The following is a 72,089-nucleotide window of genomic DNA, read 5'->3' as shown; positions in this document are numbered from 1 at the left end:
GTTTAGAAACTTTAGTCTTTTGCCCTTGGAAAGTGAGGTTGAATCGATGTTTCTTATTCACGAGGTCTGGGTTTGGGTTTTTTTTTACCAACCTATCTAACACTATTAAATTGAAAAACGTGCATACATTTGCCACCTCTGGACTTCTGTAAATAGTTGTCCTTTTTTCCCCCTGGACAATAAAACAGGAAATAAAATCCCCTTTCTTGTGTGCAACAATCAATAAATCTCCCAAACTCCTCAAACAGCTTCCAAGAGAAACAGCGATTGTATTTGACTTGCTTATCTAGAACATATGAGGAGGAGAGGCGTCAGAGAGAATACCCTGCAGCTGCTTTCAAAACAGCAAACACATGTTGTAGGCACAGTAGAGATGATCTGATTGGCCCCTCACACCCACATGAGGAGGACAGTGTCAAACACTGTCTTCAATTGATGTGTCCAAGCATTCCTAAAAGCCATGCAGCTTACCCACAGACTTTTCCAAAATTGTCTTCATGGGAAACTTCACTTATTTCTTTGGTTTAGCTGAATGCAGTCAGTTAAAAAAAAAAAAAAAAGTCCACATTAGGCAATGCAGTCAATGAAATCTTAGTTATCTGTGTCAAAAAAAGTCAAAATATAAACCTTAATACATTTTGCATGCTAATGTCCTATTAAAATGGTTAATAAGTTTCAACAGCAATGTGTGTATCTTCGAAATAACACATGTTAAATCCAGACATTAACACTTTTCAGAAATCTTCATGCAGCTTAACTCTGAAACACAGTGATCAAGTAAAGGATGTGGTATGTTTAATGTCTGAAGCTACAGGAGGTTTGCACTTGTGGTTTAGTTAAATGTCATGTAACTAGTGTTTGTTGTTGATGGCGTTGCCTTCGTATTGAAAATAGTCCAATGTGCTATCCTGTTACTCATCTAATCAGCGGCGCTGCTGACTGTGAATTTGAATATCAGAACCTTAACATAAACGTTCCCAATTAAAGATGAGAACAAGGCACCTATGCCACTTCTGGGAGTACGAGTAGCAGTTTTCCATTGTTGATCTTGGTTAGAATCGATGGCACGGTGGAAGTGGCGACCAAAGTAGAACTGAATAACAATAAAGTAATTCTCGGTAGTTAATCAAACATGAAAACTTTGTATAAATACTCTTACAGGCATGCATGACGCAGCGTCACACTTTGAAGCTTAGGTTACTCACTCCTTGTTACTCACCACATTGTGTGCACATCATGGTTGAGCTAAAGCACTTTCTATAGTTAAACGAGAATATTTGTTTAAGAGACGTATAAATAATAGAGAGATCAAATTGTTTTTCACTGATGTGGAACATTAAATCAGAAAGATGCTCTTGTTTCAGTTTACCTATTACCTCAAAAGCCCAGGATGGATTCAACATGACATAATTAAATAACAACATTCTTTTTCGACAAAATAAAGATTTAGAAATTAGGTTTATTTGAAGAAAAAAAAAAAAAAACTAACTGAAGAAAAAAATTGCTTTATAGCACTGGCTCCAACAACATTTGGTCAGGCTATGTAATGGAATTTTAAAACTTTTGCACGCTCCTGTCTGCCCTTATGCAGCACCCCAATGCATGCGAAACACAAATATCTGAAGTAAATAAAGATCTGTAAAAGACAAACATCAAACTCCTGGATTGATTAAAACTTTTGTACATTTTTCTGTATTTCCACTTTGTGTATTGTGTCTATTAATTTATTTTTTTATTTTTTTATTTTTTTAAACTATATGTGGTCAATCACCCTAGTGCAGCACTATTAGTAGGTTATCATGTGAAAATCGAGATGGAGAAATATCTTCATGTCTGCACACCATACTTCTTTTAATCCTGAAAAGTCTTACAGGTATATAACACTGCTATCAAAAATATGTCCCAAAGTGTCAACCATCGCTGTCGTAGTAAAGAATATTGAACACACTGTTAACAATATGGCTGAGTCAGATTTGTTACACCAAAGCAACCTGATTTGGTTCATCAAGCATCAAGTTAGATTTGACATATAACTTAATTAAATGATAAGTATTTAGATTTATTGACAGTTTAAAAACAGCAACAAGAAAATGTCATCATAATTTATCCAAAGCCGGGTTCCGCATGCAGATTTAAAGACATTTTAAGAAATGAGCAGTCACGGCATTGCATTTAATGTTAGACAATTCCAAAGTTTGCACAGATGTTTTATGCCATAATTTTCAGAACTGTTAATGTGTATATTGCAGAGAGTGAAAGAGTGAAGATCAAATGATCCATGTGTGTTTACCAGACTGGTCTCAAACATTGTTTCAAAGTGTTTGTCACCTTGCAAGCTTCTCGTGTGAATGAAAACAACTGCGTTAAAGTTCTGTGGGGTTTTGATGTTTCCTAAAAGTGATCACAGTGGTGTCAGTTTGCATGGCTCTTTCAAAGGCTGTGACCTGCCACTCGGGCTAAATTTAAGCTGCCATCGATCAGTATCACACTTTTTTGAGGCCACCACATCAGCTATGCACTTCCAGGGTGTGAGCAAAGACACACTGTATTTCTCTGAAACTGCAACCCTTGCAGTCAGATTCTCAGAAGTGGGTATATCAGCTTTCTTGTTGAGACTTGTTGAGATTTACAGATCCTGTGGCTTTCTTTTTTTAAATTTCCAATGCAAAATTTGCCTTTTGTGTGAATAATTACGCAACTTAAATTTCCTGCAATGTTTCCCATGCGACTATTTTGTCTCCAAATAGCAAAGCAAAATATATTTTTCTCCTTAGTCCAAGATGTTTTGGTTGATACGTCATTGTTAGGGTCTCTTTTAATCTGAAATATTAAAACTGCTGTTATTAGCTGTGACATGGGTTGCAAGTATTTTGAGACACCCTGTAAATGTATTTTATGTTACATAATAGACCAACACAATATGGTGCATAATTGTGCATAATTTTAATGTTTCCAACTGTTTATTTGCAAAAAAATAAATAAAATTGAAAACCATGTATCATTTCCTTCCACTTTAGAATTGTTTTATGTGGCATATTGTGTTGGCCTAAAACAATCTAAATATAATAAGAGTGTATTTGTGATTTTAATACGACAAAATGTGACAAAGTTAAAGGGGTATAGGCCTGATATTGCTGTCATATTGATGGTGATTTCATGAATTATATAAGACAAGAACTTTCTGGATATTTAATCTAAAAAACAAACCAACCAACCAGTGATCCAATTACTGTCAAGTTTGAGAAAAAGCAGGACAAGTAAAACTTGAGTAAAACTCACTAACAAACATAGAAGAAAGACACCAAAAGTGATGGAAGACATTTAAAGATGGTAAAAAGATTGAATAGAAACAGGAGTAATAGGCAGCATCTCTAAACTGTAGACCGTGCGATGCATATTTCATTAAAAATATATTATGGTCCTCCTTTAACTTATAAATGAAGTTCATGATCTTATACAATACAATAAAGCATGCATGGGGATCTTTCCGTCGTTGAACAGGAAATGTGAAAATTTAGCAATTTTTATTTAAAAAAATAAGAAAAATGGTAACACAATTTTGATCAAATTGTGTTACCATTGGACACATTTAACTCGGCCTCCCGTGCTTCCTTTGGCCACACATCACTGCCTTGCACATGTGTAAATATTCTGAATTAATCAACATGATGTCAGTCAGAGTCATATTGGCCTGTGCTGTAGATGTCACATGAATGGAGATGTTACACAATGAAACTGTATCAGAAGAATGTCGTCAGAAAAACATTTAATAATGCAAAATTACCCCAAAAAAGAAAAAAACGTCAGCCATAAAATTGGGAAATTCCCTCGTGCACCAATAGAAACATGAAAATGTTGTTCACATATGGCATGAGATCACATAAACTGTGGGTACATATCTAAACATTTCTGAAGTCAGAGAAAGAAACAGAACAATATGGAAAACATCAGCTGTTTAAATTATGAATAAGCACATGCAGCTTTGAACACTCAGATGAAACGCACTGCCATTGGATGGTCCTTATGGGAAAATGAAGTATTCAAGTGAACACATACTGGTGTGTTTGAACATAAAAACAAATGCATAAACAGGCTCACACGTAAATGTTCTTTTTATTTCTTTTCACCAGCTTCTGATCCAGCCGGCCAGCAAACGCCTCTTTGTCATTCTCTCAGCAAAGCCCGTTTATAAAGTCTTTGATTTATGAAGCTGCTCCACGCAGCCAAAACAATGCCTCTGACCTCTTTTCCCACAGTTCCTTCATCCTCTGTCTATCAGCAGATGCTGAGGAGACAATCATGTGCAATAACTGCAGCCGTATGTTGCACAGTGTTTGCAACATTCATTGAAAAAACATTATGTGGAATCTTTCAGGACACTAGATGCTAAGGGGGCAAGATAGCATGCATACTACCATGCTAACAAAGCTTGAGCTCTTTTAATAAGTGGAAGACCATACATTATGCATAATAATTTTCACTAGTAGTTATCAGACACAATCTTAAAAGCCCTGATCCAGTGTGTGTGTGTGTGTGTATGTGTATATATATATATATATATATATATATATATATATATATATATATATATATATATATATATATATATATATATATATATATATATATATATATATATATATATATATCCTGTGTTTCAAGATAAAAGAAAAAAATCATAATTTATGTTCAATATAAACATGATTTTTAGCTTTCAATTTTATACATCATAGTTATTACTATTAGGTGAAGGACTTAAATCAGTACATATCATTTTACATACTTATTTTACACAGGCATTTGTTCTTTTATTTGTGTAGAATATGTGAACATTTGCCAGCTCGACGGGAAATCTTAAAATTCACACCCGTGAAATAATAGGTAAAATGATAGCGAAAATAAGACTGAAGAAAACAAAAAGGCAATTCTTTATTAATGAAAAAAGAGCAAAAACAGACACCACTTTGCTGAGGACAGAAAATAGGAATTGTACAGAGGAGTATAATCTTGTAAAAAAAAAATGGAAATCAAACCAGGTACTGCAAGGAAACGGGGAAGCAGGAGAGCTATGAAACAGTGCTGCCAAAAATCCACTTCTTGGCAAAGACAATTTAAAAGCAAGGTTGCATAGCCTATAAACATATTGTGATTACATATATTATTTGACAGTTTACAGAAATAGGGGCCTAATAAACCTTGCCACTGTATTTGGGGTCCCCCAGTTACACCAGGTGGAACTTTATATTAAAGAGGAATTACAAGCTGGCGGTGACATAAACGAACTAACATCTCTCCCTGTTGGTGTTGTTTTGGGAAGTCGAGATACGATGCATCCAGAACCAGTAAAAGACGTTGACTCAAAAAGGTTGAGACGCTCTTGTTACACATAAATGGAGCATGAAGTGGTCGTGTGTGCAGCCAGAAGGCGCTGAGATGGTTTTGGGTCTCCATTCTGTGTGATACCGACAAGCTTACATGTACATGTACCTTTCAACACGTGTCAGAAGTGCCAGCAGCATTGGAGAAGTGGTCCAATAAACCTTTTTTGTGTCACTCCTCTTGCTCTTATTTATTGTGGAGATATTCAGATATTCCATTCTCCATTCTTTTTTCTGTTTACATATGCTCCAATCATTCAGCTGTACAATATATCTTTATCAACGTTATGCAGATGTTCCAAGTAAAAGCATCAGACAGCCAAAATCATTTATCTTAAACTATGTCAAAGCTTTTAGAATCTACACCAAGATATGACCATTTAAGACTTGTATTGTTCATACACACTCTGGTTTGCCGTCTTTCTGTGGCTCAGCTGCAGGGAATGTGAAACCTGTTGCACGAAACTCAAAAAACAGACACAAAGTCACCCAAGAGTGCTTTTATAAATATGTACCAAATTTCACACATGCTTAATTTAATGACTGCCACATCATTATTCACTATTTTCATGCTTGTTGGATTATTGGAATTTCAATAGGTGCTCACCATAATTCCACAATTCATTCAATTGACTGCAAGTTGATAAGAAAACAGCACCATTAACATTTTGACAACAACTAAAACCAGAACGCAGTAATTACGTTTAAAGTCCTCTTATTCCTTCCGAATTGAGAGTTCACTTCTTACTTTTGAGATTTCTGCACAAGATGGCCAAACAATATTTATCGGACACGTTGCACCCACACAGACTTGTGATGTGGTACACTAGTCTGGCACCACCCTCATAAGGTTGTCGGAGGCTTCTGTGGCTCCAGGTCCCTGCTGGATGGAGCTGCATTCATCAACACGCAGGGTGTTGGAAAACTTGTTTGACCCGGTGCCCTGGAATGTTGTGACGAGGAGAAACGACTGATATCAATCGGAGCAGTGACTTGTTGTTAGACTAATGTCGCAGACACATACTGCTCATAACAGCCGAAATTGGATAAATATACATCTTCCAAGTTTGTCTAAATGTGTGTCTTCAGACCTTGGTGACCTTCCTCCCTGTGTTTCCTTTTTCAAGATTCAAAACAGGGAAGCTGACATGATGTTTTCTATTTGTAGTTCCAAAGTGCTGGAAAAAGCTGAGACCGACTGATCTGTGCTGTGGTTTGCAGAAGAGCCTCACGGGTACACATCATTTGTGATACTTGGTGAATAGACGAGCAGAGGAGGCCAGCAATAGACCTCAGAGGGATTCTGCATCATGTCTCTGGGTGTGAAGGTTCATGAAGGATAATGCAGACCCCCCCCCCCCCCCCTCTCACTTGGTGATTCAGAGTTTAGATGTCTACACCTCCCACTCACTCTCATCTCCTTTGCCTGATCTTTTGCCATCTTTGTTTCCCAGTGGTGGCGAGTTCTTTCCTCCTCTGTCTCCACTGCCATTTTACTTACAGACTATGTATCTGTAAACACGTGAACTCATGTGTGTTCGTAATTATAAACACACACAACCAAAGTATCACACGCTCACATGTGGACTTGTATTAGTAACATGAATCCTGGGTGGAACGTCCTAACATCCTCACATTAATCCGGAAAGGAATCAAAATATTATGCTCTCCTTCATGAGTGCTGAAAAACTAATGAACAACAGCTAAAATGAAAGGAACCTAATTCTGTTTTCTTAATCTTGCCAAAAGCTGGAAAACAAAAAATGTACCTCTTGTCACCTCAATTTCTCCCCTCAAACAAAGCAGATTCCCCAGAATGACTGGAAATTACAAGATGAATTAGAAGCCCATTCTATCTTGAAAACAGAGGGACTGTGACCTGGAAATAAAGAAAGATTTTATGGAGCCTTGGCAAAGGCTCTCTATTGGCTTAACTTCCTCTGCCCCCTCTACACACCAGCAATTTTGCATCACTTTATCATTTCTGTAAAAGAGCCTTTCCTCCCTCAGCTTCTCTCTTAATTTCTTAACTTCTTCAATAGACTAAAGCCACAGAGATAAACACACATTTCAGCAAGTCATTAAGGATTTCTTTAGGCTCTTTTTGCATATTTTGGTGCCAGAAGTTTTAATATATAATGACGTCGGTTTCTCTTGTCCATAATTCCCAGTGAAGGTCGCGAGCTGTCGTCCATCCAAACTACCAGGCTGTTTGTACATAGAACTGTCCACTTATTTAGTTGCAATGCGTAAACACAAATTCTCACACATACAAACATGCACTCCATCATAGGTTACATGCCGACCCACCTTCACTCCCATGGAGCCATTTTTACATACTGCAAAACCATACGTGACATGACCCGCCCACACAGGACCGTACCTTGCCACACTACACTTGAACTATACTTGACTTGTACAGTCTGTTTCATTAAATTGCTGATTCCCTTGATTCAGACGCCACTGAATTAAGAAGGGTGCTCACTTTCACTCTCATGGTGCTTTTGTAACCTCAGTAAGGTGATACTCAAATTACCTTACAGCTATAGACCTGAGAAATGTATAAATGCAACTCATTGGAGACTCGTGTTCTTTTTTGTCCGTTCTGCTTATCTTGTGGTGTCTGCGCACGCACACAGACACACACACACACACACACACACACACACACACACACACACACACACACACACACACACACACACACACACACTACTTGCCTGAAGACGTAAACCAGATGCACTTCAATGTGTTTAATAAAAAAGCGGAATGGCTGGAGGTGGAGGAAAAGTTTAACTTTTTTTTTTTGCTTTTGCTTTGACAGCGAAGCAGCTGTTTCAACACTGCACCTAATAGAGTTTGAGTTAAGTCCCAATTAATCAGAGCAACAAACACTAGCAAAGCCTTTCAATTTTCTTATTACATTTACTGTATTTTTAGCCTGTAGGCGTGCACTGAATTACAATGAATGTGAAGTATACTGCAAACTCACAGCCAGGGTATGTAGCACGTAAGGGTTTAAAGTAACTAAGTGCACTTATTGAAGTGGATGCATTCACATACTGTTTCTTGTTATTTGTATTAAACATTTGATCCACTTGATTCGTTTTTTTCATTTGCTTATACGTCTGTACAGCAAAAGGAAAATGATGTGTCTTTTGCAAAAAGTGACTTTTTATATCCTTCAATGTATTGTATCAGATTTGGAACCACTTTAAAGGAAACTTTTTGAAAACGGCTTCCGAAGTGGAACTTTGTGAGAACGCTCCGACTCCGTCTCCATGGAAACACACTGCTACTGCACATCACAATCCAAATAGTTCTTCTACACATGTGCGAGTAGATGAAACAATAACAACAATGTTTTCCTCCAGAGTGTCATGAGTCCCAGTCCATATCCTCCTGGGACTTGGTAGTTTTATAGTTGAGAGTTGCCGTAATAACGATCCAACTGGGTTCTATGTTACATACATACAAATGACTGCCCATATATCCCATTAATGTTTGTAGTGTGTTGCTTTCTGCTTGCATATGTGTGTTGTTTGCTCACAAAAACAACCAACAGCACCAACTCATTAACTGGAATGCTCACTAGGTTGTTTTCAGTGTTTCTGCCGCTTCTGTGTAAACGGACATCATTTTCAAAAACAAAACTTTTCTAAAATCAAAATTCGAAAACAATGTATTTTCACTTGAAACGTTGTGTGAATGGGGCCTTGGTGTCTGCTCGATGGCTGAGCTTCTCATTCTAATTACACAGAGTGACGCCAGCCAACTTCAGCTGTTTGTATCTCCCATCTCATTCTTACGGTCACGACCCAAAGTTCCTCGCCATGCTTGAGCGCAGGGGATGTGGACCAACCAGTAAACAGAAAGCTTTGCTTTACAGCTCCCTCTTCACCACAGCAGCCTGGTAAAGTGACAACATGACTGCAGCCACCTGTCCGAGGAATCTGTGGTCGATCTCAAGACCTCTTGTCCCGTCGCTCTTGAATAAGGCCCCGACTGTATGGTCACAGTTCTCACAATGACTTTTGATTATAAAGGACATAAAATCTGTCCTTCACTCCTCACATTTTCTATCTACCCAACGTTTGCTTTGGCCCTTGTTTGTAGCACAAATGCCTGCCTCGTGCAATCTCACGTTCAGCTTGAATTTTTGACGTGCTGTGATTTGGGTCACTGCTCTTGGCACTCTGAGTTGAATATGTCTCTGGCGTTATGCATGATGTCAGTGGCAGGCGAGAAAAAAAAACTATGGAGTGCTGGGAGGGAAATGAAAGAAGTATTTTATAGGGTATATTTATCTTCAGCAGAGTTTGCTTCCACGCCATCCTTTAAATACCACTCATCATCCCACTGAATAGAAAGAAGGACACTGAATGAGTTTAGGACCGAACAGCATCTGACCAGTACTGAACATTTTATGTCAAGTGAAATTCTATTAAAATATGGTGATTTTGAAAAAAGAAAAAAAGTTTGCAATGTACAATTTTAACTACATAACTGGAGGGATGTCGATCTTGAGCATCTGTGATAAGAACTATCAAATTTGAGGGAGGGATTTCAATTCAGTTTTATTTAATGTTGCCACTGACATCAGAATGTCACGCATGTCAGTGCTGAATTGCGATACAGACAAGTAACCAATGAGACCACATGAGAGTGACAAACCAATTTTTATCTCCATGTAACCCAATCATCGGGGGAATGTGGGAAAAAAATGGATGGATAATTTTTTACATTTCCCAAATAATATTTTATACATTTTAAGAAAATACTTTACTTCAATTTGTAATCATGACTGACATCAAATATATAGCATCTGTTTACTAACGAATGCTTAAATCTATTAACCAAACATTATAGAAACTTTAATCAAATGGTAAGTAGGGTGGTTTGGACCAGGAAATCTTCTTTTATCTCTTATAGAGAACATGACTAATTACTTTTCTGTGCCTTTTTCAATAATGTGATGTTCAGTAGAAAGTGTGAAAACATTGTTAAGCAAAATGCTAATGATAGCTGAAGAGTTCTACTTACTCAAGTGATAAAGTAAAGAGGCGACTTATCAGTGTTTACACTCTAACGAGACTGGCATATTTGAGGGCAACACAAAGGAGTTTTAAGTAAACACTTCGTGAGAAAATTAGCATTGGAGTTTGAAAGAAAATGTACATTCACAAAGGTAATTGCTGAAGCTCAGTGTTGATCTGCTTGTGTCTCTAATGAGGATTATTACAGACAGTCTTAAGTATGTATCATCTATTTTCTTAGTTCTGACATAAATAACAAGCCGAGCACTGTGTTTCTCATGATCAGTGAACTTGACAAAGTTTCTGTTTATCGTTGTCAAAGAAACCTTTTCCTCTTTCGAGGTTCAAATACTGTGAGGTTTTCTTGTTAAATCTTTTTGTTACCAAATCATAGTCAAAGGTTTCACCAGGAAATCCTTGTGCACCGTGTTAAATTGTTTAAGTTGATAATTAATACATTTCTAAGTCTGACAGTGCTGCAGCAAACACAAGTTTAACTTTCGGTCACATATGGAAATGGCAGGAGTTGTCTGTGGAGTTCTGTGGCCACTGCATGGCTGTGAGGCATGTGGGGGTGTTAGAAGCGAAGTTCAAATGCCGTATATAATGCAGCGACTTTTTATATTTCAGTTCCAGCTATTTATTGACTGTGTAGGAGGATCGGGCCCACAACACCAGCAAGTCAGACAGTGTCAACAATGTGAATAACAGCAGAGGAAGGAGACATAAGTGCATAAAATATTATTGGTAATATTCATATTTTTTTCCAAGAAAGATCTGGTTTTCATCACTGCAACATTTTCCCAGTTTCATAGCAAATATTTCATTTAAAACAGTTTCAACTTTCTCAATATTTGTCAGGTGGTTCACACATTTGAAGCATCATGGACTTCATTTGTTGTGCCATGAAATCACTACACTCAGAGATAAATAATTGTATAGGTAAGCTGCTGTAAAGGTTGGTTTGTAAATAAAATCACAAAGACCAAATGGATACTCTTGAAATGCTTTATTATTTAACTGTTGTAACTGAGTGTGCTTCTACTATGATGTTCCACTTTTTGTGCCCCCCACACTGCAATCACAGTTCAAGAGCATTAAAGGCTTATGGTCTGTGTTGGGATCATCATCTCATGTGCTAAAGAAAAAAAAATAGAAGAGAAAAGAATAAAAAATAGAAACTGCCGTCGAGCTTATGCCATGAGAAAATCTTCAGAGGCCCTGACCAGCGCAACACGGAAAATGTACATGAATCAGAAAACTTTACCACTACAGTTTTGAATGTGCTGTCTGCATTCAGCTTGTTATCACTGCAGTAAAAATACAGTGACCATAAACTGGGCCTAAACACCAGCGTTTCGTTAAATATATTCTTTAATAAAAAGCAAAATGAACACAGCACAGATTTAGCGGTACCACAGCCGTCAGACTGAAAGGAGAAGTAAGGACTTGATGAGCAATAATCGACTTTGGTTTGTGGCTGACGTGTCCAAATAAACTTAGGAATGCACTTAGGAACATTAGCAGCTAAATTTAGATTACACAGAAACCTTTACGATGAAGTTGGGAGAACAACACTTCTGTGACTTTGTCATTTAGATTTAATGCTATTTCCAATGAAGTCTTTCTTTTCATCAACCACACGATTAGATACGTTCTGATGGCAAAATGAGGTTAAACCACATACAAAAAAAAAAAAAAAAAATGTAATGTAATGTAATGTACTGTGGGTGAAATTAAATAGAATACGGATAAAACTTCATACCGATCTGGTGCCCACAGCTTAAAAAAGACTCCAGCTATATGGAGATATTGATGAACATAGTCTGGTGCCTTAATCCTTCAACTTTTTAGAGATGATTTTTTTTTTTTAAAGGATAATGAAATTGAATGAATCACGCCTGTAGGAGCCAACAGAAAAAAAGTTGACACCATCGATGAAAACTGTCTGCACATGTATTCATGCTGCATACTTACCTTCTTTTCAGTCTGACAGGTTGACACCAATTGCGTTGCTTCGATTAGACTCTTCTCTGATGGAGATGATGTTTTTATAACCAATGTAAATGTCTCCACTAAACACTACATGTTTACACATATAGCAAATAACAGACGTGAAACTATAAGGAATATAAGGGTCTGATTTTTAGGGCTCAAATGAGCAATCATTTAAATACATTTTAGGGGGAAAAAGGAGGATTATAAAGTTGAAAACAAATTGAAAAGTACTCATAGATCCTTTTGAAAGAAAAACAAGAATACCTAAACATCTTGGTTCAACATGTTCTCTCAGAAATAACTACGTCAAATAAAAATACAATAATGAAATATATGCACTGTTGGTTAAACCTGCTTTATTCACACATGTGCTCTGAACAATTGATTTCAGGCATGCCTCACAGATTCTCACCCTCATGTTAACTTCATCTCAACTGTGTTGCATTTGGATGATTTTGTAAGCCTCAAAACCCTCAAATGTGTGCATATAAATAATGGGATACAAGGCCACACACACACATACCCACATGCACAGATTTTTGTCTGTATTCTATTAATGAATCGCTTTTGGCGAACCCAGTCGAAACTCGGTCAACTCCTGCTCACCCTCACCGTTACTCCCATCTGAACACCAGTCTGCCTCTGAAGAAATGTCCTTCAAGGAAAAAACATCAAATATAATTCAGTCCCACAATGCAGAGTGTAAAAGGTCCACACAATATTAACAACACACACACACACACACACACACACACACACACACACACACACACACACACACACACACACACACACACACACACACACACACACACACACACACACACACACTTCCTTCTTTTGCCTCCGCAGTCACCCTGTGACTCAGTCGGCCCAGTAAATCCAGTCTGTCCAATCGATTAGCTCTCCTTCTTCACGCACCTCCCTAATGCCGGAGCCCCGAGAGGCCCCTGTGCTCCCCACCTGTTTGGTGCAGATAGGCCGCCGGAACGCCTGTTACAGCAAATGTGACGTCCGAGGCGTCCGCCGAAAAGCGACACGTGATAATGTGTGAAAGTTGTAATGAATTCATGCCAGCGGCTTTCTTTTGCTTCCCCATTAGTGACTTTTGTCGGCCTGACGGGGAGCAGTCGATGACAGAAGCCTGCGAACGGCGTCCGTCTGTAAAGCCCAGACGCTCTGAAATAAACCGATAAGACGCTGAGCCCCCAAAACAGCTTACTAATTCAGGCCACTGTCGCCTCCTCAGCCTTGCTCCCGACTGCGATGTGCATCCCTTTTGTTTTCGCGTGATTTTTTTTTTTTTTTACTGGCTTGAATGCTTCTATGATTATGCATGTTAGAAAGTTGTCACACTTTGGAGGTGACTTTGCAACTAAATTCTTTCAGCGGTGTTGAAGATAAAGGAGATAATTAGTCTGATTCCGTCTTACACATTGTTGATAATGGCATACAAGCAAGCCAAGGCAATCAATAAATGTCAGCTAATTAATTGCTTGCTCAAAGCTATACATAGGTAATGGACACACGTTTTTGTGTAAAACTTGCTAGTTCAGAACCTTGCCAAGCTTGTCGAGTGAACATAACGGACGAGAAAACAGAGGAGAGAGGCCCATTAGCTCTGTGTCAACTCTGATGTAGTGGCCACGATAGATCATACGGCCGTGGAGCGAACAGCCATTACAGAATGGCCTGTCAGGGATCCATGAAGTGAATTAGCTTGAACAGGTCAGCTTGGCAGCGGTGAAGGCCTGGCAATGAAACCTCATGAGCTGTGCGCCTGCATACATTAAGGACAGCGAGCACGAGTGGTTTTCAAAAGCACAAAAGACAAACAAATGAAGACACGGGACTGACTTGGAGGAATTGTTTTGATTCTTTTCATGTGTGTACCACATACATCTTTATTTTGCATGATAGTACTGCATCGTCTGGGTTGTCTAGACCAACTTTCAATGACAGTGAAAGTTGACTTTCAATCTGAATCCGACGTTTGTCAGATTATTGTTGAGTTCACAAGTTGCTAGAAATGGGAACATCCCTCAATCACTTGTCTTCACATTGATTTTTGGACACAAATGAAGAAAATTGTGCAGCTCAAAAGCATCCTAAGACTAAAAATAGCTCTTAGTGATGTCACTCTTAGAATTTTCCCTTACTAAGATAAAAGCACTTCCCAAAGCATGTTAAGCCCTAAGAGAGCTCGTAAGGTTGAAAACCGCTAAAAGTAGTGAGGAAGACTTTTAAGAAGCCTAAAAGTTTCTTGAACAGACAGGATGATGGAAAGACAAAGAGAAAGGAAGGATGTTCTCCGTTTGTTTAACGACAATGGTTTAATGACACACAACTGGCTCGATCATACACGAATAATGTTTGTTGTCAACCTCATCATTGAAAAGCTTATTTCTCCCACAGGGAAGCAACGTAATAACGCCAGAGATGAAGGTGATCACAACATTGCAGTACGTTGCTGCAGGGAAGCTGCAGCAGTGGAGTCTGAGAGTGATCGTTACCACGCTTTCACAGCCTCACATTGGTGGTGAATCACAGGAATTGGTGACGGCTGCGCGGCTGTCCACCATTAATGTCGTTGTACTACATTAAGTGGTAAAAATAACCAGTGTGGACAGAAAAGATAACAATAATCAAATCAATATAATAATCGGCATGTGAACCAGATAAGTTCAATCGTTTTTAAGCTGTGTACAAATAAAAGGAATTCTTCTGAGTTTCATTAAATACACATACAATAATTTTCATGATTACACATTTTTAATGCAGCCCAAGATATTTGACCATTAATTTTACTCTCCATTTATTACTGTAGTACTTTTTTCTGCCTTTCTCTAGCAACCAATCACAGCGTTCAGCAGGCTGCATCATACATAGCAACGTGGTCGATCACGCCACTCACTTTTAAAGATTCTTTGCTCGGGATTTTTAGGCTAAGTTCAGAGCTCTAAGAGACTCTGAGACGCTTCATGAATACGGGCTCAGACCTTTGTAATATGGAGCTCTGTAGTCTTACTGTTGCGGCTTTTCCAAAATGGCCTGAATTTAGCTTGGGAAATTTGCAACAATTTAACTTCCCATTAATTTCTGAAACCAATGGAGTGTGCAGCTCATTGACTGTGGTATACATTTTTTTTTTTTTAGGACAAACAGAGAACAGTGGCGCCATAAAATGAATAGGATAAACTTCACTCACTTTCAAAAATGCAATGAATATCATTGGAACCTCAATTAACGACAGGGTTGATGATCAATTTGAAATTTTCAAAGCAGCTGTCAAGTTTACATTTGACATTATCAATTAAAAACATATACATATGTAAAACATATAAATGAGAGATCTTCCTGCATTGAAACTGCCTGGAGTCACACAATCTTTGAGAGGAATACTTTGCTGCGAATGAACTATGCCATGACTTATGTGGGCAATTTATGCAATTTATTTGTTCATTTATATTTCTGGCAAAAGTAAACCTTAGGAATTAATGCAGGGATATCCTTGTTTTCTAGAAGTGAGGAACAATGTGTTGTACAGTGCAGTTTATTGCCCCCACAAACAGTAGTTCATCATAAATATTCTTCTCTGTAGCGTCTAACTATAGAGTCCAAGAACAGTGTTCACACTGATATTACATGCATGGTTGAAAAAATGTTCAACAAGAACAATTTGCTGTAAGAAACTGAGAAATACTATTTTGGGCCATTTTATGAGAAGATTATATTTGTTAATTTGACACTTTTATTGAATACAGTGTAAAATCTGGATGTCCAGCTGTACACTTCCCTTATGATGCACCTTTTTTCCATACTAAAGGGGGAAAAGTGTGCAGGGAAAAGTTTTGCACTTTGTTACTTTGTTACTTTTCGTTTGAAGAAAATGTACTGTATATACACATGAAAGACATTTAAGAACAAATTATTCAAAAAGTGACAAAGAGTGGAGCACATTTTTGAAACAGTAATTTAAACTTTAAATGCCTCTAGTCTGGTGGTCTTTGGAGTGTAAATTACATTTTACTGCCTTGTTTTTGTTTTTTGTTTTTTTTTTCCCATAAAGAAAGGCGCAGCTCTGTTTTCTGTTTTGAAATGCCAAGAGGATTAATGGAACTGATAAGTGAAGTTGGTGTATTAAGCCAAGTCCTTCAAGCCATTTTTATTTTTGGCTCTAATTACTGAAAAACAAATGTTAAGTATTACGACAAACAAAGAAAAGGTGAAAGAGACAAGCGAGAGAAAAGGGAGACTGGGGCCTGTGTGGAAAACAACACAAAGGCTTACATGTGTGCCTTTTATGGTTTTGCTGTCCTCACATGGTTCTGAACTGCAGGGAAACAGACGGAGAACAAACCTGAACACAGGCAGACATTCACTGGCGCAAAACTGTGTGACTTTTTCTGCATGACTGGCGGTACATATTGTGAGCTGCAGCGGGGCAGAGGGCAGATGGTTGGTTCCTTTGAGGTGGGAGGTCGAAATGTAGTAAAGGTAGAACGTGTGTTTGAAGCCAGGTTCAAAATGAGGAGCACAGCTGCATTAAATAATAGTGGGGGCAATTTTATATGCTTTTTCTTTTTTTTCAATCAAGGGATTTCACTTAAACTCCATATGTGATAGTTTTGATTGTTCCTATGTATGGTAGTATTTTTCATTTCCTTTTACTTGCACGCAAATCTATAACTTGTTTCCACACTTTTAAATACGTTAGTAAATGCTTGTAAGCCCGTCCAAAACTACAAGATCTATTGATTCACCATCAAAGACACATAGTTCCTGCATCTGTTCTACAACTATCTGGGACATTTTTAGAGCCTGAGGATAACTTTGAAAAAAGTTGTTCCGTTTAGACTAAAGGAAAAAAAAAAAGGCACGCTTCACCACCAAGACAGAGATTGTGTGTGGAAATGGCTCCCTCTTGTGGTAAATAAATGAATACCACCTTTTTTTGACGAGATATTGAGAATATTGAGGTTATTAGTCTAAAAGTGTTGAAGAAAAGAATTGTATTATTTTCCAAATATTTTTTTATTGAATTCAATGTTCATTAAATGTGCATTCACCACATGCAACAGACAACATGTGTGTTGTCTCCACATCCACTGTGTGAACTCAACTTTCTTTTTTCAATATCATTACACAGTTGCATTTTGTCTGATATATTGATCCATATTGGTTTTCAACAACACTCCCTGGACCCTATTACCTGTACAGGTAATAGGGTATAATAGCATAAACATCATCAGATATCTGCTGTGGCCACTGTGAAAATTTGGCATAATGAACTTAAATTGGTTCAGGGTATTTTGTACCTTTAAAACACTGAGCATAACAAGATGAACAGCTCAATTTCCACAGAATGTATCATTCTACCACAAAATGATGGATAAAAATGATTAGAAAAAAAACATTATCAACATCACACAAGAGGAAATACAATTTCACTGGACATCAGCACACCTGTCCTTTTACACTGCCCTGAAGTTCCCTTCTTTTAAAACATTTCTATATTTTTATTTTATGTGCAATCACTGAAAAAACATCAATTTTCTTCATGCTAGTGAGCAACAAAGCAGTTGCTGCTGTCATGGTTTGTTTTTTTGTTCCTCCTTGTTTGGTGAGGCCAGGGTGGTTGATGCACTCTCCACGATGGAATGTCTTTAAACATATCCACACACACTGCATGGTCCATTTTGCAGGAGAACTACCGTTTAACATCTCCCTCCATCATTCATTCATACTGAATGAATGACAAGTCCATGACTGGACCACTGAAACATTGAAGAACAATGGAGTGGGGTCCTTCGAAGGTTGATAGCTTTTATTCCCCGCTGTGAGGCAAGCATCCACCCTTTACACATAAACCTTACTTTACATTATATTGCCATATAATAACCCCAGACCTTCAAACACACCTGTTGTAAGAGCGCAGCCACATTATCGGCATGATGAAGATTAACAGTGAGTTTGAAGACATCTGCTTCACTCATACTTCCATTGCTACAGTCTGATGAAAGACAAACGCAACAACTGCAATCCCACTGAGGGTGTGTGTGTGTGTGTGTGTGTGTCTGTGTGTGTGTGCGTGTGTGTGTGTGTGTTTTGTCTTGTTTTCTTTATGTTCTATTTCAGCTGTTACAGCTGTTTGAATCAAACATGATTTCATGAAAACTGCAGGAGACCACAGAGGAGCTACGGAACTGATCGTTTCCCTACTGACTGTTTATAGACGGGAGCCTAGCAGCTGGGGAAGATATTATGGCGCCTAATTGGATATAGATATGTTAAATTGGGGATCATTTTTTAGAAGAAGTCTAACCGACCTGGAGGGACTCAAGTCACCGTTCCTCTTCCACATATAGAGGAACCAGTTGAGTTGATTTGCCCCGCCCTAACCTCCACCTACCACCGGGGGTTTAACAGGCACATCCAACTGAGAGCAGGACCTGAAGTCGACACGGATTTTTCTGGCAGCATTTTGGGGTCCGCAGAGGAGGAAGTTGCAGAGGACAGGGATGACCGGGACTGTTTGTTCTTCATCCTGCCACTGTGACCATGTATATAGGGACCAGGCAGGAAAGAAGATGGATGGATGGATGGATGGATGGATGGATGGATGGATGGATGGATGGATGGATGGATGGATGGATTTCTCTGTTATGTAAAAGCACCTAGGAATGACTGTGTTGTATTTGGTGCTATATAAATAAAGTTGAATTGAATTGAAATGGATGGATGGATGGCTAAGGTGAGTATGAAAGAGAGGGAGACAGAGGAGGAGAGGAAGGCAGCCCGCGTGCGTGCGTGTGCGTGTGCGTGTGCGTGTGCGTGTGCGTGTGTGTGTGTGTGTGTGTGTGTGTGTGTGTGTGTGTGTGTGTGTGTGTGTGAACTAAATCCAAAAAGTAAAACCCACACATAAATGACAACTGGTGTAAAAGTTGAACAAAGGCACATGCAGCTTTGACAGAATCATATTTTTATTGCAGCTGTTTCATACCTCTTAGTATGAAACAGCCAGTGCAAAACAGCAAAGCACAACATCCAAATGAATAGTGGGCACAATAATCTACATCAGCAGCTTGACTGTGGAGGGCTTTTTGTTTATGTTTCTTCATTATTCCTTTCATGGTCCCCTCAGCCAAGAGCCCACAAGACGACCCCACAATAACAAGCTGGAATGATGTTGCCCAAAGCCACAGACCAACACTCGCTGCTTCTTTTATAGCACGATTTTGCCCACTGTGGATATTGCATCTAGTAAAAAGCTGAAATGATGATTGTTTTATAGATTTCCAAAATTACTTCATGACAACATGCTTCAATATCTGAAGAGACCAGAACCACATAAACCGAGTTTGTGTTATGTCACCTCAGAAAAAAACTCAGTTACTTCTTTACTTTTAAGTATTGAGTTTCTGTAAAGAAACACAAAATAATATATTCATTCATTGTCCATCTTACTTATCTTCATCCATGGCTCGCAATTCCTGACATTTAAGGTCATTTGTCACATCATATTTCTTACATGTTACACGATGATGTAACATGAGACACGTAACATGTCAACTGCCTCATCTCAATTGGACAACTGACTGGTGCTATGGCAAAATAGATTTTGTACTGTGGATGACAGAACTATCTGTTATGACACCCGTAAACCTCTCCCAGTGAGGAGTTACAAGTCAAGATGATGTTTGTTCAGATCTAGTTTTTGTATTTGTGGGGCACCAGAAAGTGTTCCTCAAATACAGCATCAAAATTGTGAAAACTCTTCATAATCAAGTCTCTTTCTCAAAAGTCAAGGACAAAGACCTTCATTTTCATCCAGTTGGATTAACCTCCATACTGTGTAATACTGTGGCTCATGTTTTGACCAGTGATGTGATGGCCATACTGGCCACTATTGTTAGTTCTCTTACAGTTTGCTTATAAGTCTGGGACTCAGTTCACTTAGGAGGGATTGGAGCCGAGAATTTTCACACCTTCATTTGGTTTGGGTGGCGTTCACATTCACCGTCTGTAAAATGTCACACCTTTTTCAGCACTTCTTTCTCTCTACTCCATGTCTGCCAGCGAGATATTTTCCATCTTTCTTTTCTTTTTCTACTTCTGATTCGCATGATTAGCTTTGTTTGTTTACTCCCCAGAATGCATTGCACACCACGTCACGTCCTCTCCAACGTCCTCTCACCCTACCCACTAGACAGATCGTTGGTAAACGAACCGAGACCCACGTTTCCAAGGGGACCAGACATCGCCTGTTCGTGCCTGTTCAGAGTTTTTGGGAGTATCCACATCGACCCAAACATAATTTTTTTTTCCCATGAAGAGAACTCTGGTCCAGATCAAACAGGGGAACGTGAACGCGCCCTAAGAGGTACACATGCACTTATAATGCTGTGTTGACCTCCGCTGAATACAATGATAAGGTTGGGATCATGTTTCTTGTCGGGAACCCAGAGATCTGAAGGACTATAGAGAAAGGCTGCAAATCTGGTTACGCAGAGACACGTGGGGCTCTGTTCTGTTTGAATGAAAGTTCTGCACAAGCACTGCTGAGAAACTTTGGGGTCACAGGCACATTGAACTTTAAATGGTGACCCTCACCAAACGTTGCTGTGAAGAAATTGCCCAGCCTGCCACTATGCGAGATGAAGCCAGAGTGAAGGTTAGGTGCAGAAAAAAACAGTCCACCATGACCGCATTGGTTATCTTGTGAGACTTCCAGTGGACGTTGATTAAGAGGAACTGAAGCAAAGTCCTGTAAGCAAGATACAATAACAAAACACCCCAGAACAAGCACACCCCACCAATGATGAACGCATGTCCTTAAAGTCAGTTTATGAGGAAATATACCCGCCAAGACCATTTTAATCCGACTGAGAAAAGTTGCTGACACACCCACAACTGTCAACAGCATTCCAGCCTGTTATCGTAGAAATGAGTGGCGCTTTTCCACTACTCAGCCGAACCTGACTGAACTGGCCTTGCCTCTACTCAACTCAGCCTTGTTGGTTTTCCATTACAAAAAAGTACACCAATCGTTTACAACTAATCACCATGATCATGATGCAGAGCTCAAATAATAAATTAAATTACAGACTCCAGCAGACAATGTGACACATCTTTTTGTATATTTATTGAATTCTGTTATTCACCACAGAACTGAAAAAAGTGACAATACAGAGACATAAGAGGGGTTGAGAAAATGTACCACATGCTGAATTTCTAAATCACATCGGTATCAGCCCACTACAGCCATAAAAGAGTAAAGAAGTCAAGATATATTTTAATAGAATTTTGAAACTGAATGTGAGACACATAGACACTTTCTGTGTAAGAGTTCCAAACAGTATTTCTGAAGGCCCTTCTTCAAACCGTTATTTTATTGAGTTGAGCAGCACTCTCAAACCACACCTTTTCCACATGCTCTTTTCCAAGTTTCCAGAGCTGTGTGAGGATATGAACACCTCTTTTTGATGTAAGCATGATATACTCTTCATTTTCTGGATGCAACAGAACAGTGCGACGAGCAATCACCAAGGACTGGCAGAAGCGAGACAAGACCAACACATAGAGGGAGTCTTTCTCCGCCTTATTCAGAGGAAGGACACTTTCCCAGCCAGCGAGGATAGGCCCCCCCACCTCGATGGGATCGGGGTGGTCAATCATCATATACATGATGTGGATGGCCAGTTCATGGATGTAGTAGTCCATTTGCATGTGCCCAAAGTCGATAATGCCAGAAACCCTGTATCCGTCATTGTCGTCAGGTTCCACAAGCAGATTTAAGTTATTGACATCACCATGGATGATGCCTTAGGAGGGAAAAAAAGCAGTTTACATTAAGCAAAATGCACTATAGCGGTACATCCAGGTTATGCTAATGTTTACAGCAGCCAAGAAGCTTTTTCTATGTGTTTAAAGACATGATCATAGGAATGAAAAAAAAGAAAACATTACATTTTAATATGATGCACATCAGTGTCTGCACTCACACTACAAAATCACACCAGAAAGTGTGACCATTTTTTTTCACGATTCCATTCAAACATGTACACCTAGCAGCCCTTGTTTCTATTATTAAAAAGCAAATATAAATCGATCATATTTTGCAAAATTCACTTTCTAATGGTGTTCCAACAGTAATAATCGCCTCCAAACCTGGAATGACGCCCCAGAAGTGAAGAAAGTGTGTCCTCTGTCTCCCTGGCTTGTTTCTTTTCTTTTTTTTTTCTTTTCTTTTATTATGTTGCTGCAATGAGCAAATCAAACCCTATATTGTGTCATTAGGAGTTTAGCCAAACCTAATCAAGTTCGGCTCTCCCTTTGACCCTCACACAATTAGTCCGCTCTGCTCTGCCACATGGCACCATGAGAGGAAGTACTTCCTCCTCATCCCAAGATGGGCATGTGTGGGTAGAGTCAGTCCGGCTCACCCAGACAGTCCTTCCCATTTTTAGGTGAAATCATTTTAATATATTTAATTGTGAATATATCTGGTTTGAGACTTCTGTGATGCATAAAGACGTCAATCAAATTGCTACAAATTTTGTGGAAATTTCCTTAAACCATCTGGTGCACACAGTGACTGAAAAGTTTGTTTTAATTCAACGTGGCAGGTATGAACTCAGTCCAAACACATTTACATTCACACCATCAGGTATCCTTTGTACATGTAAACACTATTCAGAACAAGAGTCCAGCCTTGTATGCCTTGTTAACCAAGGTGATGATGTTCAGCTTAGCTTCCGGTGCTCGAGAGATTCTGATTAAACTGTATGTTCAACTTGAAAGTAGTAATTTAAAAAAGTGATGATGGTGACAGCTTCATGTTTCACTATTCTCATGTATCTCAATGACTTGCCAAAAACACAACATGAATATACTGCATGCCAATATAGCTGACTGATTGAGGAATGAAGGAATACTCTCTTGTTGACACTGAAGAGTAAATATTGTTCTCACCCTTGCGGAATTTAGAGCGTTGGGGCTCCACAGACGTCTTGTACTGATGAAGAACAGACTTCACGACTTTCTGAAGAGGGTCTCCATCCAGGAGATGCAGGTACGGTTCAAGGAGGGAAATATTGGTCAAACACCAGATGAACTTCTCCCTCTCCAGAACGCTAATCTTAGGGTGCCTCATCTGGAAATGAATAAAATAGAGAAAAGAAGTGCTAAGCTGTTGTGTATACCATGACTAAGCTTTAGAAATGTTAATTGACCAAAGAGTGCAATGAGCTCTGATATGTTTTGTTTTTGTTCAGAGGGCAACAATTTGTAAGTGTTGGTGTCATACGTCTTGAAGGAGTTCGTCCATTGTCGCTGCCATCTTGCCTGTTTCATACAATAATTGTAGCATTGAAAGGACCTTGGAGATGGTCGTGCCAGGTAAATAAGTCAACAGCCGGACCAGGTACTTCTGAAGGCCAGAGCCACAATCTGGAGAAAAAGACAATGTCAGTGTGCAATTCAATTCAATTCAACTTTATTTATATAGCACCAAATACAACACAGTCAATCATAGGTGCTTTTAACAGAGAAAAGAGAAAAACTTAATGGATCCACACGAGCAAGCAGGTTTATTTGCAACTGTGGAAAGGAACAACTCCCTCTATCAGGAGGTGGCGGCGTTCTGCTGACCGGTTGGGGTGAGAGGATAGAGGAGAGGAGAGGAGAGGGAAGACAGAGCGATAGAGTGGGTGGGGAGATACAAACCTTGATTTAGGTAATCGGCAAGAAACAGACCCTGGTCCGGGTAGAGAGAGGTAGAGAGAGGTGTAGAGAGAGGTAGAGAGAGAGAGGCGGGGAAAGGGTGTTAGAGATATTTACCTTCATTAAAAGCTTCATGCAGCTATTCCATTACCAGTAATCAGATTAAAGTTACTTATCCCAGTCACTGTGCGTGACAATTGTAGTGTCCTGCAGAACCGGTGTAGGTACCAGATCTGTCTGGGGCGGGGCTTGCATCCATGCTTTCTGATGATGTTGCACATTATGATTGGCTGTGATGATGTTTCGCATTATTACTGGTTGCAAGTTTCTCTCGTCACAGTGTAAATACGTTTGGAAGGTAAGGTTAGCTTTCACAGTCAGCTTCATAGCTTTGTGAAAAGCTAACATGGCTGTGTGAGGTGAAAAGGACGCTACGAGTGGTTTTATACCTCCGAATGTCCCGAAGCAGCAGTGCTCACTCTGGTTTAACTTCAGGAGCGACTGAAGGTTTAATTTCAGGAGAGTGTAGAAACTGGAGGTGCCTGGTGAAGCTTGCTCTGATGATCATGGAGTGTCCTTTTTTTGCCCCTCATCCATTTTCTTTTCCCTTCCAAGTCCTTTCCAAGTGTTTTTTGGGCATCAAGCACATTCCCTTAACATAATCTATTTGATCATGCATGTGTACTTGTTGATTTTTTTTTCTGTGTATTATCTATCTATCTATCTATCTATCTATCTATCTATCTATCTATCTATCTATCTATCTATCTATCTATCTATCTATCTGTCCATCAAGCCATCCTGTATTGTAGGTTGTCCATGAAGAGTTGCGGTAGTTCATATTGTGAGACGTTTTCAGCAGGTGCAGGCACAAGCCCCATACCTTACCCTGGATGCTTAGGATGCACACCCATAGTGCATGTAGTCTCTGCAAACTCATCTGGCCTGTCCTCTTCTCTACTCTCAGCCAATCACAGGCCAACCCACTCTGAATGTGCATTCAGGTGACACAAAAAAATCTGAACCAACAAACATATCTAAAAATATCATTGCAACAAGAATACAACTGCAGAGATATTAGTCTATTGTTTAATTTTCCTGATTAAAATCTTTTATTGGCAGGAAGCCCCGCCCCCCATTTTTTCACTCAATCAATCAATGAAAGACTTTATTTGTACCCAGGGGGGCAATTAAAAGGTCACATAGAGCAGGTAGTGCAAATAAATAAATAGAAAAATAGTGCAACAACAGACTACAACTACATCATAGATCATCATAAATAAATACAAGTAATAGTAAAAATCTGATAACAACTACAATAACTAATGCAGGCCAAAGGTTAAAATATGTATCAGGATGGTGCGGGAAGCCAGCATGATTGAGACAATGGGGGAGATGTCGGCAGCTGCTGAAAGTAACTAAAAGAGTAGCTTGTAATCTAACTTAGTTATTTTATCAGTAATCGTATTACTCTTTCAAGGTGCATGTGGCAACACTGCTGGTGTCCTACCTATTTCCTCCAGGCTCATGAGCTGTCCTGAGGTGGAGGGCAGGGCTGTTTGAGCAAGGACTCCTTTCTGGCGAAGGAATGACATAACAAAAGTCTGCACCTCAATCAAGTCGAGATTGTCACTGTCCTCTGAGTTTAGGATCTTAAGGACGCATTCGCAGCCTTCAACGGGCACCACGTAGAAGTTTTGGTCTTCGTAGCTGGGCAGCGAGTGAATTTCCAAGGCTGTCAAATTGTAGCGCCTCTTCAAAATCTCAGACACCTGGGAGTGGCTGAAGTTAGGTTTGGAATGCTTTTCTGCCATTAGACCTGGAGAAAAAAAAGAAAAGTCTTTAGAGAACAAATTCCACCAAAGGTAACAAAAGCACAACACATCCATTTCTCATTCAAACTGCTTTTGGGGTTTCATATTGAGATTTGTTGCTCACTAAATATAATGTTCAGAATTGATTGTTAGTCTGGATTGTTAGACTTAATAAGGGTACATCTACATAATGAGAAAAAATGATCTTTTTTCTCCCCAGCCTTATCCAAAAAACCTCCGTCCACACGTCACTATGAACACGGCTCAACATGAGGCTTTAGGGCATGCATTACACATGCCAGGCCATTAGGGGCACTGTGACTTACCAAACACACCAAAAACGCAGAACGTCTGTAGCTCAATTGGAGCTTGTAGTTCCTGATTGTTGTGGTTATTTGATGACATTGCGGACCATGATGGGGGAGAGGGGGGCGATTATGTCATCTTTTTTCCACAGATGATTGTCTTTGCTGACTTTGCATTTTAAAATGTCCCCACTCTAGGATCCGTGTAAAAAAAAAAAAAATCTGTTTTCACACTTCTAAAACTGCCTCATGTGGACCATGGGCCAAAAACAGCACGTTAAGGTTAACCATAGTGTGGACGGCCAAATTGTATTGGCACAACAATGAAAACCTGCAGCTCTGCTTGCTTTTGGTTGATAGCTTGAGCAGGTTTTAGCAAATATCGGGAGAAAAACTGAATGGGCAGATTACATGAATTCTTTTCACTTGACAGCTCAAAATAAGCAAAGAAAATTTAATTATTTGAAAATGTGTTTGGCCTTAAGTAATATATCATCCCAGATAAAGTGAAACTATTTATTTGTATACAAACAGGAGAGTAAATCACAAAAATAATATTTTAAACACAAACATGCTTATAACCTGTTGCAGCACAGCACAAATAAATGTGTAAGATTTTAGCAGTTGTATTTTCATATGTTTTTGAAGTTTAGATGTCAGCCTCCTACAGGCCAGGCTTTCTGAGACATGGGTGTCCAGGAACACTGAATATTAAATGAACCTCTATTTGAACATCATGAAGATGTCATGAGTTCCTTCATTTTACATAATGGATTGTCCAATGATGTGTGGGGGCCACACTAAAGTCTATGTCCAACATCATGTTTTAATTAATCATCACTCATTTATGCTCAATATATACACTTTGGTTGTAACAGTGTACTTGTACAGGCACTGTGGTTTTGTTTGGGTATATTAAAGGCCTAGGGAAATGTAACACGCTATTATGCAAAAAACGATAGTTCGGGTACTACTTGAAAGGTTTCTCTGACATTGCCCCACCACTGTCGTCGCATAACAAAACGTCATTTGAATTTTGAATCTCCAGCCGACAAAATCGGGGGAATCCTTCTCCTTCGTGGCCATTGTGGGCGGAGCCGATGCATGACGTCACGAGTTGGACACGATCTCGATCTGTTGTGTGGCGTTCATATTGGCTTGCGTTGTTTCCCGTCTTAAATATTGAAGTTTTTACAGTGTTTTGAAGTTATAGACGGCGTTTTATGAGCCTTGACGAAAGATTGAGCCTGGAAGAGACCCGAGAGAGGAGAAAAGGAGCGAAAGATTGAGCATGGAAGAGACCCGAGAGAGGAGAAAAGGAGCGAAAGATTGAGCATGGAAGAGACCAGAGAGAGGAGAAAAGGAGCGAAAGATTGAGCATGGAAGAGACCAGAGAGAGGAGAAAAGGAGGAGGGGAAAAAATATCCACTGTGGCAGGATAAAGGACACAAACCAGGCAACGGGGTCACCAATGGCAGAACGACCCATTCTGTGTCTTCTTCATCAATAACTGGATTTGAAATGCCCGATGATGATGAAACATCGTTAAAACTCCGATCCGCCATAATGTAAACACAACTTGGGCACAGCGTGTGTCCAACTCGTGACGTTACTACTGGAAAGACAATGGTCAGAAACGGTTCACCGAGCAGCGAAACTGACGCTGTTTATCGGCTATTTTCTCGCAGATTGCCGTGTCTTAAAATTTTAACCTTGGGCCAGTTAGCACAAAAATGTCCCTTGAAGCGATAGTCAGAGTGTTTTGGAGGTCGAATTTTCATTTACCTGGGCTATGAAGTACACTGTGGTGTGCACCTTGGGGGAGGTTCTCTCAGTCAGGGTGGAGCAGCCGTGTTGGTGACATGAGGAGGTGTGTCTGTGACGCGTGGGCAGTGTTGCCGCAGGTACTTTCGAAAACTAATCTGTTTACTGATTACTAGTTACTCTTTTTTAAAAGTAACTTAGTTATTTCACAGATTGCTTGTTCTTTAAAGTATCTAAATTAGATTACAAGATATTTTTTTAGTTACTTTCAGCAGCTGCCGACAACACCCCCCAACGTCTGAACACAGATATAAAAACCAATAGAAGCTTTTAGAGATAATCTCACCTTTTTAACAATTGAACGAAGGAGTAAATTAATCATTCCAGTTTAAAAGAATTGTACTTGTGAGTGTAGCAGGCATTTGCGTGTGTGTGTGTGTGTGTGTGTGTGTGTGTGTGTGTGTGTGTGTGTGTGTGTGTGTGTGTGTGTGTGTGTGTGTGTGTGTGTGTGAGTGTGTGTGTATATGTTGAGCACACATGAATATGCAATAACACATATTCCAATATTGACATATGGAGAATAGAAAGTACTGTATATAGAAACAAACCAACAAAAAACAACTGAAAGATTGTTTCCATCCCAGAGCCATTGTCGCCACATTATTGTTACATTTATGAGAATTATTTGATGTATCACTGTTCTTTTTCAGGTTATCTATTTGTTTTCCAGTGTGTGTAAATATGATAGTTGAAAAAGAGAGGCTCTTCTATCTCTTTAAAAAATTGTATCGATGATAAAAGTACAGGGATTCTTCTCAAGCCGACCCGCACTCCTCTGGAAGTCCTTCCTACAGCTACTATTTATTGAGCTTTCACATACTCACAAATTTACATATGAGTGAACTGTATTTTATTGAATGTCTTTTATTCATATTAACACACATGCATGTTAGTCTAATTTTGAAAATTGTCCAATAATGGGCTGAGGACACAGTTATCATGTCACTTTTAAAGGAGTAAGACAGTGATGGCCCTATTGTCAAAGAGAAGTCAGTGATGAGTAAAATAATCACTTTGTGACGGTGGTATCTTCACATACAGCGAAATGTCCATTGAGAGCATGTCGATGTAACGCTAAATACAGATTATTTAGATAGTTCTATCTCGATAACATCTGGAACAAAACTGGTAGAATGTGTTCAGGTAACCCAGTGAGCAAGCAACATCCATAGACATCCAAGACACGTCAGTCCGTCCATCCATCCATCCGGGCGTAATCTGGATGTCTATTTGACAGCGACAACTAGTTGACAAATAACAAATAAAAATGAAATAATGGACATCTAATCAGTTGAAAGAGACAGGTCACAAGCTGTCTGTTACTCTAAGTCCAACTGCCTGTATGATTATTGATTTGTCATTAAAATATTGAGGAGACTAGATCATGACAAGAGACAGCATGTGAAGTTTAATGCACAGTCTCCACAGAGAAACTAACCACTTTGATAAACTTATCTCGTGAATACAACTCTGTACATGAATAATGTCAATTGATGTCAATGTTCACATTGGTGCACTGGTTCACGCTCTCACTTTACAGGCAGAAGGTCATCGTTTCAAATCCAGTTGGAGGTGTTTGTGGAATTAATGCGTGTGTGCATGTGTTTCCTCAGGGTGCTCTGGTTTCCTCCCACATTCTAATAGAATTCATGCAAACTATCATTCTAAATTGACTGTCTGTGTGTATCCTGTATAAAACTGATAACCTGTCCTTTTTCTTTTGAAACATATTTTCATTGACGTGCAGACGTGAATACAACATCCAAGAGAGACGTCTTAAAAACTGTCATTCTGGCCCCTCTGAGGACGTCTTGTGGATGTATAGAGATGTCTTTTAGATTTGACTATGAATCCTATTACTAATAACCTTTGTAGAAACAAACTTTGAAACAGTAAAATTACAGATAAGATAGATATGGTATTTTGCAGCTGTGGTGTACTCACGCTGAGGCTTTGATATGATCCAAGTGTTCGTAGTCAGGAGCGTCACAAGGCTTCCAGTCATCCACTGCTCACGGCACAGAGTGAGTTTGAGGCTTTATTAGGGAGTTGAGAGGTGTGGCATAAAGGAAGGTGGGTTAGAAAATGACAGGAGCCTGTTCATCTTGTTTGGCACCTGTTAGTGTGAAACCTCAGCAGTCATTCTCAGGTCAGGTTACTCTCATGTGACCTGACCTCACTCTCATGTCTCATGTACTCCTGTCATGAGGACATGCAAAACCTGTACGAGACCTGGCCTGAGGCCCTCAAATTCATGTCGGTGGAATTTTTTGAAAAACATTTCATGTTCCATAAGTGCTGCGTCATTCACACCTTCGTACACCGCCGACAAAGCCGGGCCTCCTAGGCCCGGCACTCCACCAGGTCACTCCATCATCCCACACTGACCTCTGTACGAGGCCTGGCCAAAGGCCCTCAAATTCATGCCGGTGGAAGTTTGTGAAAAACCTTTATTGCTGCATCATTCACACCTTCGTACACCGCCGACAAAGGCCGGGCCTCCTAGGCCCGGCACTCCACCAGGTCACTCCATCGTCCCACACTGACCTCTGTACGAGGCCTGGCCTTAGACATGTAATTCATGTTGGTGGAAGTTTGTGAAAAACCTTTATTGCTCCTAGGCCCGGCACTCCACCAGGTCACTCTATCGTCCCACACTGACCTCTGTACGAGACCTGGCCTGAGGCCCTCAAATTCATGTCGGTGGATGTTTTTGAAAAACCTTTATTGCTGCATCATTCACACCTTCGTACACCGCCGACAAAGCCGGGCCTCCTAGGCCCGGCACTCCACCAGGTCACTCTCATGTCGCACACTGACCTCTGTACGAGACCTGGCCTGAGGCCCTCAAATTCATGTCGGTGGAAGTTTTTGAAAAACCTTTATTGTTCCATAAGTGCAGTGTCATTCACACTAGAATTGAAGTAAGACCAGATTCAGGATCGGGGCCATCTGGGGAGTACCCAACAGACATTTTCAGACAGCTCGGCTAGCTTGCGGCTTAGCATGCCTGTTAGCATGCGAGCAAACATTGTCCGATTGAGCCGAAATTTGGTAGGTAGCCTAATGGGGGTGCTGCGATCACAACTCACTAGCTAATTAGCTGGTTTTGACGCCGTTTTTTCAAAATAAAAGTCACACATTTTTTTTATTTTTTTATTTTTTTACTTAATGCAATATTTTGAACCGTTCATAGCCACCCCCCCAACGGGCAGTCTCGAGGTCCCGTCCAATGCTGCTTGCAGCTTTAATTATAATTGATTTCCTAGTCTTTCACTGTTTGAATGAAGTGCACCCATTTTTACACTGGAAGACGATCATTGCCACATCTCTTTTGTATTAATTATGCTTTTCTATTTTTGAGTTCGTCTGCTGACGGGCGGAGTCATCGGGCAGTGGCTAAGGCGGGGCAACAGACGAGAGGCTGTGCCAAGCAGTTGGCCCCACCATCTCGTGCCATAGCAGAGGGGGGTTTCTTTTAGGTTCAGTAGTTTCCCCACCATTAGTTTGTGTATTATCATTTGTTTCCCCCTTGTGTTTTAGTTGGTTTCACCCGATCTAGGGCTGGGCGATGTATCGAGTTTTTACGATATATCGATATATTTTCAAACAAGATATGAATTAAGAAAATATCGTAATATCGATATAATTTATTTCACGTTAAAATGAGCAAACTCCGCTTATTTGCTGTGTTCCTTGATTCTCGCCCGCCTCCCACTTCCTCTCCACACTCACACAAGCTATTAAACCCCTCCCCTTCCTCCTTCCAAGACGCGCTTGCCCTCTCACGCCCACTACACTTTCACTGACTCAATACAACAACAACACACTAGCAAAGATGGAGTCTGAATGTGCCACCGGCGACACGTGTGGTAGTGGCCAACTACTTGTAAGTAAATCGTGAAATTCTGGCTCGGTTGTGTGGCGGTGGTTCGGATTTAAGCCACTGGACAAAAAGCAGGAGAATGTGTTTTGTAGGGAGTGTCAGAAATCCGTGGCTACAAAAAGTTCGAGCACAACGAACCTATTCCACCACCTTCAACAGCGGCACCCAATACAATACGAAGAGTGCATAAAACTTCGTGGCACGACAGTGGCAGTGCAATCCACGTCCCCAGCACTAAAACAATGTACACTGCAAGCTTCGATTTCACGCGTAGTGCCTTATGAGAAAACCAGCAAAAGATGGGAACAGATAACCAGAGCAATCGCATATCACATTGCTAAAGATCTAGTCCCCATTTCCACCGTGGAACGCGACGGGTTTGTTTGCCTCATCAAAGTCCTCGACCCCAGGTACCAGTTGCCAAGCCGGGCATATTTTTCACGAGAAATGCTGCCAAAAATGTACGCCGAAGTGAGGAAGATCATTGCCACACAATTAAGTAAAGTCACTTACTTCGCGCTGACCACAGACATGTGGTCTAGCAGGACCACCGAACCGTACATGTGTGTGACAGTCCATTACATCGTCGACTGGGAATTAAAAAGCGCCTGCCTGCAAACAAGCTACTTCCCTGCTAATCACACGGGAGACAACATCGCCGAAGCTTTGCAAGACACCCTGTCCAATTGGGGGTTACCGTCAACTGGACTAGTTGCAGCGACAACGGACAACGGAAGCAATGTGGTGAAGGCCATTGAAAGCAACGAGTGGCAGAGGATGCATTGCTTTGGTCACAGACTTCATCTGGCAATCGGTGAGTGCAATATATTGTAATGTTTAGCCTAAGTTACCGAAAGACCACCAGGGCTGTCTGTGTCCCGCTCCATCACACATGTATAGGCTGCTACACTCACGCACATACGGGCATTTCGCGCACCAACAGTACAATAACATTGCTCGAACACATAGGCCTACCTATTACATAAACACATTGCACTAAAACAATTTACTGAATGAATGGGCTAAAATGGCTGGCCTACTTATTGATGTCCTCACACAATAGAGTTTGTGTAGTGATGTTTTTTTTTTAAAGTTTTTTTAAAAGTTCTATTTCTTCAGAACAAGTAAAAGTAGGCTTTGATGTTGCTAAAAACGAATATTGGCTGTATTAAAAAAGAACAAGACAGCATGTCAGGAATGTGAATAAAATATGTGCTCTTATGGAGTGATAGACAAAGATGACCTCTAAAATACAGGCCTACTAGTGTGTAAATGTCATTGTAGGCCTACTTGTTACAATGACAATAAAGGACTTCTAATCTATCCAATTTGAAAGATGTTTCTTGAAAATATCTATGAAAATGCAAAGCACAAATGCATTATTAACTAAATAGCTGTATTATAGAGATTAACACAATATTAACATTGGTCTTAATGTGTTATTCATGAACTTTGTTTGTATTTCACAGGACATGGGATGGATGACCACGAGCAACGCATCACCCGGGCCATTTCCATCTGAAAAAAAATCGTCAGCAGCTTCTCTTACAGCTGGAAGAAACGGCGAGATCTAGCTGAAGTGCAGATTCAGCTCAATCTGCCAGGTCACCAGCTCATTACAGAGTCATCAACACGCTGGGGGTCGAGGCTGCAAATGATCCAGAAAGTCCTGGAGCAGGAAAGAGCCATTGCCAAAGTCTTGTCTACTGACAAGAAAACCAGGCATCTCATCCTGACCTGGCAGGACATTGAGGTCCTCGAGGCTGTGCAAAAAGCCCTGCAACCACTGCAAGACTTCACAGACGCACTTTCAGGCGAGAAGTATGTCACCATCTCTTTCCTCCGACCTGTGTTGCACCTTTTCAACACAAGCCTCCTGTCCCCTACTGAAGGAGATAGTCAGCTGTGCAAGGCAATCCAGAAAACCATTCTGGATTACCTCAACAGCAAATATGCAGATCCATCCACCAGTGGCCTGTTGGACATCTCCTCTTTTCTGGATCCCCGGTTCAAGGCCAGATATATTCAAACTGACAAGCTGGATGCCCTCAAAGACAGAGTCATTTTGGAGGCTGAGCTGTTGCAGGGAAGTCTGTCAGTGGAGAATCAAGACACAAGTGTGGCTGACCCTACTACACTTGAGTCTGCCAACCAGGATGCAACAGGAGCAGCAGGAGGAGCAGCAGCAGCAGCAGCAGCAGCAGCAGCACCGCCATCCAAGAGGAAGAAAACGCTGGCAAGTTTCTTCAAACATCCTCTAGAAACCAGCAGTTCAATCTCAAAGAGGGAGGCAATTGAAAAGGAACTGTGTAGCTTCCTCCTAGCGCCTTGCCCTGACACTGAGGCCAACCCTCTCAACTGGTGGAAGGAACACGAAGCTGCCTTTCCAACACTGGGACGCCTGGCAAAGAAGTACCTCTGTGTACCAGCAACCAGCTCCCCTTCAGAAAGGGTTTTCAGTTGCAGTGGGAACATTGTAACCTGTAAAAGAGCCTCACTGAAGCCTGAATCTGTTGATAGGCTAGTTTTTCTTGCAATTAATATGTGATGTGTTGAGCAGTGTGCCTGCTGCAGTTTTTGATCTACCTCACACATGCTAGTGTGTTACCTTAATATGACCTTAGGCTTAGGCAATGTCCCATGTTTGTTTTTTTGTTTGTCCAGCATAATATTTGACCTAGGATTTGCACACAAGAGGAAGCACTTTTAAGTTACAAACTGTTAAGCATAAGAAAAAGCTGCTCCCCTTGAGAAAGGATTTCTCTAACCCTGTTAAAGAGCCTCACTGATAGGCTAGTTTTATTTGCACTGAATCTGTGAGATGTTAAGCAGTGTGCTTGCTACAGTTTTTCTCACACATGCTATTTTGTGTGTTCACATCAACATATTTGACTGTTCAGGACCTAGGATTGGCACACGAGAGAATGCACTTTTAATTGGCAAACTGTTAAGCTTAGGGGAAAGCTACTTTGCCAGATTAACCAAAATGTATTTTTTGATACATATTGTATTATTATTTGCACAGCTATATATTTTAATTTTATGTAGAAAGAATATTTTTATACTTTATGTATACTTTTTTTTTTTTTTCTATTTTATTTATGTTATGTAATTCTGTGCTACTTTTTCTTTTCTGTGCTGTTAATACCCATCTTGACTAACTGGGTTAATAAAGGTGCCACTGACTGTTTACAGTACAGTTGTCATTCAGTCCAATGAAGAATTTCAGTGAATTTCACTCAAAAATTAATATTTTTTTATGTATATTTTCACCAGAAAATATATCGAGATATATATCGAATATCGAGTTTATGTAAAAAAATATCGAGATATACTTTTTGGTCCATATCGCCCAGCCCTAACCCAATCCCTATATAAACCCCTGAGTCGCTCATTTGGGGAAGTCATTTTGCTACATCAACATCTCAGTTGTTTAGATATTTTGAGTTTGTTTTGTTGACCTCATTTTCTGTTAAAGAAACCGTCATTGGTCCGTTGTTTTGTTGGGGTAAATAAAACCCTTTTTCAAAGAAACCTGTTTGCCTACTGCTTGGTCCCTGACAGTGTGTGCGTGTGTGTTCAATTTTGTAAAAATGATCCCAAAAAAAAAAGATTTCGCTTTGGACAAATGTATTACAAAATTTGGAATGAGACTGCATTGAAATGAAATTAGTACTACCGGTAATTCAAAGCACATATAAGAACATTCAGTTAAACTATTGATTTGGAGCATTAACATAGTTAATAAAATATAAGTAACAATTACCTCAGAAAATACAATCAACAAAAACTTTTGACGTGTCACTTTTTATGAAGTACTGTAATGAAGTCTATTTTAACATATTTTTGGATCTAATTCAATTTGAAATTCAACAAATGACTAGTATAGTTTGATTTTTAAAAGTGCACATCTTTAAATCATTCTAGTTATTTACAATATATGTAACACTGAATAAGTCGCCACATAAATACAGATGTATTTGTACTGACTCCAAATAGAAAATCAACATAGCATCACCTGTATAAATGTAAAATGTGTGTGCATAGACAAATAGAATTAGCCTTTTGTTCTTAATGCTTACTTCCTCAGGGCTCAAGTAAACATACACTCTAAAAAATAATACATTGGCTAAACTTAATAAAATTAAGGTAACAATTTGCATAGATTTTTTTAAGTACTCTCAACTCAACTCATTATTGAGTTTTTCCCACAAGAGGTAGTCTAGTACAACCAACATGACATTTCTTGTCCTCAACAAGGTTAAATAAGTTAAACCAACTGAATTCTGATTAAAACATTTTGGCGTTTTTAAGTCGTCAATTAAGTCTATTTAGGTTCATCCAACTCATTTATTTTGCCTTGATTCAGCTTATAAAAGTCTGTATGTTATCCCTTTTTTTTAGTTCTAGTAACCTAATGTACATAAGTTAAAATAAACTACACGTTGAAAGTCCTCTTCATTGAGCAAAATGTTTATTAGAAAACTAGTATTAACAAATGTTTTGAAACAATGAATGATTTTCCTCATTTTGAACAAAAAAACATGCCCACTTCTAGCAATAATTAAACAAAAATCAAAAAATAACCACACCCAAATGAGTGTGAAGCTTCACATCTGAAGGCTTTTACCAGGTTATTGCCCTTGAACAATGTAAAACAAGATTAACATGTTGTAATTATTACTGTGGATTTTGGATTACTCATCCCCTGAACTGAATGCAGTACTCCATTTCACAACAACAGAGTAGAAAATAAAATGTATATATTTTTTTGTTGTCAGTATCGGTAAGGCACATCAAATTTCTTCATCTATTCTTGAATGTCAAAGCTTTTCTTCCAAGTAACTTGCTACATATCTGATTCATATCAAAACCAAAAAAATTGAAATGTAATACTGTAATAAACACAACTATAAAACACTCAAACTGCATCACATTTTCTGATCTGCTTCTGGTTAGCCTACCCCTGTTATTAAGGTAAGGGCAGCGATTGACGACATCTCAATAGGTTAAAACAGTAGAACATCACAAAAAGCAGTCTATTTTTGAGAGACAGTACTTTCGGACTGGCTTTCAGACTATCCAGCTCAAGGAGTATCTTTTGAAATACTTCCAAAGTGTTTTTCAGTTCTTTTGGGTAGCTGAGGTTGAGAGCGTAGATTAGCCTCATTAGCATGGCACATGCTCTGGGTACGTCCAGGTCTTCAAGGACTGTTGTTCCCTCAAGCACAATCTTTGCATTGGCTGGATCAGATGTTGTGGCACCTCTGGTAACGACAATCTTCATCACTTCATCCGTTTCATCTCCTCCACCATCCTGGCGTAAGTAGTTAAGAAAAAAAAGTTAGTATTTATACGCAATACAATTTAAAAATAGCAGTAAAACAAAGAATATACAATGAAATTAAGTTTTCCATTTACCTACCAACTGATCTTTAAAGAGATCTTCCTCCTTTTCTCTGAGATACACCACTAAGCCACGGATAGCCATCTCTCTCCTTCTTTCCTCAGAATCATCCTGTGAATAAGAAAAATAAAAAAGTGTTTTATAATGTTTTTTAATTTAACCTCAATGAAGATGAGCTTTTTGTAATAACATCACTAGGAAAGAGAGTGAAGGATGATGTTTCCAATGCCTGGCCTATACCAATTACCGATCTCAATTGTGTATGTTAAATTTATCATTTTAAAGATTGCAATAATGAAACAACAGAAAAATCATTTTACAATTAAGTTGTGCTCTGCTTAAGCATTTATAGTTATGTACTAACTGAAGATTTTTTCCCTGTCCAATTGGGAGCAAATAACTAAGCCATAAAAAAACACCTGATCTGATATTTGTCCTTGTAAGTATTTGGACTCAGAACAGTTGACTTTAACGCATAAAGGAGACAATCAGCAATGTAAGCAGTTATTTGAAATTCTATTTCTGACCACCTTTGCGGTGATACTGGAACCACGTATACTGTAAGACAAGGTTTATTCATACCTCAAGCAGCAGGTTCTTTATGCACTGAATACTCATCTTTGCAGCTCCTCCTCTTGCTGACAGCAAGGACATTATCTTCGGGATGTACTGGTCCAGTTTTGCCATGAATGTTGTCTCCAGATTGAGAGTTGTGATTCTTCTGAACTCTTGGTTTATCTGTGAGTGTAAAGACAAACAACAGGGACAATTTTTAAAAATGCAGGACATTTCCATCAACATAGTACATACTGCAAACCATTTAATGATCAAATATTTACCTGAGCTGCATCAAAAAGAGCAGGCCATCGGACTTTGAAGTCATTAACAACAACTAGCAGCCAACCTCTCAAACTTTATACAACGGGGCCTAAAAAAAACAACCCAAAAAGCCTTCTCATTAATGTTGTAACATACCAAAGGAAATAAAAATAGTGCACACTCAATGGCAATATTAGCAGGCCAATATTTTCATATGTTTAATGTTAAGTAAAGTGATAATAGACTTACTTTTTTAGGCCTCTTCCTCTCAGCAACGTTGTCGTATCAGCTCTCCAGCCCACGTTTTTACGTTGGTCTTGGACAAAAAACGATCAATAAACTGGGGTTAAAAACACTGAACAAAATAAAATTAACCTATGTACAAAGCTTAAACATTAACCCACATCATCCTTGTGTTTAAATTGGGAGAAAATGACACATATAATCTCTTAGCTGTGCAGGGAAATGTAATGTAAGACCTAATTTAAGCAGCAGCGACAGAAAGACTCAGCTAAAGTGTATCACATTACATACAATAGCTTAATGAACAGTTAACTGAAAACCTGCTTTTAGGATTGTGTAAAAAAAAAACTATTCCTTGCACTATGTTAAAACACTCATTGAGTGTTGCAAATTAAAGAAAGCAAAAAGTACTACTCACCCAGTAACATTCAATTGGATTGAAAATATGCAATGTCCGTTCCTTTCCCTCCACTTTCTTGCAGGCGTGGCCTTTGGTTAAAACATGTGCGGGCAAGTCCAGTCTTACTCAGCTTTTGAAGGATGCTTAACAGAAATTCAAGTTGCACCAACTAAATATTGTCTCTTGCTGAGTGGAAGCAGAAATGTCCATTCAAAATCATTAAATTATGGAGTCAAGACAGATTTCTATATTCTCAGTTTGACAAACTTATAACAGGAAGTTATTAACTGATTAAAACATGTGTATGTAACAAACTTAAATTTTTTCTGTAAAAAAGGCTCTTGATTTCAAGCTTTACAAACTAACCCCATGAATCATTTTTCTCAGTGTACACAGTATTTGTAAATATTTATTTTACTACAGGGGATTTAAAGAACAAACACTGGACAAGGACTTGGAAGCGGATTAACTTGTAGGAAAAAGTTTTTTTTTGGTTTTGTTAATAAATCAATAATAATGTTCATCACCATAATACCATTAATATACTTGGATTACAAAACTTGATTGCCGGTTGAATGTCAGTTATATTCACAAATATGTATGTAATCTGAATAAAAGAAGAAAGTGTCTTGTCTGGGCCCAAAGAGTGTGTAGAAACACTCCTGCTTAAGAAGGTAAAACATTTTAAATATGAGGTTATAAAAAAAGCTAAAAAAAAAAAGATTTTATCTTGTCATTATTTTGGCTCATCTTTGACAAATCCAAGACTGCTGCAATGCAATAATCCTTCAGTCACAACAAACACGATCTGGCAGGTGCAAAAAGAAAGAAAAAAGTAATTCAACCGATTGTTCAAAGTCAAGGTCAAGGTTACTTTGTTAGTATTAGTAGATTTGTTTCGCAGAAAGTGATTGCATTTGGCCTGACATAACAGACAAAACACACCTTGAACCAGTCAGGGAGATACTTTGAGTGGCAAAATTTAAACAAGCAAGTACTCAGTGTTCCGCCATTCACCAGCAAGCAAGAGGAAAAAGAAAAATATTTGCAATTTGCAATCCTTTGTTTACAACAGGGTTCTTAACTATGTGCGCATTTGTACGTGAAACGCTAATTTTCTTTGCTCGACAATGGTAGAAAGATTTAGATTTTTGGGGGGGAGATAACTAAGTTGCAACCTGTCACTGTGCACATTTTCTGTCTTGCATCATGCTGTCGCTCGCTTTTTGACTTGCCTTCCTCGTGTCTGATTGTAGTTCCCTGCCCAACATTTGTTTTTTGCCTGATTTGTACCTTGCTGCCAGTTTGTCTGTGTTTTATTTTCACCCCGCCCAGTGTCTCTCTGGGATGGTTTGCCCATGCTCTCTGTGTTTTCTCTGTGTTGACTGTGTTGCTCCATGTTCTTCGTAATGCGGTGTTCACTGGGTTCCTGGGTTCCGTTTTGCTTGTCTCAACCCCGCAAATCCATCTTTCACAGTTGATAGTAGAGACACGTCCACAAAGGGACTCAGGCATCACCATCCCTGATGCCCTTTGCTTTGTATGCTGCAGAGGAGCCGCCACCACTGGCAGGCACATCACCTCCTAACCCAGCTCGCAGACATGCGGTCTTGTTTAGACTCTGTCGTCTTGAGCAAACACTCCCCTCCCCCACTTGTTCCACCGCATGTTGGTCTCCAGTCAGTTTGTCCACTGCCAGTGGTTTTCCATACAGTCGTTTGCGCCTCCCGGCGAGGACGGTGCACGGATAACTCGTCCACAGAACTGCAACCCTGGACAACTGGTCCATTTGGTTCCAGACATTTCGTCCACGACTACTTTTTCAGAATTATTGATTTGAAGGATTTGAAAGTATATTTGACACATTTGGAAGAAATATTAAGGATATTTGACACAAAAACACAAGATAGACAGTATATTTCATTATGAAGCAGTTTTTAGGGTTAGATCTGAGGTGTGACCAGGCCAGTGGAGGTGTGAGTAAGGAGTGATGAGCTAAATTTGAGCAACTCTCATGAGACACAAAGACACCATTCGGAATATATATGGACAAAATGGATCAGGGAAAAGTGTTGCAGGTTAAAACTAGGATTTCCTTCCTTGTTAAGTCACTGAATCAGAAATGTTAATGCGCTGGAGGCTACAGATTCGGGGGAATAGCTGTTTTTCTTAACCGGTTCTTCTGCATTTTTATGCTGCAGAACTGATGGAGGGGGGGGTGCAAACAGTGGATATCCAGGTATGTGTTCTGTCAGTGCAGATTCTGGTGGCTCTCGTCTGCAGGCATCCAACATCCAGGTGTGGAGGCTCAGCTCTATGACAAATAGAATGGGAGGCGGTGCTTTCAGCTATCAGGCCCCTCTCGTGTAGACCTCTTTCTATTTAATAAAAAACGTAACAGTTCACACTAGCTCAGGCCACCCTGGACAATTTACTTGTGAAGCTGCTACAGGTTTAGACTGCTGAGAGACCGACACTGAGGTTCCTTCCTCTCTCACTCTCCATGCAGTGATGTTTTACTGTTAAATGTCACCAATAGTCTCTCTCTCTCTCTCTCTCTCTCTGTGTGTGTCAGGGGTTTTGAAGTGACAGACAATGCCCTGACATTTACAGCTTCGCAGTGTGCAAAACTGAATATATTACCTTGTCTGCAGACACTATCACTCCCACAAGGACTGTATTTTTAAGCAAATAACCAGTCCAGCCAACCAGTCCATCCAGCCTGTCCACGGTTTAAACTGCTTTTGCCCATAGTGAGCTGGATGGATGGATGAAATGTAGAGTAGCTAACATTGCTGTGAACAATAATTCATCATAAGTCTCAGAAAAACAATTTAAGCATCTTCATTTGGCATCCGGTTGAGCATTATTATTTTTTAGAGGCCTGTGGTGAACCTGCACTTGTTATTTATCTGGGAAACAGTTTTTGTAAGACACTGCTGCATTTTAGCCTCGTCCAGTTCTGATTCTGGGTCAGAAAAGTAGGGCTGCATCATTGTGTGTTGTCCAGCGGCCATTTTCTCCCATGCTTTCCTTGCATCTGTAAACCCACAGACAGAGGAAATAACGAGCAGCTGATCATTTGTATGATGCCTCATCATTTTCTCCCTGGTGTAACAGGCTCTTTTCAGGTTGACTCAGTGCATTTAGGCATTTGATACAAATGATCAGCTGCTCGTCATTTCCTCTGTCTGTGGGTTTACAGATGCAAGGAAAGCATGGGAGAATATGGCAGCTGGACAACACACAATGATGCAGCCCTACTTTTCTGACCCAGAATCAGAACTGGACGAGGCTAAAATGCAGCAGTGTCTTACAAAAACTGTTTCCCAGATAAGGACTTTATCATTTGGTCCTTTGGAAAATAGCCCATTCCTAAAACTTCATGTGGATTGAATTGGCTGCTGTGAAAAAGGACAGAATATGTTGCCTTTAAAAATCTTAATACAGCTACAAATCCACATTGAGGCTGCAGATTGCAAAAGGTTGTTGTGGCACTTTATTGCATCTTGTCAACACAAGCTCCTTTATTTTCTTTATTTGTGGATTGTTATGGAGTAGTGCTGATGTCTTCTTGATGAGCACATTCGGAAGGATGAATGAATGAACCCATGTATTTGATACAAAAGGGAATTTATTAAATGAGGAAAGAGATATCTCACAGGTTCACATCGACAAATAAAGACTTCTCCAGAGTTATATCACCAGTTCTCATGACCTCTAAAGAGAATACAACACAGCTGTTTATAATATTCAAGACCTAAGACGAGAGCGAGTTGAAGGAAAACAAAGTTGTGCATTCTTGAGGCCCAATTGTACATTTTGTACACAATTGTACCAACAAGTGTGTACAGATGTACATGTTGTAGGTCATACCTGCACTCAGTAGATCAAAGGTGAGAATAAATACATTTAACGTGTCTTTATAATTTAACATTTAATAATTTCCTACACAAGCAGCAGTAACATCTTCACAGATTAAAATATAGTTTTAATTGAGTTTAGGTGAAGGTATACAATGGTTCCTTTGTGTACTATGTATTCTATTAGATTTTTTCTATTGTCATTTATTTATATTTGAGTAGTAGAAGCAAAAAAGATGAGATAAGAACTTCAGAATCTCTTCAGGACCTACAACTTGTGAAGGTGAGTATGATTGATAAACCTCATGGACATAGAGACTCAGGTAGACAATGAAGTGGCACATTTTTTCATTTATTCTTTAATTCTTTCACCTGAGTTTCTTGAAGTGGTTAATGTTGGATTACCAGGCCTCTTTTGAATCAATGCACAGCACTCTTTGCAGTCAGTAGTTTCACCACCTGCGTGCCATTTGTATGCACACTTTACTTCTCCATCTGTCTGTGCATTAAAAATAAGTTTGAAATTGAACAGTTTGACCTTTCCATTTTCTTGGGACACCCCTACATGATATTGTATTTGTTACAGTGTTACAGTAATATTTGATTACATGAATCAGAGAGTGAATTTCCCCATGGGGGTAAAGTGTGTGCGTGTGTCTGTCTATCTTTCTATCGTATTTTATCAAACTGTATTGATACCACATGGGAAACTCATACCAAATTGACCCATTGGTTGCAGCGCACAAAGGGAGCTGGGGACTGAGGGTCTTGCTCAGGTAATGTGTTTTTGGAAAATGTGGGAGGCAAATATATTTGAAATTCATGCTTTGTCATGTTAAAAATGTTCTATACAAGTCTTGTCTGTATAAAGGAAATCATTTGATTTTGGCTCTACTCTGTTAAGGTTTGAAGTTGGAACCCCAAAGCAGAGCCAAGAGACTGATCAAATAGAGTTCAAAAATCTATTTTCCAAACGGCAGGCAGGACAGGCAGTGGAGACAGGGGGCTGGCTGGCAGGCTGGCAACGTCACTCCAGGAGAGGCACAAAAAACCTGAGCACAGGAACAAGTATTAACATCCCAAAAATGGCAGAGAACTAAACGAGATTTCCAACAGGGCACTACCAAGTAGACGGAATAATCTGGCAGAGGTGTGGAGTGAGAACCAGGGTTTTGAAGACTGCAATTTGTGTGGAGTAGATTCAGGTATGTGCCTCACTCTCCTGGAGGAGCCAGCCACGCCCCCTGTCACACACGCCCTGCACAGAAACAGAAAAAGGGAGGGGGAACAGACAACAACAAAAACAGATCCTGTTCATCCAACGATAAAGAATGATATCATTCTTTGCCTTTATGTGCTCTCATAAACTGGAGACACTGAGCACTTCTAACTGAACATCTGAACAGGCTCAAACATGCACAGTACATAAAGGGTAAACGACACATTGGTTCACATCAAATGTCAAAGATATTCATTCATCTGTCTGACGTTGGGGAATTAATTTAATTTTAATACAACTGTACATTTGTTCGGAATTCAGAACAATATCGACCTATTTCCTCCAGGCTCATGAGCTGTCCTGAGGTGGAGGGCAGGGCTGTTTGAGCAGGGAGTCCATTCTGGTGAAGGAATGACATAACGAAAGTCTGCATCTCAATCAAGTCGGGATTTTCACTGTGCTCTGAGTTTAGGATCTTAAGGACGCATTCGCAGCCTTCAACGGGCACCACGTAGACGTTTTGGTCATCGTAGCTGGGCAGTGAGCGAGTTTCCAAGGCTGTCAAATTGTAGCACCTCTTCAAAATCTCAGACACCTGGGAGTGGCTGAAGTTAGGTTTGGAATGCTTTTCTGCCATTAGACCTGGAGAAAAAAAACAAGTCAACAGATAATAAATTACACCTGGGGTCAAAAGACTATAAATTACAATGCTAACACATGTCTTTGTTCGGACATTTCTTTTAACCTATATGTTGAAGAGATTCACTCTAATAAAAGCATGTGTTTGCTCAGGAATGAGGGCAAACCTGAAAAAACCACCACACTAGTGCAGTTCAATAAAAATTTTTTATTATGTAACTGTTACTAGTTGATATTTCTTCCATCGATATGTTTGTAAGTGTGTCACTTTGAACTGCCTAGTATCTGGAGCTATCATATTCCTATTCCTGAAGGAGATTCATCCTATCAGTCTTCTTGGGTTTGACCTGAAGTACCCGTAGAGTAATTATCTTCACCATAAGGAATGCATCGGCTCAGCCACTTGCTTCATCATGTCTTCTTTTGTTGGAAAAACTGTAAAAATCAAGTATAAAAATGAATCAAAGATTAATAACAAAAAAGGATAAAACAGTTGCACTTTCCCAGGTTGAAATATGTTTGTGGTGGCAGAGTCTGGAGCTGGACAGTGGGGGGTTGGGGGGGCTGGAGGCTATAGCTCCAGGGAAAAAGCTGTTCCTTAACCAGTTAGTCTGTGTTTTTATGCTGCAGAACTGATGGGAGGGGGGGGGGGGCAAACAGAGGACATCCGGGGTGTGTTCTGTCAGTGCAGATTCTGGTGGCTCTCCTCTGCAGGCGTCATCCAGGTGTGGAGGCTCAGCTCTATGACAAATACACACAATTATTATAACAATAATTCATTTTAAGTCTCACGAAAACACATTTATAAACATTTTCATTTTGCATCTGGTAGAGTTTTTCTTTTTCTTTTTTCTTGTTTAGCTCTTTAAGTCAACCTGCATTTGTTATTTATCTGGGAAACAGTTTTTGTAAGACACTGCTGCATATTTGCCTCGTCCAGTTCTGATTCTGGGTCAGAAAAGTAGGGCTGCATCGTTATTTGTTGTCCAGCTGCCATATTCTCTCACGCTTTCCTTGCATCTGTAAACCCACAGACAGAGGACATGACGAGCAGCTGCTCACAAGGATTTCAAAAGATTGTTGTTAAACTTTATTGCATCTTGCCATCCTTTACAAGTTACTTTATTCCCTTTATATGTGGTTTGTTATGGAGCAGTCGCAACATCCTCCCAGATTAAAGCATAGCTTTAGTTGAGTTTAGGTGAAGATATACTAACTTTTCAACCCTGAGTTTCTTCAATTAGTTAATGCTGGATTACCAAGAAGGTTTGAGGCAATTGTATCATGTTGATTGTGATGGTTTCTGTTTGAAAAGATACAGTAAGAAACACATGTGACTGTAGGAAATATAAAATGTATGGCTCTTAAAGATGACTTTCATAACTCAAAATCCTAACTACGTATGAAATAATATAAGTTCAAAATATATCAATTTGTGTAATAATTATAAAATATAAGTACATTTTATAGTTCACAGAGAAAAATTACCTTCTTCTTTTTCCGTTCCATTTCTTGACACACATGTATGGGACTGTGGTGGCCACATGGGGGCGATATTACAGCGGATTTTAAAACTGGAAGAGAATTCAGGTTTGAAACTGTTTATTTATATTTTGTTTTTAATAATTAGGAATTAATGAATGGTCTGTATGAAAGGACCTTTGCAACAATGGTCACTGTGTGTGCTATGTATTTTATAAAAACATTTCTATTGTCATGTATTTATATTTGAGTAGTAGAAGCAAGAAAGACAAGATAAGAATTTCAGAATCTCTTCAGGACCTACAGCTTGTGAAGGTGAGTATGATTGATAAACCTCATGGCCATAAAGACTCAGGCAGACAATGAAGTGGCACATTTTTTCATTTATTCTTCAATATGCAGCTCCAAGATCATACAATTCAAACATGCCAGATAAATGAGGGAAAAATATACATTAAAGAAACATACATTACAGGGATCACAACCAATGTTCCAGGAGCTAAAATGCTCAAATACCAACTGAAAGTGTCTTTCACCTGGATCACAGCAGTTCAAGTTGTGCTTTTGGTTCAACAATAATGTTCTGTCGTTAGATGAGGTATAACACAACTGTGTAAAAACATAAACATCCAGTTTGTCTGTTTAGGATTAAATATATGCTCACACTGCCCTGTAACTGTTATTACAGCAGACCAATAAAACTGTATAAAAGAGTAAAAAAGTATATCACTGTCCAATCACAGTTTTATTGTACAAGCAATTATAAAGACAATTTTGATCATCTAGATGTGGATCTACATATGTTCAAAATATTTTGTGAACTGAGAAAATATCTTTGTTTGAGATAGAAAATGAAGGGCAGAGCGACAAAGAAGTGTACTGCATTTTATGTGTGATTTGTATAAAAAACAATGTACATCTAGAAATATGTTAATATGCCTTCACTTTCCCAACAGACGTGATTAAGTCAGCTCAATATCCAGATATAGTCCATGTGTCTCTATTCAAATAAAAACCTTGGTTCGCAAATGCACTTCGGTGTAGAAATCCTGATCACAGTAGGAAACTATTTCACATTGCTTGACATTGAGCAGTTCTAACTCAGAATCACTTTGGCAAACAGTATTTTAGAGTGCGCTTTTTTTACAGTATTTTCATTTTAATGGTTGCATTTGGCCAGCGAACTGTTCAACATTTCTGATCTAAAGGCTATCCGAAAATATGTGTTGCTTTTATTTAAAGTCATGAAAATATTTAGATTTATAGAGAACATAATATATTGAAACCGTATAGCATCACTGTCTTAATTACATTAACACTTCTGCCATGACACTTTTTATTTGTGGGCATATATTGTTTAGCCAATTGCATTAATTTGATGAGTGAGACGCCATCTTACAGTAATATTTTATCACATGAATCATACTGTAAATTTCATCCATGGGGATGAATAACGTATCTATCTATCTAGTTGGTACATTTTCATCATTTTCTCTTACTGAGTTGAGCAGCACTCTCAAACCACACCTTTTCCACATGCTCTTTTCCAAGTTTCCACAGCTGTGAAACGATATAAATACCCTTTCTCGATGTAATCATGATATACTCTTCGTTTTCCGGTTGCAAAGTCACAGCGTGACGAGCAATCACCAAGGACTGGCAGAAGCGAGACAAGACCAACACATAGAGGGAGTCTTTCTCCGCCTCATTCAGAGGAAGGACACTTTCCCAGCCAGCGAGGATAGGCCCCCCCACCACGATGGGATTGGGGTGCTCAATCATCATATACATGATAGTGATGGCCAGCTCATGGATGTAGTAGCCAGTGTGCATGTCCCCAAAGTCAATAATGCCAGAAATCCTGTGCCCGTCATTGCCGTCGGGCTCCACAAGCACATTGAGGTCATTGATGTCGCCATGGTTGATGCCTTAGGACGGAAAAGAAAAAGTAGTTTGCATGAAGCAAAGCACACTACAGAGACATCCAGGTTAATGGAATTTTTACAACATCCGAGGCAGCGACAAGTCTGACAAAATGTCTCTTCTATCAGTAGTTGGAGTGTTTCAGTACATGATTTGACTTTTTTTTCCCTTAACTGCTAGATTCCACACACTGTTGAGGTAATGTGTTGTGGTTCCTGTTATGGACACTCCTAAATGTGTGAATCCTAGTGATGACCAAATGAAGCTTCAATAAAGCTTCATGAACCACTGTCTCTATTTCCTGAAGCCACTAGATGGCACTATCTGTTCAACAAATGCTCTGCCTTTTTTTCCACGTGTCTCCGTCCGTGTTGTCAGAAAATTTTGGAGGCGCGCGGAGCGGTGATGTCTGCGTAAACAGGGCCGCATGGAAGGGTGTGGTGGCTGAAATGACATAATTTGGCCGCACGAACCTCGCAGACGCGTCAAGTATAAAACAACCTTGAGACTTTGAGGGACAAAAATGGCCGCCAAGTCACTACTCAAGGTGAACTATATAATAGGCCTGTTGTTTCGGCTAATGTTTAGGCCCCTAACTGGAATAATGCCGATTTCTTTCGAGTCTTTTCCCCCCCTCTTACCAGATCTTAATTCACATGACCTAGTATTGGCTGGAGACCTAAACTGCACTCTGAATTGGGCCTCAGACCGTTCTACCTCAAGATTGACAGCACTAAGCAAATCTTCCTGGTGTATCAATGACTTCCTTGAAGCTTAGAGTGGTGGACCCTGGAGATTCAAGTACCCAACAGACAAGCTATTTTCCTTCTTCTCCCAGGTACAGCAAAGTTATTCAAGAATTACATTACTTTCTAATTGACCAGAAATCATAACCCTTGGTTACTCATGTAGAATACGACAGTATTGTAATATCTGATCATGCACCAGTTATTTTGAAATTGAGTTTTCCACAGAAGGTGTCCACTATTTCATGGAGGCTTAACTCTAAATTATTATCCAATCAAAGGTTTGTTCAATCTATTAATACACAAATGGATTTTTTTCATGGAGTTGAATGAATCCCCTGAGATAAGCTATTCTACACTCTGGGAAACCTTGAAAGCTTATTTGAGAGGGCAGGTGATTTCCTTTGTTGCAGGTGAAAACCTAAGACAGACTCGACGAACGTCAGAGGTAATTGACCAAATTAAACAAATACACTGGTTAAACTCAACCTCACCCTCTGAGGACCTGTAAAAGGAAAGAATTCTGTTACAAACTGAATTTGATAACATCACCAATGTTCAGCTAAGGTCCCGTCTTACATATTACGAACATGGTGACCGGGCTAATAAACTACTGTCACATCAACTAAAACAATCAGCAACTGCTGGTTTTATAATTAAAGAGCTACACGGGCATGTGCTTACAGACCAAAAGGGCATTAATAGTGAGTACAAGTCGAATTATACACCTCTGAAGCCAGCGATGAGACTCGGGTGGAGAGCTTTTTTTAATGACCTTACACTGCCCACTTTGGAAGATTCAGTTAGAAACGTGTTGGAGGCGGATGTGACCCTGATCAAAATAAACAATGCCATTCAGAAAATGAAATCTGGTAAAGCACCCGGCCCACAACTTTTCTCATGAACTCAATAGACACATGTCCATGTTCATCTGGAATGACAACATCCCTCGAACCAGAAGAGAATTCTTGGAGAGATGCAAGGAGGCTGGAGGTCTATCTTTCTGAACTTGCTTTATTGCTTCTGGGCAACAAACATCCATAAGTTTATGTTTTGAGCTGCAGGGATGTTGGCTGCTGAGTCTCCATCTTGGGTCCACCTTGAATAATATTCAAGCATTCCCGTCTCACTTGGGTCCGTTTTGTGTGGTCCACTACCTCTCAGCCAGGGGTCTCCAACCCTGGTCCTCGAGGGCCCCTGTCCTGCATCTTTTAATTCTCACCCTGCTTCAGCATACCTGAATCTAATGATGATGGCATCACCAAAGTTGTGAAAAAGCCCAATAACAAGCCCCTGATTGCAATCAGGTGTGTTGCAACTAAGAGAGAGCTAAAACATTGAGGACAGGGGCCCTCGAGGACCAGGGTTGGAGACAAGTAAACACCTGTGGACAAGAAATGTGGTTGTCTGGGGTGCTTTAAAAACATGGTCTCAGTTCAGAACTCACTTTAAATTCAGACTTTCAGTCTTTGATCGACCCATCCTTTCAGCAATGGCACAAGAAAGGGCTAAGATGCATTGAGAATCTCTTTAAAAATGATGCATTTATTTTGTTTGAACAGCTAAAGAAGGACTTTGACATTCCACAATCTGACTTTTTCAGGTACTTACAACTACATAGTTTTGTTATAGCATCTTTCTCTCTAACCTTGCCTCCAAAAACATGGCTTGATGAGTGTCTGACCTTAGATCCACTCGCTTCAGCAAGAGACTGATTCAACCCCGCTGCTCGAAGGAACGCTACAGGAAGTCCTTCCTCCCCACGGCAATAAGACTTTTTAACACGTCTACCTCCGTCAGAGCCTCATTATAGTTACTCACGCTCATTTCTTAAGTTATGTCCTACCCAGATATTTTTATATTTGTATATTTTTATTCCCTACTTTTTATATTCTATTCCATTGTATTTTATAAACCAGAATGCTGCAACAAAACAATTTCCCTTCAGGGATTAATAAAGTCATCTATCTATCTATCTATCTATCTATCTAAAGGTGTCGTGTCAGTAATTTCTAACAGAATCCAGGGTGCAGCATTCCCATCGTTGAACCATTTCAAAATTCAATGAGAAGAAGAATTAGGTGAAACATTTTCAAATACTACCTGACAAACAGCAATTACAAGAATCCACTCATCCTCCATCTGTGTTAAACATGGTCCATACATAGGTTGCCTATTAAAGCATCCAGAATGTACCCAAGTGTAGACCCGTCCTGTCTGAGATGTGGTCATGCCACTGCTAACCTGAGTCACATGTTCTGGTTTTGTCCCCGGCTGTATGATTTTTGGGAAGGAATATTTAATACAACTTCATTTATATGTAAAAACAACATCAGCCCGAGTCCTGTTACAGCTATATTTAGGGTTGTAGCAGATATTTCAGTGACGCCTCATCAGGCAGCGGCAGTTGCCTTTATGACTTTACTCGCAAGCAGTGACGTGTGGTGAGGGTCATGACTGGTGAGGCACTGAATCCTCTGGAGTCAGATTTACAATATAAGAACTGAAAAGAGCATCTTATTTCACTCTTCATCCAACAGCACCAACTGGTAATTTTTCATATCCCTCAGCATTCCTCTTTCAGTCACACTGACACCAACACCAACACAAACACAAACACAGGAGCATATTTGTTCTACAAAGAAAGTTTCTTTTATAGAGATGGACAGAGCGCCTTCTTGTGTCCAAGCAATTCACATTTACTGTAAACAAATTAAAGTATAGCGATGTGTGCAGCACAAATTTAATTTTGACCTTCAGTAAAAATTTCTGTTATTTTTAAAAAGTATAATTCTGGTGCTTTAATCAATTTCAATAAAGGTTGTGTATCAAAATGATGAGAAAAAAAATATTTTAGGCCAAAAGTTTAGTTATCAGATACTTGATTTTTTTCCCCCCTACTGACTCCTATCTTATTAAAAAAAAAAAAAAAAAAAAACCTCCAATGGAGATTATGACCAAAATTCAGTTCAGGTATGCTCCCGTGAGGTGAGGCTGGGTACCTGCGTGCCTCACCGGCTTGACTTTTCTCTGCGCTTTATTATACGATCGGCGAGAACAATTCTCTCACACATACATTAAAGACATGGCACAAGCTGTAGAGAGTCCTGCTGTATAACAAACATTAGTGTAAAGTCCATATTGTTGATATGTTGAGGAACAGAAACGTCATGTGACCCAGTTTGAATTGGATCACAGTCAGACATGAGGCACAGGTCTCCACTGCCTCACCCGGGAGTCACACTGAAAATGCATCTTTAACCCAAATCAGTTGAAAATGTTAATATTTATTTTAGGTACAATTTTTTCATTTTTCATTACGGCAGGTGAGGCACTGTTGAATCATGAAATACTCCCTGAAGAGTAAATATTGTACTCACACTTGCGGAAATTAGAGCGTTGGGGCTCCACAGACGTCTTGTACTGATGAAGAACAGACTTCACGACTTCCTGAAGAGGGTCTCCATCCAGGAGATGCAGGTACGGTTCAAGGAGGGAAACATTGGCCAAATTCCAGATGAACTTCTCCCTCTCCAGAGCGCTAATCTTAGGGTGCCTCATCTGGAAATGAATAAAATAGAGAAAAGAAGTGCTAAGCTGTTGTGTATACCTTGTCCAAGCTTGAGAAATGTTAATTGACCAAAGAGTGCTCAAAGCTAAACATATAGCTGTTATATATAGTTTTATCAGAGGGAAACAATTTGTAAGTGTTGGTGTCATACTTCTTGAAGGACGTTGTCCATTGTCGCTGCCATCTTGCCTGTTTCATACAATAATTGTGGTGTTGAAGGGATTTTGGAAATGGTCGTGCCAGGTAAATAAGTCAACAGCCGGACCAGGTACTTCTGAAGGCCAGAGCCACAATCTGGAGAAAAAAAGACAAGCTCAGTGTTAGATGTTTGCCTTCATCTTAGTCAAGATGCAGCTTAAATTTTTCTGGCGTCGCTTTGCTTACAGAAACATTTACTCGAATAGGGGTGGTTCCTCCAGAGGCCTATACTACGACTAGCATTTTCTCTTAATGAGATAACTTCAGGATTAACCCTGGTAAATCACCACAGGAACTTACTCTGAACCGCTCGCCTACTCTTTGTTCTGGTTAAGAGATCACTGACAAATCAAATCTCTTGGAAAATGACCTGCCCAGTCTTAGAAGATCCTGATTGATGCACGGATTGAGAGTGGAGAGGAACACATAATAGCTGCAATCCTTTGACATAATAAAATAAGGCCTCGTCCCTGAGCACTTTGAAGGATGTTTTTGTACTGTTCTCTAGTTCATTTAGCTCCACCGGGGTAGATCTGAAATAATGAGGTTAATGGCCACGTCTGACATAACTGCAGAACCATGAATTAATATTTCAACAGAAAACGTGCTGACACGGGGGAAACCCAGCCTCAAAACAGTTTAATGGAAAATATAAACTAAAAGAGCAGTAATGACGCTCAACCAAGACAAGTTTGTGCCGTTATAAAATTAAGTTGAGTGATCCCATTGCTGTGCCTGTCCATTTATATTGTCTGATGAATTAATAATGTACAACCTCTCAAAGTTACACTTTAAAAAACTCAGTGATTTTCTGCAGCATTCCTTTCAAGATTTGGGCTGCTGATTCGTTTAAATTCTTCCCATTTTTGAAGAATAATTGCTCCTCCAATATGTATGCAGCGCTGCAATCGGTCAGGCGCCGCAAACTCTGCCCCTTTAATCTGTAAACATGGATCCCGATCGTAAAACCCTGGGCACGTACAGACCTCACGGCTGCATTCCTGCAGTTTCAATGAGGTCTCACTTCAACACAGTGTAATGTAGTAATGCTTTGCTTGTTATCATTCTTTCTGCGGCGCTTCATCATGACAATTCATTAAATTCAGCTGTGTTGGCACAGGGGAACACTGAAAACATGCAGGACTGCAGCCCCGAAGGACCAGAAATTCATACCCCTGCACTAGAAAGTGGCGCTTTGAGATTTCACAATGGTGCCACCTGCTGGCGACATGGGCCAGACTCACATTCACGATACCATCTGTTCATCCTTTCACACAATGTTGGTCGAATTTGCTGCCTTGCGCCAACCAGCTGACCAAAATGTTCGAGTTGTTCGATTTTCAGGACTTTCAGGATTGAGGGCACATTTCCATGTACTCGGGTTTTTACAAAACAGTGACATTTCTCCACGTTTGGGCCATTTACACATAAACGCAGCGACAAGTCGCCACAAATGATGATTCCTGAAAACTCTGGCCACAGTAGAGATTTAGAGAAACGTTGTGCGTCTTTTTGTATTTAAAGAGGGGTAGGCAGAGATTTATGTCACAATTCGTGACAAGTTTTTTCCCCAGGATTCTGATAGGCCATTATCAATCAATCAATCAATCAATCTTTATTTATAAAGCACATTTAAAAAAAAACCAAAAGGTAACCAAAGTGCTGTACATCAAAAACATCAAATAAAATAAAATAATTCAAAAGTTAATTCAAAAGCACAGAAGAGACAAGGCACAAAACATAGAAAACATGTAAAACAAACAAACAAACAAGCTTACTACAAGTTATATGATATCAAACAAGATGAAAATAAATCAAGGTGTACTAAAAGCCAAAGAATAAAAGTGGGTTTTTAAAAGGGATTTGAAATCAGGGAGCGAGGAAGCCTGCCTGATGTTGATAGGCAGCTCATTCCAGAGTTTCGGAGCAGCGGCGGCAAATGATCTGTTTCCTCTGAGCTTCAGCCTCGTCTTAGGGACTGTCAGCAGCAGCTGATCGGCTGATCTCAGGGATCTTGGTGGGCAGTAAGGCTGAAGCAGGTCTGATAGATAATGTGGAGCCAGATTGTTAAAACATTTAAAAACAAATAACAAAAGCTTAAAATTAATTCTGTGGTGCACATTATGCCTTCATGCTTCTCATTACACTGCCCCCTACAGGTTTGGCATGCTCACAGTAGCACTGAGCCAGGCGTAGGTGTGTGCGTGTGTAAATGAAGACTTTTTTTTTATTATTATTGAAAGTTTACGAGTGGACTGTTGGACTATGACCTGATGGCACAACAGCAAGGCAATAATATGAACTTTGGACTGTTTCAACTGTGACCATTGACCTTTCTTCACACATCAGTCAACATGAAGAAATCTCCAGTGTACAAGTCAGGAAAGACTGTTGAATCTGAGGAAGAACATATGTTTTATCTATTATTTGTATGAGAGAATGTGATAAATTCAAAACAACTGACCATCTTATTTGTGGCAAATATATTTTAAATTCATGTTTTGTCATCTTAAAACATTTCCATGTTTTATTACCAAACAAAAGCATTAGGATTCAAATAAAACATTGAAAACTGTAAATATATTGTTGAGAACTAGATTCAAAATAATAAATTTTTTTTGTTTAATTTCTTATCTTTGTTGTGCGATAAAGAATGATATTATCCGTCGCCTTTGTATGCGGTCTCAGAAACTAGAACTGGACACTAACTACACTGAATGTCCAAACAGGCTCAAATATACACAGTACATAAAGAGAATCCATTTAATTCTAATCCAATTCCTGTGCATTTGAAATTTTGGAACTCAGAACTACATAACTGGTGCCATACCTGCTTCCTCCAGGCTCATGAGCTGTCCTGAGGTGGAGGGCAGGGCTGTTTGAGCAGGGAGTCCATTCTGGTGAAGGAATGACATAACGAAAGTCTGCATCTCAATCAAGTCGGGATTTTCACTGTGCTCTGAGTTTAGGATCTTCAGGATGCATTCGCAGCCTTCAACGGGCACCACGTAGACGTTTTGGTCATCGTAGCTGGGCAGTGAGCGAGTTTCCAAGGCTGTCAAATTGTAGCACCTCTTCAAAATCTCAGACACCTGGGAGTGGCTGAAGTTAGGTTTGGAATGCTTTTCTGCCATTAGACCTGGAGAGAAAAACCCAATTCATCAGATAAGCAGTTACACTTGAGGTGACAAGACTAGAATTTAAAACGCCAACACATCCATTTATCTTTGTTAGGACAGTTTTTTAACATGTATTAGGAGAGATTCACTCTAATAAGAGCATGCAGTCACGCTTCTTTCCTGTTCACAGTTTATATGTGAGCTTGATCAGAAGTGTTCAGCTGATTATGAAATACGTAACTATGCTCAGGATTGAAGGCAAACCTGAAAACTACTGCACCATTTTTGTCCTGACATTTATTAATAAAAAAAAGTTCCAATTAAAGTTAATGTGTGTATGAATGTGTGTGTAACAATTTGTAAAAGATTACACATTATAATAAAGGATTTTATGCTACCTTCTCAGCAGTGTGTAACAATGTCACAAATTAATTATTTCCACTATGATACTGTACAATTATTGCACAGTGCTGCCTTCAGGCAACAATGTCATACTGTTTTATCAATAAAATATGTACAATTAAATAAAAAACGTACATTAAGTACGTGTTACCAGTTGATATGTCCTCCTTCGATATGATACTGTGTCACTTTCAACTGCCTCGTGTCTGGAGTAACAACGTTGCCTTGCAAAATACTGCACACCACATAGTATTCCTTATAGACACATGGACATTGAACATAAACGACGTGAAACATACAAGAAGATTAAAACGTAGGTGGACGTGTGTGGACTGAATCTGCACTAAGAGCAACTGAAAGTGACAGAAGTTCATAAACACAATGAGAGGCAGCAGCACGAGCTGAACATATGTTAAAGCTTAAGAGTGCAGCGTGGTTTGTGCATAAAAGACAGCTGCAAGACAGAAGACAGAATTATCCTGAGCTTTCCCAGCGGGAGCCGTTCAGCAGCTTGCGAAAAAGAGTGTCGTACCTTTCTTCCTTTAGTCAGACCTCAAAACACTGCAGTCAACCCAGCCGTACCTCGTTTCTGTATGGTCGCGTGAGCCGCTCCGAGCTTTTTATGGTTGCTCGTATTGTGAACTTTACGGTAACGTCTCGGCGCAGAGTCAAGCTCTCTGTTTTCAAAATATAGGACATTTTGAAACGATATGGTTTTCACGTTGTTTATCCAATAGGGACTGATTAGAAACTGTGTCTCAACCAGCCTGTGTAGATATTTAGGAGACATGTGATCCAACACAGATTTGGAATCTGTTACCTGCGATTTATTGAGCTTAAATAAAGTTGTTGTTTTGTTTTGTTTTTTTAAATATGTGAGTATTATAAAAAAACGACCATTAAATGTCCAAAGAAAGAGCTGTACCTTCATCAGCGTATATACTTATGGGATCCAATACAGACGGAGCCAGTAGGCCACATGACCTGGTAGATATTGAGCAAAATTACAGTAATTTTCATATAAATTGGAATATTTTTCATAAAGAGCATTAAACGCTTATTAAACGACCTGCGTCTCATCAATCATAAGTTATATGATCCAACACTGATTTCGAGTCAATAGGTCACATGACCAAGAAGCTATTGTGAAAAATTACAGTATTTTTCAGAGAAATTTGAATATTTTTCATAAAGAGCATTAAAAACGAAATACAAGAGGTGTGTCTGAGCAAGCATGACTAATTACACAATCCAACACTGATTTGGAGTCAATAGGTCACATGACCTGGACGTTATTGAGAAAAATTACAGCAATTTTCAATAAATTTGTAATAATTTTCATAAATACCATTAAAAACAAAATAAAAATAGTGTGTCTGAACAATCATTACTAGCTATTGAGACAAATGACAGTAATTTTCATAAATATTGGAATATTGTTCATAAAGAGCATTAAAAACGAAATTAAAAAAGGTGTGTCTGAACAAGAATGACTAATGACACAACCCAAAATTGATTTCGAGTCAATAGGTCACATGACCAAGAAGCTATTGAGAAAAAGTAGAGTAATTTTAATAAATACTGGAATATTTTTCATAAAAATGATTAAATGCTAAATAAAAGAGGTGTGTCTGAACAAGAATGACTAATGACATATGTCAACACTGATTTGGAGTCAATAGGTCACATGACCTGGAAGCTATTGAGCAAAATGACAATAATTTTCATTAAAATGTGTAGGAATCAATAGCTTCTTCGTCATGTGACCTATTGACTCTAAATCAGTGTTGGATCATAAAACTACTTATGATTGATGAGACACACGTCGTTTAATAAGCGATTAATGGTTTGTTTTTTGTTTTTTTTATAAAATATTACAAGTTCTATGAGAATTACTGTAATTTTGCTCAATATCTACCAGGTCATGTGGCCTACTGGCTCCGTTTGTATTGGATCCCATAAGTATATACGCTGATGAAGGTACAGCTCTTTCTTTGCACATTTAATGGTCGTTTTTTATAATATTCACATATTAAAAAAAAACAAAACAACAACTTTATTTAAGCTCAATAACTCACAGGTTCTAATCGGTCCATATTGGAGAAACAACGTGAAAAACCATATCGTTTCAAAATGTCCTTTATTTTGAAAACCGAGAGCTTGATTCTGCTCCAAGGCGTTACCGTAAAGTTCACAATACGAGCGACCATAAAACTCTCGGAGCGGCTCACTTCACCTAACGGAAACTGGGGACGGCTGGCTTGACCGCAGCCACGTCTCTTTTCCGGGTTGGGACGATGACGTCACTGTGTTTGTAAATCGGGGTGGCCGAAGCCTGATTACTCTCCTCGAGCTGAAATCTCTTCTCGGTTTGCCAAATCACTAAAACTTCATTAAGATTTTGAAGATTGACAATAAAAGAAACTCCATGAATCTGCTAATAAAATCTCCTGTTTATATAATCACCATTTTTTTTTTTTTTTCATACAACTTTTTTGTTCCTCATATATGTTCTGTCACATTCAAACTGTTGTTTCTCATCATTGTCACTTGTATTCAGTACAGTTTTGTGCTGTTTATATTGTCTTGTAATTTCCCGATCCACAGAAAGAGCTGGCTTGGAGCGTTCTTTCAAGCTGGCAAAGAGTACTGATTGTCAGAACTCCAAAACCATTGCCATATAGTTGGGCTTATGAAACCAGGCAATCCATGCAAAGTCTTGAATTAGAGCTATAAAATCTTTTTTGACAATATTTGACTATATTCTACAGGATTATGATTTATACCAAGGTAGTGATGATATATGTATGATATGACACCTTACGTAGCTAAAGCAAACACAAGCACAAGAAGTCAATAATTAACATTACATACATATTTTTGGACTGTACAAACAATACTTGCGCAGGAAAACAATGCAAACTCAATGAAGAAAGGCTCAACCAGGGCATGAACCCAAAACAGGCAAGAGTTGTAATCACAATACTGCTGCGTTGTGCCAGGATAAATGTTTTTTTTATTCATCCCCCCCATATATCAATCCAACCCGACTTCTAAAAGACTCACGGGTTAAAAAAGTTATCATCGGACTGGTATGGCGTGCTTTTCCCTATGATCGAGTTGAGTATGCAAACGGATATCAATGGGTCAAAATATCTCACGGTTGAAAAGATGCCTTTGCATTCTGTCTAAACAAGGTCAATATTTGGTAGAAAAGTGAAAGGTGAAAAACACCTTTTTCAGGTCGTACAAGTCTATTTATGGTCTATAAATGGTAGAGGGATGAAAAGTGAAAGGACATTTTACTTCGGTCCAGTGATGTGCAGTCAGGGTAGGCAGTGCCCACCCAATGCTGGATTGAAATGAATAAAATATTCATTTTGATTAATTGTTTTAATTATAATATAATAAAAAAAATTCAGTAGCTTACAGTACTTATAGGTTTCAAAGTGTCAGCATTTTGTCCTTTTCATAGCCCAAATGTCTCAACGCCGCTAATTCCTGGTATGGCAGAAAGCCTGCACAAGGCATTCAAATCTGTCGAGTCTTAAGGCCGATTCATACGGTGCTGCAGAGTCCTGCTGAATAAAATCTTCTTCAGCCAGCTCCTTCTGGCTTAAGAAATTAGGTTCGGCTGTGCCAACAATCCTGGCCAAATTATTTGGGTGCCGCACTGCTGAAACTTCGGCAACGTGGTCCGCAAACTCTTGTGGATTGGTCAGATTTGGTTGTTAAACTTCCGTATTTGGCTGGCTGGGAAATTTAAACATGGACGTAATAGAAGAAGGGATAGTGCCACCATCAATATGGAAGACCTCGGGAGCACACTGCTGGTCTCCAGCCTCACATGCACCACAACGGCCTCCAGCTCCCGCTCAGCCTGCAGCATCACCTCCGCCTCTTCAAGGTCCAGGAAGCGGAAGCCAACCACATCAAGCGGGTTTGATTTTGGAGCTGCTCTTGCCACGAGCGGAACAAATCAGAGCGACCGGCCCCTTTGAACCCAAATAATAAAGCTCATCATAATGTCATTTTACAACATACACATGCTGAAGGCTGACAACCTTCAGCACCACGGAGAGCAACTATGTCATTTTGAAGTCCTTCAAATGAATAAACCAAGAGAACAACAAAAACATGAGGCTACATGGCCCCAAATAATAAAACATGACAAATTCAAAGCAGTTCAGCACTATGGACAGCGACCACATCCTTTTGACACCCACTTTAACTATTTCAACTCATGAGGGCACAGCAGGCTACGACCCTGTATCAATAGCTATAAAGTTTAGTCAAACTTGCACAGTGCCCACATGTTCACCAACACACACAATTTCAATATGAAGTACTACAGGCCTACTTGCCACTATCTGAAGGACATACGACGAGCCTTGTCCTCCGCGAACTCGTCCACGATGCTCCATGTCCATTTTCTTTGCTCTCTCATTTTCTATGGACAACATGGCGAGTCCACTCAGTGTCTCCTGTCCCACTGAGCTCCTCAAGTGGTTTTTAATGAGTTTTAACTTGGAGAATGAGCTCAGAGGTTGCTACGGTGATGGAAGAGTCACAAAAAAAAGGAGGGCGGTGCAAACCTCACTGAATGCAGAAGTTACTGCTGGGTGGTTAACAAGGAGCATTTTTGCCAAATCCACAATAGACCTTTGTTTTGGTATCTGAGACACAGCAGACTGATACAGTTCAGTGTTATCTGTTTATTAAATGTATGAATTAAATATTTGAACAGGGACGGTGAAAAGGTTCAGTGGACTTTGTGTTTTATCCTCAGTCACTCGAGAGTTGGAGGTGAAGGCTTTTATCAGAATGTACTGCCATAACATAGAAATATAGTAAACTATATCATGTATCACACATGTATAATAATAAAATAAGCAATATAAAATCTAGAATCTTTATTTCACATGTAGCCCATGGTAAATCATCTCAATTGCAGTTTGTTTTTTGCATGACACTTTCCCAGAGACTCACTATAGTTGTTACCATGTTCATACATTTTAGTATATTTGTACTTTATAGCTGTAAATTCTGATAAAAGCAGCTGGAACAGAACAGACGTCCCCAGCGACAGCCAATCAGTGTTGCTCCTGTGGACAGGAATCAGTTTTTGGCACAGCACTGGCGCATCCACCCTGCAGCTTTACTCATGGCTGCTACTGTGCTATTTATGTGCTTACTCTGAAATTAGACTGATTGTTACACACTTTGTCACAATTGATAATCAATGAGTTCTTTCCAATCATATGAAGATGATAGTTTGACATATGAACATTGTGCTGCTGATTCAGTAGTAATGTTCCACTAAAGAAACATCTATACCACTGCAGCTTGGCTGTTTATGATTATGTGGATCTATAAATCTGGTATTTGAAGATATTAAATGTGTGAGATAAATCTGGCTTCAGTTCTCCACGTCACCATCAGGTTCCCTGTCACCAAAATGTGCTGCTCAAGGTTCAAAGTTTGCATACTGGTATGCACATTCTCCCGCAAAGTTTATTTTTGTAAATCACAAACTTGGAGGTGGAAGTGGAGTATGCATCTTTCAGGGCCGGGGGTGTGCCGCCCTCCCAGCCCCTCCTGAAGCTCCGCCACTTGCTCTTGCTCTCTTGGACAGAAGGTGTGAGAGGGAAGCTGCACTGGAGGCTGGACGGCGGAGACGAGACGACATCCTCCAGATGAATGACCCCTGTGGGAGAAGCATCCTGCATGTTGGAGATGGAATGAGATCGCTGCACCACGCCTGAATGTAAATTCAAGATAGAAAGTGTCCTCTATGAACTGGAGCAGAAAGCTGCCCAGCTTGGCATCAAGTCTCCAGAAAAGTAGTTTAATTCTCTTCAACAGACTTCTTGGCAATTTAGGCAGCGTTCTTTGTCTTATATGTATTCACGTAAAAAAATAAATAAATAAATAAATAAAAATAAAAATGATATGTTTTATAATGTATATAATACTATGAGTATATTATAGTTATATATATATATATATATATATATATATATATATATATATATATATATATATATATATATATATATATATATTCCACGTCGTGGTGGATGTAGCAACACCAAGTGATGGTAACATCAGAAAGAAGGAACATGAGAAACTAGAGAAATACCAAGGGCTCAGAGAGGAGCTGGAGAGGGCTTGGAAGGTGAAGGTGACAGTAGTGCCCGTGGCAATCGGAGCACTCGGGGCAGTAACCCCCAAACTGGAGGAGTGGCTACAGCAGATCCCTGGAACAACCTCGGACATCTCAGTCCAGAAAAGTGCAGTACTTGGAACAGCAAAGATACTGCGCAGGACCCTCAAGCTCCCAGGCCTCTGGTAGAGGACCCGAGCTTGGAATAGAAAAACAGGTGACCACCCACGGAGGGCGAGAGGGGAATTTTATAGATATATATACTGCCATAACGTGGCTTTATATATATATACTGCAGTGTATATATATATATATATATATATATATATATATATATATATATATATATATATATATATATATATATATATATATCCATGAAAATGGCCATAATGTGCCATCTGCATTAAATTTTATATGCTGACGACCCACCACACATCGACCTGATTCACACCAATTTTGGGGGCTGAATCCGATTGGTCTGTTGAAATTGGGTTGTTATTGGACCATTGGAATAGGGTTGATATTGACCGTCCATTGTGGTCCCATAACAACCTAATTTGAACAATCATATTTGGGCTAAATGATGGACCAACCAAATGTAGCACAAAAAATATAGTCTAAATCCCATCGTGAGTTTGGAGGGATACCAAGGGCTGAGAGTAGAACACAAGAAGCCTAATGTGCCTCTCACTGGGCAGGAGGTGAGCAGGTGTCCCAGCTGGTCCAGCAGAGCAAATGCCTTTCACTGAAATGTCACCACCTTTCCTTGGCCTGTGAGATGAGCGACGGTGTAAGTGATTCGAGAAAATACAGTGGGATATATCACCACCTATTGCTCAAAATGAAATTCCCAACAGTGGTTTATCCCTGCGGCTGATCCCCACAGCAGCGATGGCAGTGTCACGATGCTCCACTATGCCATGCGGCCTGTAAATCTGCCCCCAGGCATGCCTCTTGATAGGCTCCACCGTGCCCCTGAGTAGCCAGAGCCATTCAAACCAGGACAGAATGCACTTCATGTTTTAGTCAGATCGTTGCAAACCAAAACCAAACCCACATAAAATTGAAGATCTTAAGGCTTTGTTACAAACATTCCAGAGTTTATACTAAAAATGGATGATCCAAAGAAGATTCAAAAAACACAAGTGAAGTCCAACTCAATGAAGAATCTAAAAACACCCCGCAACTTCCCTAGGAACACTAGGGAAGTTGCTTGAAGGTATGAAGACGCTCTGGCAACGGACACATGAAGGAAAAGCCAATAGTTTATAAACACTGTGGAAGATGAAGACACAAGAGAGACACAAAGACACAGAGGGAGGACAGACAAGATGGGCAAGCGCAAAATGGCGAGGACGAGACAGGTGAGTATTAAAATGAAACCGGAAGAGACAAACAACTACCACACGTGGACTTTACACGGACACAGGAGGAGACATGACATGCACCAGCGGATCCACCAACGAGGGCAACGATGTGAAACACTATAACTAAAGCCAACAAATTACCGCAATATGGATTGCAGATCTCAAAACTGGCAAAAATAGTGTTTGTCATGTCACTGTCAAGTTTTTGAATGCCTGTAGTAATGATAAATATGAAATATTGAAATGTAAAATAACAGCAGCTGGCAATATCAGGACGAGTGATTCACAGACCTGAATTGGCAGACTGTGTCGTACGGAATAGCAAATGTGATGTTCATTAATTGGTGTTCATCTGTAATATTAGTATTTTTACTAGGACTAGTTGTTAAAATCCCTTGATGAATCAAATCACTGCTGTTGATGGCGATGTTCTCCTGGTAACAGGTAATGAAGTGTCTCAGCCAAGGAAACAATTGTGGAACAACAAGGTATTTTCCACAAAGCCGTAGCTTCGATGAACTCGGTCTATGGGTTCAGCTTGAATAACTAAACCAGTGGGTGCAACAAGCTCAAGGAAATTCATTCACTGCCCTGCAGCAATATAGATGAGGAGAGCACCGAAGAATGTGTCATATGTCACTTCGAGGGATATGTGGGAGGCATCAGGCATGATGAACAACAACCCAGTGACCCTGAGTTGTTGAGTTTGAACAGATTAATCAGGATGTTATTTGTTTAAATTGCAGTACTTTGAGGGCCAGCACGTTTTACCATGGGCCAAGTATTCTATCCAACAGCTACTTTCATACAGATTACAGTATGATGTCATAAAACTGTTCACGGGTTTTTCTAATATTATGAGTAAGCATTTATGACTTTGGGGACTCTATCATGTTAACTAAGATCCCATTATAATTATTATTGAATTATTGTGGAGAACGTTTTTATTGAAAACACCAAAACACAATATTATCATTCACAATTATTGAGTATATTTTGTGATATTCTATTATTGAGTTGAGATTCTCGTATGGTATCCCACACTAATATCAAAATAATCATCTTTGTCATCTGTACACAGTGTATTCTCTGTGGAAGGGTGTTGCATGCATCATCACCATGGACAAACAAATAATTTAAGAGCATGACAATGATAATGAGATCACTGACTGATCCAACAGTTTTAGCAAAAAGCACAGGATTCTTCTAAATGTATTGTATACGTGGAGCAGGTTGAAGTGGCCTACAAGTTCTAGAAGCTTAGTGAGCTCAGAAAACTTCTTGAAATGTATAATAAAGTAATCTCTGGCATGCAAGTCAATGCTTTGCTCAACAGAGTACAACAAGGTGTTGGAAAAGTTTGACTTTGTCGGTCAGTGTGAGTTGATATTTTCTGATAATCAGCCCTCTGGATATGACCTGTGATGTCAGTAATATGTTACTTAGTAACACATTACTCAAATTGGACATTTTCCAGTAATGAGTAATCTAACATGTTACTATTACCAAACCAGTGATCACATTGAAGTTACTTATCCACTATTTTACTGTTGTGAAGTCCTGCAGGACGAGTTTCTATTCTGTAAAGCCGCTTTATTACTGAACAGAACAGAGAGAGAATAACTGGGCTGCTCCTCCACTCCTTCTCCTCCAACCTGGCACACACACACACACACACACACACACACACACACACACACACACACACACACACACACACACACACACACACACGCACACACACGCACACGCACACGCACACACGCACGCACGCACACGCACGCACACACACGCGCACACAAACACACACGCACAGGCAGTCCATCTCCTCACGCACCTGACCCGTCCCCTTCTCCACTGTCAGCCAATCACAGTCCATCTTGCTCTAACGGCGCGTTCAAGTACCATAAAATAATCGGAACCAACAACAATCATCATTAAATCATTGCAACAATAACAACTGCAGAGACCTTAAACTATTTTTGTAATTTTTTTTAAAGTAAAAAGACATATTGGCAGGATGCCCCCGTTGGCAGGTGTCAAAGTAACTAAAAAGTTACTTGTAAGCTACTTAGTTACTTTTAAGAGCAAGTAAACAGTAAATTAACTACTTTTTAAAGTAGTTTCAATATAACTGTGGCAACACCTCAGACGCTCATGGACAAAGGGTGTATGTTGAGAAATAGTGGCTTCATGGACAAGGACACCGAAGAATGAAGGGTAGGAAGTGAATGAAGATATCCTGTATAGACCGAGCAGCACCAACAATTGGTCATAACCCTGATTATTACAGCCTGAAGGACATCACATTATCAAGTAGCAACAAGCCAGATTATCTGTTCGTATGCATTTCCATTTGTGGAGAGGAATACATACAGCTTAAAAAGCTTCAAATGACAAAGACAAATGACCAGAACAGAAACCCTTTCACCAAAATATAAAGGCCACTCCATCTCAAAATCTTAACAAATATATTTCCATAGAAAAGCTTTATTTTGAACTGCTTATGTAAATAATTCTGCCATCTGTGACCTGAAGACAAAAACGAATACCCATAAATATTAAAAGGCATTGATTTGTAGCTTCCATCTGCCACCCTGTCCATATTTATGAAACGGCCTTTAGCTTGTCTATTCAGCATGAGCATTTATCTTCCTTTGCTCATGACTTCACCCAATGTGCTGTGAGCGACACGTCTGTGGTAGCAGCTGTGAAACAGACACTGTTGGATCATCTGCATTAGCATACTGCATATTAAACTCTTCCAGTGGTTAACCAAGAATCATGTTCCATGACTACCATGAACCAGGACTCCTAAATATATATTACTATTTGGCATGCAGTTATTTAGCTTTGCAATTACTTATTTAGTGTGATGTTCTGTTTTAGTTGGCTGGTTTTTCAGATTATATTATAAGCAGACAAGCAGACTTTGTTTCCCATCAAAGGTCTTGGTTTTTGATTAGGGAAGGGTAATACAGTGTATCCGGAAAGTATTTACCACACTTAATTTTTTCAATATTTTGTTATGATACAGGTTTATTCTGAAATGGATTATATATTATATTTTTTTTTTCAATCACATTTATATACATAATACCCCATAATGTTGTTGTTTTTTTTTGTTTTTTTATGTTTTGAAATTTAAGAAAATACAAAAAATTAAGAAATCACATGTGCACAAGTATTCACAGACTCTGCTCACTATTTTGTTGATGCACCTTTGGCAGCACAGCCTCAAGCAGTAGTGTCAATAGTATCCACATTTGTTACTCAATGCAGAAGTATAGGTACTGGGGTTTAAAAATAATTTTGTAGAAGTCAAAGTACATATTCATATATATTTTTTTTTTTTACTCAAATAGAAGTATAAAAGCCTTGGCTTCAAAACAATTAATATAAAGGGGGGGAAAGCCATTAAGGTCAAAACCAGCTTAGCCCATATGCCAGAGGGGCCTATAGTGCTCTCCTCTACCTTCTAATGAAACCAACATTTTTCTAAATGCCATAACGATTATAATGTTATATTATATTTTTAAAGCCAATACTTCATGGTACTTGGGAGCACAGAGCTGGCAGCACATTTGGAAATAATTTCTTATTATTCCTTATCTAATAATGTCTTTGGATTCAACCATTCAGATTTTTTTTGTTCCAGGTATGTACAAGGGTTGGCTGGTCTTACGAGATACCAACCTCCTATCTGGTGCATTCTTGGGGCATTTTTGCTTGAGTCCTCTTGAGTCTCTGCAGAGGTCATCTCCATCATACATGAACTCTGTCAACTATGTGCCTCTTGCTTGCATGTGATAAGATTTGTATTTGCCATTCATGCGGGGATGATGGATCCTGTACAAACCAATAGGGTGTCAGAATGCTATATGTTTATACTTCTCATCCAAAAACAAGTGCATGTTTAAAGATGATGCAATATATTTGGATGTTTATGTTGGTTGTTTTTGAATGATGAAGATTCCAAGAAACAGGCCTGCATAAAAAAACAAGGCTGTTTTAAAAAAATGTAAGGTGTAGAAAGTACAGATCAGTGCGTGAAAACTTTAAGGAGTAGAAGTAAAAAGTCCCTCTCAGTAAGGGAACAGAGTATTTGTACACCTCTGGTTTCATGTCTTTGAATATGACAACAAGTGTGCACTGTGCGTACAATTATTTTGAAGGTGTGAAAAAAAAAGAAGTAAAAGCCTGGGCTGCTGTTTCTGTAGAGGTATATGTCTTTCTTAATTAGGTTGGAAATGACAAATAAAAATTAAATGTCATTTACGTAAATGTGTACCTGCCCGAGTTGCAGTATAATAGTTACATTTAATTGTGTGCGTGTGTGTGTGTATGTGCGTGCGTGCGTGCGTTCGTGCGTGCGTGCCTGTGTCTGTTGATGCATCAATCTGTCAGATTTGAACGGAAATGTCTGGAGGAATGAAACGTGGCTGAATGTGCATACCAATAGTACCTGTCTGACTGATCCAGCGATTGATTGTTTGGCTGGAGGCATCACGAGGCAACTTGCTTATCTTGACTGACAGTCTTCTGAATGCATGAAGCAAACTGACGTACCAATCCTGGGGCCAAAATGTGTATCCATGGGCTCTCAACTGAGGCACTCTCTCCCTGACCGTTGTATATATATATTTGTGATTTTTGAGCAAAATAGGCCACACTGACAGCTTGATCTGTAAGCTAGAGGTGTCAGTGGATATGGACCTTCATTGCTCCTGAGTGCGTTTTGTTATGCATTGAGGCTGTATGACAGCGCATCAGTTTGGAACAGATGGGGAAAAAATGTGTAAGTGTCAAATCAATTCACCAGACATAAAAAAAGTTATGGAATCATGGAGCCTATTTTCAGTCCCTTTAAATTCCTGAAATGCTCTCATTGCATGCTGTAGCAAGACATCGGCTGTTGGCGGTATATTGTCAATGTCTCTTCCTTTGTGAGTAAACAGATTCTTACAGGCAGAATTAGCAGTGACACACGTGCTGGTAATAATGTGGAGCGCTACATTATTACTGTGTAATGCTCCAAGACAGGAAGGGCATCATTAAGGGCTTGCAGCGATGGAGCAAGACTCAGTGCCTGAAATGCTTCTGTTCCTTCATGATGCTGACCGTGCATTCCATGCATTGTTCTTGCCTATGTTTCTACAGGAATATGTCGAGTCACAGCAGTAAAGGCGTGGAATATAAGGAGAGCTTCAGATTTCTGCTTGCCCAAGTGAGGGGCAATGTCATGTACTGGAATGTACTGTAAATGCCTGCTCAGTGAGCTCAGAAACAGACAGATCATAAAAGGCGGCAATGGCTAGTGCAACAATATCAGCATGGACTGTGCGCAACGTCACTTTCTTCAAGCCGCATATTGCAGCATCTGCAGTATCAAGCAGGAGTCGAGTATCAGCTGCATCGTTCCTGCATGGTGACAAGCCAGACGTGTCTTTTTCTCCATTGCAAACAATTGACTCACCCTTTGTTGACACTATTGTACAATTATGCTCGCCAATTGAACATAACTGATCGGTAGTGGAAGACTTCTTTCTTGTGTTCATCCATCCTGAGAAAGGCTGAGAACCAATTCCTTGGGATTTTTCTTCCATTTTGCTGCAAAGGAACTTGACTAATTTCTAATAAGTTACATGGACCCCGGTTATCTGTTCGTAATGCCGGCAATCTGGATCTTTGCTCTGCTGCTTCTTTATTAACTCCTGGGATGCTCTAAAGTTGTTTATAATACTAGAGATTTCAGGCTTTAATATCATCCACCGTTGCAACTGGGAAGAGTTGTCTGTTAGGCCAATAGTGTGAAATTGCTTTGTAGGCACAAGTTAAATGCAAATAATCACACAATATTTCATCAGCCTAGGTTACATGCTTAATTCTAGGCTAAAATTAAAACAATCCTCTTTTAATGCTCTTATGGGCACGGTTTTATTGGGATCAAGGTCTAATATTGTTTATCCGAAACTATAAACTTGTGCCAACTTTTTTTTCCACCATTCTACTGGACTATCTCAGGATGACTACCGGAAAACTTCAACAAACTCAATAATGGTTATTTTCAAAAAGAAGAAGCTCAGTTTGGCCCTGTCCTGGAGGAGCATGTTACTCAGGTGGAGTAACTTCATGTCATATCTCGGAAGAAAAACATTAAAAAGGAACTCATATATTGCATCAATGAAAAGATTGTAGAGATTATATTATATTAGTATGATTATGGATAACAACAACAACAACTGCAATAATAATAATAATAATTATAATAATGATAATAATAATAATAATCTTTATTTCTTTGTTGGTTGTTTTATAACAAATGTCTATTCATCATGGTACTAAGTTGTAAAAAAAAAATTATATTATAAGAAGATCACATGTGTGCTGGAAAAGTGATATGTTATGTGTGGTAGGTTGATTATTATGCTTTCAAATGTATTTGACAGATGTGTTATTAGTTTAGATTGGGCACCAAACCTCTGACCTCTGATATTATGATGAGTGAAAATATGGAGAGATTATAAAAAAAGACTTGCTATCATTTGTTAACAGTTGAAATACAAACTACACAAATACCACTGTGACATAACAAAAACTATGGCAATATTGATGAGATTTCGACTTTTGAACAACGAAAATCCAGATGTATGATTAGAACTCTGTAGTTGCACAATGTTAAAAACAAGGCAAAATGTATCCAGAGGGAGAGAGAAACATTGCTTATTGTCATTTACATCCAGTTTGTCAGAAATATGGTTAAACCCAAAACAGATTCAGAGTCAATGGTCAAGTTTAAGAGGTTTTATTAACAAAACTTGGGGGGTCAGAGATATCCAAATAACATGTCCAAAAGTGAGTCAAAAATCACCTAAACACGAATAAACACACAGTAAAACATGAGGAGAAATGCAGGATGTCTCAATACAAATAACAAAGACAATCTGGAAATGGACACATGAAAAAAAGGGCTGTATGTTGTCATGGCCAGCTCAAAGAAGTGAGAGCAAGCAAGGCAGTTGCAGTGGAAATGGCGAGTCGATACCGTTTATTTGCAATATATACATGTTTAAAAAGACAAGGAAGGCTGAGGTGGCAGAAGAGTGAGTTTGCAGGCAGGGAGTTCACAGCAACACAAAGCTGTATCGACTCAGCTTTTATCAGACTGCCGGAGAGAGAGAGGAGGAAAGTCCAAGCCATGGACTGCCAACCAGGAGAATGACCTGCACACACAGGAGGAGAGGGAGGAGCAACTGCATGGACAGACTGACCCCCAACTTCCCAGCCAGGCAGACAGGCCCGGAGATCCAGGGTTGTGACAAGATGTATAGGGAAAGGGGAAGACACAGGGGCACAGAGGGAGGGCAGACGGGACCACACGACCATAACCCTCCCAGTACACTAAATGTTCATGTCCATACTCTCTCTTGTCCATGATGCACGGTAGAGGCAGAGAAGGTGATGGGTTGAATAGGGGGCTGGATCACACAGGTTTCATACGGCTGACATGGTACTCACGGTCTTAATGCCGTCGGAGGACCACTTCACGTGGGGGTTGTGGGTTCTTAGCCACGGGGAGCCCAAGATGAGAGAATGAGAGAGTTTTTAATTAACAAAACTTTGGAGATAGAGGCTTCCAAAGGGTGTAATCCAGAAGGTGAGTCCAAAAAAAAGAGCATAGTCCAAAAAAAGCACAGGGATTCCAAAACATGAACAAACACAAGGGAAATGCAAGAACAAATACAAGCTGTCTGATGATTTTGCAATGGACAGAGACAGGGTTTTATATAATGAGAGGAAGGGGAAGACACAGGTGAAACACACTGGGAAGTTCAGACACAGAGGAAAGCTCGACAGGAAGAACAAGTTGACAGAGTCTGTAAAGTCTACATGTCTTACCTGTTTTGTCTTGTCCTGTTATATTTTGGTACTCACCTGTCTCAGGTGAGTACCAAAATATAACAGGACAAGACAAAACAGGTAAGACATGTAGACTTTACAGAGACACAAAAGGCGACCTGACACATAATTAGCCGTCATTATGAATTAGCTCCAGTATTAAAGACTAAATAAGCCATTGAAACAGTTGTGACAGTGTCTGTTTTTATTAATAACACCATGGTCATTTTTCAAATGATGCTACGCCGTTTATCACACTGTTAAGGAGGTGCTATTGAAAATAAGTATTCATGCAATATTAATACAGCATGCATGATTGTTTTCTTTTCATCTTCCTACAAGAGGTGGCAGTCAATGCAACACTGATGAATATGAAATCTGACTTTAAATATACTGTTATCATTAGGAGAGTTTGTCATCTGCTTTGATCAGTTGCACATTATCATATGCTTTATCACAAGAGCCCTCTGAAAACTGTGTGTAAGAGAACAAAATCCCAGTCTGGCCACTTATTAACATACATCAGCATGCTAGGTGTAGGTTAACACCTGTGCAGAGCAGATTTGTCCTTCATGGAAGATTGAAATGCTGGGTGATACGTGTGACACTGAATTATTGACTCTATGCCGTTTTTTTCTACCTGGTATCTCGAAAATGA

The 72,089-nt window shown here is 39.5% G+C and overlaps 3 protein-coding genes across 3 annotated transcripts; all 3 read right to left on the bottom strand.

The window, feature by feature from the left end:
- Nucleotides 1-21,692: 21,692 nt before the first annotated feature.
- On the bottom strand, nt 21,693-30,077 carry LOC308138035 (hydroxylysine kinase-like). The gene is made up of 5 exons (XM_080506970.1): nt 30,024-30,077; nt 25,647-25,955; nt 23,721-23,863; nt 23,387-23,567; nt 21,693-22,236 (listed from the first exon to the last, which is right to left on the bottom strand). The coding sequence occupies exons 2-5, from the start codon at nt 25,948-25,950 to the stop codon at nt 21,791-21,793; spliced, it is 1,074 nt and encodes a 357-aa protein (XP_080363096.1). The 5' UTR covers nt 25,951-25,955; nt 30,024-30,077; the 3' UTR covers nt 21,693-21,790.
- Nucleotides 30,078-36,925: 6,848 nt separating this feature from the next.
- On the bottom strand, nt 36,926-39,126 carry LOC308137113 (uncharacterized protein; the record flags this gene model as incomplete). Its single annotated transcript, XM_080505687.1, has 7 exons — nt 38,853-39,126; nt 38,441-38,507; nt 38,212-38,300; nt 37,955-38,110; nt 37,391-37,483; nt 37,025-37,282; nt 36,926-36,931 (listed from the first exon to the last, which is right to left on the bottom strand). Exons 4-7 carry the CDS (start codon nt 38,057-38,059, stop codon nt 36,926-36,928), a joined length of 462 nt encoding a protein of 153 aa, XP_080361813.1. The 5' UTR covers nt 38,060-38,110; nt 38,212-38,300; nt 38,441-38,507; nt 38,853-39,126.
- Nucleotides 39,127-46,474: 7,348 nt separating this feature from the next.
- Nucleotides 46,475-56,585, bottom strand: hykk.2 (hydroxylysine kinase, tandem duplicate 2). The gene is made up of 5 exons (XM_080506087.1): nt 56,529-56,585; nt 55,306-55,614; nt 52,429-52,571; nt 52,087-52,267; nt 46,475-47,965 (listed from the first exon to the last, which is right to left on the bottom strand). The coding sequence occupies exons 2-5, from the start codon at nt 55,607-55,609 to the stop codon at nt 47,523-47,525; spliced, it is 1,071 nt and encodes a 356-aa protein (XP_080362213.1). The 5' UTR covers nt 55,610-55,614; nt 56,529-56,585; the 3' UTR covers nt 46,475-47,522.
- Nucleotides 56,586-72,089: the final 15,504 nt, after the last annotated feature.

This window comes from Blennius ocellaris, assembly GCF_963422515.1.
Source record: "Blennius ocellaris genome assembly, chromosome: 12".
Lineage (NCBI taxonomy): Eukaryota > Metazoa > Chordata > Actinopteri > Blenniiformes > Blenniidae > Blennius > Blennius ocellaris.
This window is presented reverse-complemented; position numbering and strand designations above follow the sequence as displayed.

What these genes read in the sequence shown, in the direction of transcription:
- LOC308138035 (XM_080506970.1), bottom strand. Translation starts at nt 25,950, where the DNA reads ATGGCAGAAAAGCATTCCAAACCTAACTTCAGCCACTCCCAGGTGTCT. An exon ending in CATGAGCCTGGAGGAAATAG is followed by an intron (nt 23,864 to 25,646) that starts GTAGGACACCAG and finishes CTTTTTCTCCAG; the next exon opens with ATTGTGGCTCTGGCCTTCAG. An exon ending in TGGACGAACTCCTTCAAGAC is followed by an intron (nt 23,568 to 23,720) that starts GTATGACACCAA and finishes ATTCATTTCCAG; the next exon opens with ATGAGGCACCCTAAGATTAG.
- hykk.2 (XM_080506087.1), bottom strand. Translation starts at nt 55,609, where the DNA reads ATGGCAGAAAAGCATTCCAAACCTAACTTCAGCCACTCCCAGGTGTCT. An exon ending in TGGACAACGTCCTTCAAGAA is followed by an intron (nt 52,268 to 52,428) that starts GTATGACACCAA and finishes ATTCATTTCCAG; the next exon opens with ATGAGGCACCCTAAGATTAG. An exon ending in ACGCTCTAATTTCCGCAAGT is followed by an intron (nt 47,966 to 52,086) that starts GTGAGTACAATA and finishes TTCCGTCCTAAG; the next exon opens with GCATCAACCATGGCGACATC.